Genomic DNA, 72089 nt, shown 5'->3' with positions numbered 1-72089 from the left:
CCATCTCATTCCTGGGATACAGGATCAGTCCTCAGGGGGTGTTCATGGAAAGAGCGAAGACTGACGCCATCAGGTCATGGCCAGTCCCCACCACCATCAAGGGCCTACAGAGCTTCCTGGGATTCTCCAATTTCTACCGGCGTTTCAACAGGTCCATCAGCTCCATAGCCGCCCCGCTCACCTCTCTCCTTAAGGGTGGGCCTCAGAAGCTGGCCTGGAACCCTGAGGCTGATGCTGCCTTCAAGAGGCTGAAGGAGAGGTTCACCACAGCGCCCATCCTAAAAGACCCAGATCCATCTTGTCCTTTCATCCTGGAGGTGGACGCATCGGAGGAGGGCGTGGGTGCGGTCCTCTCTCAGCAGCACGGTAAGCCAGAGAAAATGTATCCCTGTGCCTTTTTCTCTAAAAAGCTTACCCCGCAGAGAGGAACTATGGAGTTGGAGACAGGGAGCTGTTGGCGGTGGTCCTTGCTCTGGAGGAATGGAGACACTGGCTGGAGGGCGCAGTCCATCCATTCCGGATTCTTACTGACCACCGGAATTTGGAGCACATACGGGCAGCGAAACGGATGAAGTCTCGTCAAGCCAGGTGGGCCCAATTTCTTACTCGCGTTCAATTCATTCTGTCCTACCGCCCAGGATCCCAGAATGTGAAAGCCGACGCACTCTCCAGGATGCACCATACCGGAGAGAGGAAGGATCTGGGGGGTCCTATCCTGCCCCTGTCTCTCATCGTTGCACCTGTCGTTTGGGATGTGGATGAAGACATCCACCTGGCGGCTCAGGAGGACCCAGTGCCTGCCAACGCCCCTCCGGGGCGCGTGTATGTACCCACCAGTGTCCGTGACCACCTGCTGATCTGGGCGCACACCACCCTTACGGCAGGGCACTCCGGTATTATTTGCACCCTGCATTCTCTAGCACAAAAATACTGGTGGCCCACCTTGGCTTCTGATGTCTCTCGCTATGTCAACTCCTGTTCCATATGTGCCAAAACGAAGACCCCTCGGAACTCCCCGGCAGGCAAACTAGTTCCTCTCCCAGTGCCACAGCGACCTTGGTCACACCTGTCTATAGACTTTGTCACTGACCTCCCACGTTCTGACGGCTTCACCACAGTCATGGTGGTCATAGATCGGTTCTCAAAATCATGCCGTTTTTTGCCACTAACTGGTCTTCCTTCTGCTCTCCAGGTCGCTGAGGTCCTGTTCCAACAGGTCTTCCGGCACTATGGACTTCTGGAGGACATCGTCTCGGACCGTGGCCCCCAATTCACCTCCCGAGTGTGGAAAACCAGCCTCACTTCTGGGTATAGGTCTCAGTCAAATGGGCAGGTGGAGCGCATGAACCAGGAGCTGGGGAGGTTTCTTCATTGCCACTGTCAGGACCGGCATGGTGAGTGGGCGAGGTTTCTTCCCTGGGCAGAATATGCCCAGAACTCCCTCGTTCACTCCTCCACGGGGCTCACTCCCTTCCAATGCGTCCTGGGTTACCAGCCGGCCCTGGCCCCTTGGACACCCAGCGCCCGCTGTCGACGAGTGGTTCCACAGGGCCGAATAGGTCTGGGACGCCGCCCATGTCCATCTCCAGAGGACCATTCGACGGCAGAAAGACCAAGCTTACAGCCACCGCAGTGAGGCTCCCGTATTCAAGCCTGGTGATCGCGTCCACTCTGGCTTTCCACTCAAAACCTCCCTCTCCGCCTGCCCTGCAAGAAACTGAGCTCCTGGTTTGTGGGGCCATTTAAGGTCCTCAGGCGGATTAATGTGGTGTCGTACCGGCTGCTCCTTCCCCCTCACTACCGTGTCTCCCCTACTTTTCATGTGTCAATCCTCAGGCCGGGGGTTCCTGGTCCTCTGGACATTGACGGGAGTCCGGCGTATACTGTGAGGGAACTGCTGGACTCCATGTTCCGTGGGGGACGGCTCCATTACCTGGTGGACTGGGAGGGGTATGGCCCTGAGGAGAGGAGCTGGGTTCCGGCTGGGGACATTCCGGACCCCAACCTAATTCGGGACTTCCACCGTCGCCACCCTGACCGGCCCGCTCCTCGTTCTTGGGGTCGTCCTCCTGGGCAGCGACGTCCTGCGGCGGGAACCGCGCGTCAGGGGGGGGGGGGGCAAGGCTGGCGATACTGGAAATGGCCCCCATTAGAACAGTAAATAGAACTATCACATTGGCCGCCAGGTAATTTGACTTTGAGACCCCTGCGGAAAAGAGAGGAAGGAAGAGGGATTGGCAGCACCTCCAAACATGTCTGCAAAAAGAAGGCCTGACCTTTTAGTTTCTAATTGCCGGACCACTAATTACAGCTTGTGTGTGTCCTCCAATCAATTCACCGGCTGCCCTGCCCCTTAACTGCTCTAACTTCAAGGGCCATGTTAGATTACTGGCGTCTAAAATGAATATACCAAGTGCCAAAATAAAAGTGTAATTATCTTCCAGTTATCGTTAACCTGTCTACTTAAGAGACCTGGAGGTTTGAGCATCACAGTGTACTGTTCAACAGGTTTGTTATATAACCTAACCCCCACCCTGGGCCGCAAACAGGGTTTATTCACAACAGACAAAGACAGGGATGACCTTGCCATGTAAATGCAGTTGAGGAGTGGGCGTCTTTTAGTCTATCTAATATCTGAGTTAGCTGCCAATGGCTCAAAAGACAAGGACTCTCCAAACACATCGCCCACATCGAAGCCGAGGGACAGATGCGTAATAGAGAACCGAAGTGTGTTTTGTCATTGTTTTCTCATGACTCGGGCCTTGGCATGGATTATCACTGTAAGGTTGCTGCTCCATGGTGTAGGAGGATGGAGAAAACATAGTTTTGTGGTATCAAAGGAGGACTATGGTGACTAATAGGCCTATGCAGCAGCTATATTGCCAGAAGATAAACTGTGTCCGTCTATAAAGTGGACTACAAGGAGAGTGTCCTTCAGCTGATTTAATGAGTGCTACATCATCGAGCCAGCATTGTTTTTTTTCAATATTTTCTTAGGAAAGTGCATGGATCATTCATCAACATAAACAATAGCGCCTCCTGTTGTTGAAATGAGAAGCTATTCATTGAAACAAAGCTTCCTGAATCAGTGTCAGGTTAGAAGTGGAGTTTGGCACTGTTTATGTGTATTTCATGCCGTCCCTATAGCATTTTGACAATTGTTTATTTTTTATTTTTTATTTTTATTAAAGAGCAACATCTTCATACAAATATTTGTAATTTTCTCCTGTCACCAAGTTCTTCGAATTAGAACTTGCACATGTACTGTATGCATAGGCAACTTCACACCCTGAACATTTTATTTCATTCCACAGGTTGAAGGGTGATGATCAAACCTCACTCACACATAATTGGCTTGCATAGTAGGTTGTGATAAATATAATTAAATTGTCTCATATTGTGTTGCAATCGCATAGAAAACAAGACCACATTCATTATGTTCAATACCAATATGAGGTATTGAAATCTGAGGGGTGTGAAATGTAGATTCAAATATCATATTTCATAGTGAGCCCTCATTTGAATGTTAGAGACTATGACAGTATTATCACCTTCTTGTCTGGTAGGAACACATTCAGATGGATTACATACAAACCTCAGATGATGTGACATAGCCAGAGGAACTTGAGGTAAAAGTTTTGTATTATCTTTAAAAATGTGGCTGATATTAGTTATTTTACATATGTGAGACAGAGACCGAGACCAAGCTTTCACAGAGCAGCACCATGAATAGGAACATTATATAAATTCACAGATATGTCATATTGGCTCAGACATTAGAATTAATGTTTTATGAGACCATTCATTCATGAGATCTTGAGTCTGGGAGGGTTCTGCACAACACAACACTTTATAGTCAGTATTTATTGAGACTAGATGGAGTTTTTATAGTTGTGTATAAATATGCCGGAGCTGGATTTGCCTTAATCCTGTAGGAGTATTGTCTTTCCTCTCCAGTGCAAATAAAAAGCCTGTTTAGGTTTGTCTAGAGAAATGATGAGCCTGTTTGATTAAGTATCTGGCAGGTTTCTCCAAAGCCATACTGACGCTTACTACTGGACAGGATCTCCATTAATCCTGGAGTTCCAGGGATTAATACCACCAAATAATATTGTATAGACTAAAGTTGTTTGGTTTGGAGTTCAGAAATTACCCACAGCAAATTGCATCATGTTGTTCACAATTCGGCCCAAAACACCTCTGACATTCAACAAAACAATGCAACAAATTGAGCGATGATTGGGGAATACTGCACCTTTTTTTCAGTGACAGCTTGCAGGGTTCAAAATCAATCTTATTTTTACAACCATGCTTTACCCATGTTCTATGTCTTGCACTCAACACACATTTTTTATATTGGATTCCCCATGGGACAATGGCTCTCTATATGATCCCATACCCCTGATTCTATCACAAACTTCAGCATCTAAATGTCAACACTGTGTATACCTGTATCAGACCTGGGTTCAAACACTATTTCAAATAATGTTAAATACTCTAGCTGGGATTAGTTGAGTTTGCCTGGCGCAATGAACCAATAGAATAGTTGCAAAACTGCAAACCCCGCCCACCTGGCACTCCAGGCAGGCTAAAGCAAATGCTAAAAGTATTTGAAATATTTTAAATAGTACTTGAACTCAGGTCTGGCCTGTATTCCTCTGTTTGGGAAAGATATGGCTAGGGGGACTATTTTTTAGTGCTGGACACAAAGAAGTAGAAGAGGCTAGCAGAGACTAATAACACACTCTTTACAGATCAATGCCGCAACAACAGCAGTCTGGCTGGCTCATAAACCAGAGAGCCCTTTTCAACTATTTGTTTTTGTGTAGATTGTGTCAGTGGCCTGTATTGCTCCGAATGATATTAATTGCACACACACCCACCCTGACAACATTTTGTGACAGTTGCTTTTTCTGTGCATCAACTGTGGTGACAGTCTGCTTCACATGGATGACAACTATTGGTCCCTGCGGTTCCCTGTCCCTGGCGTGTCCTTCAAGCACCCGTCGGCTTTTCAGTTATGACCACAGACCGAGAATACAACAAGAGCCTTTGTTCCTAATGAGTTCCTCGTCCCAAAGATAAGGGTGTCTTCGCTAATTAACGCATGCAAATGTCCTATGGACGTTTGCAACTTACGAAGCGTGCAACGTATGAAGGCCCTTGGAATAGCTATGGGGATGTTTATAGTTATCAATGTCATTGAGGGCTGCAACCCCATGGGCTAATGGTTACTATACATGAGAGGGTTTTGTGGATTGCTAGATGAGAAAAGGAGACCAAGTGTTGCAACGCTGAAAGGATGTTTGAAAGACGTTGAGCCAGTCGTTGACATCATCAATGACTGTTCATGAGTCACAACATGTCACAAGGCAACAATTCTGACCATTCATAAGTTGGTTTTATTTGACTGAAATGGCATTATAAACATATAAAAACTCAAGCACAGTTATGGCCATGGCACACACTTGACTGAGGCTGAAGTTAACGATGTGTTCCTCTATCAATGGAGCATAAACTTTTATAGGCCTAACTCAACATTAGTGCCCATGACATTTGCCATCCCAGCAGGCAATCAACAAAACATCCGGTTTAATATCCAAGATAAACTAACCCTATCATTTATTCAGCGAGACCTGTGGAGACTATGCATTAGATGTACCAAAACATTGATGGTCACAGGCTCGCTAGACTATGCTGTGCTCATTCAAGCATGCAATCACTGGGATTTTATGACCCTACTGAATAGAATGGGGTGACCCTGACACATCATTTCATGATAGGAAATCCTCTGCATTTTGGCCTCTTTATTGAAATTAATCTTTTTACCAATTACTTCATATTTTATTCATGGTAGCTCCGAAGATCTAGTATTGAAGTCGAATGACAAATCGGTATAATTACATACATAAATTCAAGTGTGTACCCACTGGGCACAGACGTCAATTCAACGTCTATTCCACGTTGGTTCAACGTACTCTCATTGAAATGATGTGGAAACAATGTTGATTCAACCAGTGTGTGCCTAGTGGGTAGAGAGCGGTAAACCTTTGAAAAATGCGCTTTCAGACACTCAACAGAAAAAGCCAATGGAGAACGTAGAGTACTTCTTTCAAGCTGCACTCTATAAAGAAAAGGTTCCTGGAGGGACCTTTCGGGGTTCCTCAGATGGCAACACTGGCGGAACCCTTAAAGGTACTTCCAGGAACCTTTTCCCTGAGGAACCTTGTCCCATGTCCCATGTATTCTACTATTGTCACGATCGTTCATGAACGGGACGGACCAAGGCGCAGCGTGATATGCATACATGTTTATTTAAAGGAATAAACAACCGACAAAACGAAACGTGAAGTCCAAGGCAGCACAACACAACATACCTTAACTGGAACAAGATCCCACAACCCACTAGTGCCAATAGGCTGCCTAAGTATGGTCCCCAATCAGAGACAACGAGCTACAGCTGCCTCTGATTGGGAACCACACAGGCCAACATAGAAATACACATAATAGAACACCAACATAGAAATACCCAACATAGAACATTCACACCCTGACTCAACATTTAAGAGTCCCCTGAGTCAGGGCGTGACAATTATGAATAATAATAATAATTAACAATAATAATACAGTGGGGGAAAAAAGTATTTAGTCAGCCACCAATTGTGCAAGTTCTCCCACTTAAAAAGATGAGAGAGGCCTGTAATTTCCATCATAGGTACACGTCAACTATGACAGACAAATTGAGATTTTTTTTCTCCAGAAAATCACATTGTAGGATTTTTTATGAATTTATTTGCAAATTATGGTGGAAAATAAGTATTTGGTCAATAACAAAAGTTTCTCAATACTTTGTTATATACCCTTTGTTGGCAATGACACAGGTCAAACGTTTTCTGTAAGCCTTCACAAGGTTTTCACACACTGTTGCTGGTATTTTGGCCCATTCCGCCATGCAGATCTCCTCTAGAGCAGTGATGTTTTGGGGCTGTCGCTGGGCAACACAGACTTTCAACTCCCTCCAAAGATTTTCTATGGGGTTGAGATCTGGAGACTGGCTTGGCCACTCCAGGACCTTGAAATGGTTCTTACGAAGCCACTCCTTCATTGCCCGGGCGGTGTGTTTGGGATCATTGTCATGCTGAAAGACCCAGCCACGTTTCATCTTCAATGCCCTTGTTGATGGAAGGAGGTTTTCACTCAAAATCTCACGATACATGGCCCCATTCATTCTTTCCTTTACACGGATCAGTCGTCCTGGTCCCTTTGCAGAAAAAACAGCCCCAAAGCATGATGTTTCCACCCCCATGCTTCACAGTAGGTATGGTGTTCTTTGGATGCAACTCAGCATTCTTTGTCCTCCAAACACGACGAGTTGAGTTTTTACCAAAAAGTTCTATTTTGGTTTCATCTGACCATATGACATTCTCCCAATCCTCTTCTGGATCATCCAAATGCACTCTAGCAAACTTTAGACGGGCCTGGACATGCACTGGCTTAAGCAGGGGGACACGTTTTTCACTGCAGGATTTGAGTCCCTGGCGGCGTAGTGTGTTACTGATGGTAGGCTTTGTTACTTTGGTCCCAGCTCTCTGCAGGTCATTCACTAGGTCCCCCTGTGTGGTTCTGGGATTTTTGCTCACCGTTCTTGTGATCATTTTGACCCCACGGGGTGAGATCACATTTCTGAATGAACAACATAGTGCTTTTCACTGATGCTGCATACTCAATATTAAAAAGGAAATGGACCCCCATTGCCATTTCCAATCCCATGGAGATGTCCTCTGGCTCTTCAGTGAGTAGCTCCTCTCCATCCAGGAAGAGTTGGATGTGCATCTCATCCGCAAAGGGATTCCCCTCTATTCTTATGGTAGGTGATGGGAACTTTACACACTGTAAGAAGTAAAAACATGTAAAATTAAGGTTACTCAAGTCATATTTCAAACAGTAAGTTAACAACTGAGCACAGTACACCTTACACAGTACTTCTAACTTTGCATTTATTTATTTGTCCGCTGGGAAATACATACCGTGTCTGTGACGTACAGGTAGGGGAGGAGCAAAATGGCTGCAGTGATCTTCAGACCTTAAATTGGAGGGTGTGTAATAAAAAGGCTGGATTAGAATCAATAGAATTAGAACGGCTCCATTCTGTTAAAGGTACATTTTATATGCAGTAACATTGATACAAAAATGAACCTTTGTGATCTTCCTCCATGTGTGAGAGAGGTGCTGTCTTGTAGAGCTTCAGCAACTCCACAGCCACACCCCTCCTCTCTGTTTCTGCAACGATTTTGCCGGCTATTGTGCCAAATTCTGACAGAATGTTTCTGTCCACATCCATACCAAATTTGCTTCTCATCTCTGAAAAAATCTGAAAGTCAATTTGTTTATAATGCATCATCAATATATCTTGGATTCAGATGACAGTACTTGGCTATGTTACATTAGTTGTGCTTTTTACCATTTCTTTCTATCAGACTTTTTGTCTACTTACAATGGCTGACAAACGGAGTGCTGGGTACTGTTTTAAGATGTCCTTGGTGCCTTGTTGTTTCATAAAAAGTTCTCTCTCTTTTTCAGTCCTTTTCATTTTGTCTTACAGGGAACTTTTGTTCGGTCTCTTTTTTTGGCACTCCACCTACATCTTTTCAACATGTAACTTCTGACTGAAGGAATCCTCACCAGTCTCAATCTGAAAATCAAATATAAATATGATCAAATATTGATACATACAGCATCAAACACGATCAAAGTCTATAGAAAAAGTAAAAATGTCCCATATTCACAAAGCATTTCAGAGTGCTGATCTAGGATCAGGTCCTGACCTGTACATACAATCGTAGTTATGATCTTAAAAACTGATCCGGGATCAGCGGTTCGACTTTGAAACACTGAATATGGTCCATTATTTGAATGCAGTTACCTTGGCTATTTTAGTTGGGTCTTCATTTTTGGTGTCTTCTGGGCTTATTTTTTTCCCCTTGCCTCCCAAACCTCTTCTGCATTTCCTGTACTTGTACAACGTGAGCAAGCGGCTGACGTTCTTTTTTGTTTTTATTCTTTATCATGCGTGCCATGACTCCTTAAAGAATAAAATGTGGAGAGGAGAAATGTCATGACGGATTATTGGGACTGAGGTCAGAGGAGCAGACTAGAGATGGTCTTGTTATGCTGCTAGGAATGTGATGGTTTAACAATGTGAGAAGAAAATATTCAAGCCAGCACATTATGGTCTGGGTAGGCACAATGGTGTAAAATATGAGTAGGAAAACTGAAGAATTCTTACATATCCCTTCCCTGTCTGGTCTCTCAACAAGGGGTTCGTAATACAAATTACATTGATTGATGGCGTTGATTATCATCATGTAAAAGTTGAGTATGTGCTATGCTATCAGTTGCAGTGATTATGACAACAGTATGGAGGACAGAAACAAGAGTACACACACACACACACACACACAAGCATTATGATTCATAATTGAGGAACTTATATCATTAAGATTAAGCTAAGATCAGTATACTACATAACTATACTCACCAAGTGTAGGTACACATGAAGTCGAACAACACCTGCACAATCTGAGACCTCCACTTCGAGCGCACAGTAGGGCGATGGAGATCATCAAAAAAAATGTCAAGTGTTTATTTTAATACGGCTGGAAATTCTGGAAGTCTAAACACAGATGGCCAGACTCATTGGCTGACTGATGTGTTCTGTTGCTGGCCAGTTGATATGTCATGCTGAAGGCCAATTGGTGTGTCATTTTCCTGGGCTGTTTTCTGCAGCTGTGAACTAACAATAATACTGTTTTGTGTGCTTTCAGGCTCAGAAAAAAAAGAGCAGAGAATTAGAATAGGATCAATGTGATAAAATCAATGACACAGATAAGTCATACATTGACTTACCTATTTACAGCTTTTAGATTCTCCATTAATTTTGTGAATTTGACCCGAAACTTGTTGCTCCACCATTCTTTGGTCCAATGACATCAATGTCTCTCCATCACTCTGTGGGGAAAAATATCCAAAACTAAAAGAACATGTCAGTGTTCTGGTCAGTGCATATCAGAATAGTGTGTTGTGCTTTAATAAGTTAAGAAATCAATGAATTTTCACTAACTGCAATCCAGTGGCAGAGTGGAATGGACACTCTTCCCTCTGGGTCCCTGTATCCATCTAACCCATGGAAATCGATCTCCTCACCAGGCCTTATAGCAATCCATTGTTGACTGTGTTGAACCATGTACAGTGAGGGACAAAAGTATTTGATCCCCTGCTGATTTTGTACGTTTGCCCACTGACAAAGAAATGATCAGTCTATAATTTTAATGGTAGGTTTATTTGAACAGTGAGAGACAGAATAACAACAAAAAAATCCAGAAAAACGCATGTAAAAAATGTTATAAATTGATTTGCATTTTAATGAGGGAAATAAGTATTTGAGCCCCTCTCAATCAGAAAGATTTCTGGCTCCCAGGTGTCTTTTATACAGGTAACGAGCTGAGATCTCAACTTGTTACCTGTATAAAAGACACCTGTCCACAGAAGCAATCAATCAATCAGATTCCAAACTCTCCACCATGGCCAAGATCAAAGAGCTCTCCAAGGATGTCAGGGACAAGATTGTAGACCTACACAAGGCTGGAATGGGCTACAAGACCATCGCCAAGCAGCTTGGTGAGAAGGTGACAACAGTTGGTGCGATTATTCGCAAATGGAAGAAACACAAATGACCTGTCAATCTCCCTTGGCCTGGGGCTCCATGCAAGATCTCACCTCGTGGAGTTGCAATGATCATGAGAACGGTGAGGAATCAGCCCAGAACTACATGGGAGGATCTTGTCAATGATCTCAAGGCAGCTGGGACCATAGTCACCAAGAAAACAATTGGTAACACACTACGCCGTGAAGGACTGAAATCCTGCAGCGCCCGCAAGGTCCCCCTGCTCAAGAAAGCACATATACAGGCCCGTCTGAAGTTTGCCAATGAACATCTGAATGATGTAAGTCTGAAAATGTTGTGGTCAGATGAGACCAAAATCGAGCTCTTTGGCATCAACTCAACACGCCGTGTTTGGAGGAGGAGGAATGCTGCCTATGACCCCAAGAACACTATCCCCACCGTCAAACATGGAGGTGGAAACATTATGCTTTGGGGGTGTTTTTCTGCTAAGGGGACAGCACAACTTCACCGCATCAATGGGACGATGGACGGGGCCATGTACCGTCAAATCTTGGGTGAGAACCTCCTTCCCTCAGCCAGGGAAATGAAAATGGGTCGTGGATGGGTATTCCAGTATGACAATGACCCAAAACACACGGCCAAGGCAACAAAGGAGTGGCTCAAGAAGAAGCACATTAAGGTCCTGGAGTGGCCTAGCCAGTCTCCAGACCTTAATCCCATAGAATATCTGTGGAGGGAGCTGATGGTTCGAGTTGCCAAATGTCAGCCTCGAAACCTTAATGACTTGGAGAAGATCTGCAAAGAGGAGTGGGACAAAATCCCTCCTGAAATGTGTGCAAACCTGGTTGCCAACTACAAGAAACGTCAGACCTCTGTGATTGCCAACAAGGGTTTTGCCACCAAGTACTAAGTCATGTTTTGCAGAGGGGTCAAATACTTATTTCCCTCATTAAAATGCAAATCAATTTATAACATTTTGACATGCGTTTTTCTAGTTTTTTTGTTGTTATTCTGTCTCTCACTGTTCAAATAAACCTACCATTAAAATGATATGACTGATCATGTCTTTGTCAGTGGGCAAACGTACAAAATCAGCAGGGGATCAAATACTTTTTTCCCTCACTGTATGCGTGGTGATGGCTGTTGAAACTGGCTGGTAGTAGGACTTTACCACACAAGCACCAAGGAAACGGTATATTCCACACACAGGGATCTCTTTTGAATGAGCAGTGTCAATGACCAGATAGTCTCCTACATTGTATTGCGCATTGTTCACTGCAATGGACTTTGTCTTGATGACACATTTTGCTCTGATGGCTTCTCCGAAACTGGCACTTAATACTGCACGGGCAGAGTTTGGAAGTGCATGCAGAGGGATGTCTCGTGTCCGCACAGTGTGTTGTTGTGTTGCCAAGGCAGTTGTTGTTGGTTTGCTCCCAGCATTGTCTGAGCTGATGTCTTTTTGCCAAGGTCTTAATTATATTTTGTAAGTTTCCCACAACTGCTGAGAGCCTCTTTAAATATTGGTGTTTCGCTTCAAATCACATTGTGGACTGGTGGATCAAAGGTCCATAGACAATTAGCAGGCTAGGGCAGTGGATGAGGTACTGCATCTTGGGATTGTCTTCCCTGGAAACAGCTCCTGGAAGAGAGCTTGAAATTCAGAGATTTGTTCTGCCAGATACGGGATCCAGGATCTTCTTAAAATTGGGGCCAAGATGATGTCGGATATCTCTCAAAGCAGGAGGTAGAGATCCCAAGCACTGCCATTTTGTATTTGACTACCAATCATTTGGGGGAGTAAACGTAAAAGTGTAAATGATTCTGATGCACTTCCGGATAGATGGTCATTCTTCCTCAGGACTCTCTCGGATAGTGGCACAGGTTTAGAAGACACATCTCGTTTGCCATGAAACAAGTTCTCAATCACATAGTTAATCTGGGCAAGAGTAATTTGCCTCTCTTGAACAAGTTGTTGCAGCACTAGTCTGAGCACTGTGGGTATGATGCCCTCATAAAGGTCATGCATGACGTCTGGTGGAAACAGCTAGGCAATTGGAGATGGCACATGATTCAGCTGAAAGAAGTCGTCCTGCTGCATCACCCAACTTCTGTTGAGCTTCAATTGGCAGACAGATAGCCTTACATTCTCCTGGGAATTCATTTTTCCGTCGATGATAGCAAGCTGTCCAGGCCTGAGGCAGCAAAGCAGCCCCAAACCATGATGCTCCCTCCACCATACTTTACAGTTGGGATGAGTTTTTGATGTTGGTGTGCTGTGCTTTTTTTTTTCTACACACATAGTGTTGTGTGTTCCTTCCAAACAACTCAACTTTTGTTTAATTTGTCCACAGAATATTTTGCCAGTAGCGCTGTGGAACATCCAGCTGCTCTTTTGCGAACTTCAGACGTGCAGCAATGTTTCTTTTGTACAGCGGTGGCTTCTTCCGTGGTGTCCTCCCATGAACACCATTCTTGTTTAGTGTTTTACGTATCGTAGACTCGTCAACAGAGATGTCCGCATGTTCCAGAGATTTCTGTAAGTCTTTAGCTGACACTCTAGGATTCTTCTTAACCTCATTGAGCATTCTGCGCTGTGCTCTTGCAGTCATCTTTGCAGGACGGCCACTCCTAGGGAGAGTAGCAACAGTGCTGAACTTTCTCCATTTATAGACAATTTGTCTTACTGTAGACTGATGAACATCAAGGCTTTTAGAGATACTTTTGTAACACTTTCCAGCTTTATGCAAGTCAACAATTCTTAATCTTAGGTCTTCTGAGATCTCTTTTGTTCGAGGCATGGTTCACATCAGGCAATGCTTCTTGTGAATAGCAAACTCAAATTATGTGAGTGTTTTTTATAGGGTAGGGCAGCTCTAACCAACATCTCCAATCTCGTCTCATTGATTGGACTCCAGGTTAGCTGACTTCTGACTCCAATTAGCTTTTGGAGAATTCATTAGCCTAGGGGTTCACATACTTTTTCCAACCTACACTGTGAATGTTTAAATGATGTATTCAATATAGACAACAAAAATACAATGATTTGTATGTTATTAGTTTAAGCACACTGTGTTTGCTTATTGTTGTGACTTCGATGAAGATCAGATCAAATGTTATGACCAATTTATGCAGAAATCCAGGTAATTCCAAAGGGTTCACATACTTTTTCTTGCCACTGTATTTTGGAGTTGGGAAGAATCCTTGTGGTCAAGATTTCCTCATCTAAAGTACACTGTGGTCAATTGGTGCTTGCCTTTTTTTAGAACCCAGTGGATTGACAACTTCAAATTAATCTACATAGACCTGCAGATGGAGGCTCTGCTTTGTAAGGTTGGGATTTGATTTGAACAATTCACAGTCAGTAAAGTCTTCCAGAATTTCATAATTATGTGGCTTTTGTTCTTGATTCAGGTGGCTCAAACCTCTTCATTACTTGCTATTTGTTGCAGTATGCTGACCAATGAGATGTATTGAAATGACCTTTTTTTATAACCTTCTTTGTTGCTCAGGGGTACTTCAATTGGCCTGACCATGCCCAATTCTTTCACACAGTAATGCTCCAGCATCCACTCAAAGCTTATGCATCTAATGCATTCCTCAAATACTGCAGAGTTGTTAAGCAAGTCCCTGAGATCGTTATCTTCATCCACATTTAATTGGTTATTTGTAAGGTGAAACCTGAGGGCATCATTGTAGCGTGTCATAAATGCTTTAAAAAATGGTTCTGAGGTCCTCAACAATGCTATTCTGTACCGTAGCTGGGATGCAGTGTTCTTCCCTTTCTAAATAAAAATACAGATATTATTTTTGAGACCTTCAATTAGCTGCTCAGAGTTGATCTCTGTGGCTTGAACATGTTCAGCCTCTGGTAGACTCTTTACATCACTCACGTCATCTTCAATGGGATCAGTCCCAGTCTCAAATTCATCATGAGGGCAATTCTCATCTAAATTGTAGCTTAAAAGCTCTCTGTGGTTTCGGTAGATGTGTGACCGATAGGCGCTGAAACATCTATTTGTTTTCCCACACCCATTAAGTCCACAGGTAATTAGAAAACGTGGTTCATGCTGGTGATAGAGGCCAATATGTGTGAGTAGTCTGGACGCAGAGAAAGTATATTTGTTGCAAAGTGGACAACTGAATAGAGTTGGCATTCTTCAGACAGATTGTGAACTTTGGAATGATGGGATGGAATCATGGAGCTCATTGGTACTCAGCCACTTGCAGACATCATCAAGGGACCAGTCTTCCACAGCCACACTCAAATTCAAGTTGACACTAAAGGCAAAAGTGACATTTATTAGTGTTGAGGCTAAAACAAAACCTATACCACTCTTTCCAGACAACCACCTGTCCTCCTAATTTGTATTTATGGTTGTTCCATAACGAAGCAGAGCTTGTCAGGAAAGGTGAAGATGTCTCTCTCTTATTTATCTGACGCCATATTTCTTAGCATGGGACATTATGGGATTCTGTAGTCCCACATTTAAGTGTTGACTCAGATAAGATGATGCTCCAAATGGGGCATGAAGTTCTTCTTCCATGTCAACACAAATTGGCCTATTAGAGTTTTCAATAAAGATAGCCTATTTGGGCAGTTATAAAGGCTTCTTGATATAATTACATGTTAGGGAGCTTTAATCCTCTTTTCTCAGTCCTTGCCTGTAACCTAGCTAGGTAAATCCTTGCCCTTTTAATAGTCCAAATAAACTGAGTAATCATTTTGTCTATGGTGTTGAAGGTGTAGGCAGGTATGGACAGTGGAAACATTCTGATGACGTAATTCAGTTTAGGAGCTTTAACCATCTTTATAACATGTGGCCTACGCCACAATGAGATTTGAAGCTTATCCCAGTTCTTAAACTGGAGTTGAATTTTTTTCAAATATACAGAATAAAAATAAACATTTCCGTTCCTCTTCCCCTAAGAAACAACTTATCTTCTCACATACAAAAATAAGACAAAATGACACCAGACATTCACCATTCAGTTAGCATTGGAAAAGACAAAGGAATTACACAGAACACACAATAATAACACTGTATTGATTGATTGATTGACTGTAAATACATTCATTCACTATTCAGTTGGTATTTGAAAAGACAAAGACAACGGACCACCAGAACAAACAATAATCACACTATAAATACATTCATTCACCATTCAGTTAGTATTGGAAAAGACAAAGAAATAACACAGAACACAATATAACCACACTGCAAATACATCCAAAAACTTTATAGAGGCTAACCTGTTTGTCGATCCAGAATTAGCTTAAACATCGTCTTGCTTTGGTCTGAAATACAAAGCCAGGACAGAACAGGCCGCCCCAACACACCAACCTGAAAGACATAAATTAGACACAAACACAACATAAACAACATGAGTATTCGATATCAAATGCATCTAACTAATATGATCAATTTTATGTATTCTTCTTTTTGTCAAGTTTAACATAACCTACATTGGGTCGTGAGTGTGTTTTACCTGTTGGTGGAGGTTGATACATTTCTCTATCAGAGCTCACAGCTCCCAAACTCTCCACCACTTAACTGGACAGGGAGGGGCAGGATAAGCCAGGTACTAAAGGGAGGGACTAAAGGGAGGAGGATGAAAGGAGATAGTTAGAGAGTGTATCATGGGTTTAAATGAGGACAAATAATTCTCAATATTGAATCTAGCTAGCTAAAGTTAGCTAACGTTACAGTAACTTTAACTAGCTACTGTAGTTAGCTAATGTTAGCTAAAACGTACCAACACTTATACAACAATTACCAGCTAACATTACAGGCTATGTAGCTTGGCTAGCTGATGAAAAACAAAGAGTACATTACATGATGTATTGTTTATTAGTTATTTGATAGTAGTTTGATTAATTATTATCTTAGCTAGGGAATAGCTATGGTTCACTCACCTTTCACGTCGATTCGTCGCAAGTCATCTCTTATCTGTCCTGTCTCTCCAACCATTCGCGCACTTCCCGCTTCCAGTTGTCTTTTGACCAAAGTTCTCAATTTGAATTATATGCACAAGGGCCCTTTACTCACAGGCCCACTGCTGGTTCCAAAACGAAACCCTCTTTTGAAAAGGGTTCTTCAAATCACCCCTTAAGTCTACAAATGTTCAAAAACGAACTGATGGCAGAGTATAGGTTATTAAATGAACATTGATGTTATTTTTTAAACCTTATATTACCCTGAAGGATCCTCCAGGAACCTTTTATTTATAGAGTGTGCTTTATAGCAATTCCTGCAGCACTCTTTTAATTTCATGGAGCACAGTCCAGAAGTCAGTAAGATACTTCAGTTTACTATCCCTCCCTCCTCAGTCAGATACAGTGGGGAAAAAAAGTATTTAGTCAGCCACCAATTGTGCAACTTCTCCCACTTAAAAAGATGAGAGTGGCCTGTAATTTTCATCATAGGTACATGTCAACTATGACAGACAAAATGAGAAAAGAAATTCCAGAAAATCACATTGTAGGATTTTTTATGAATTTATTTGCAAATTATGGTGGAAAATAAGTATTTTGTCAATAACAAAAGTTTCTCAACACTTTGTTATATACATTTTACATTTACATTTTAGTCATTTAGCAGACGCTCTTATCCAGAGCGACTTACAGTTAGTGAATACATCTTTTTTTATACTGGCCCCCCCGTGGGAATTTTGAGGTCAATACACACAAAGTGAGAACGTTGTAGCACGCATTCATAATGCATTGCAGTTGGAACAGCAACCTAAAACGTCTTCTCTTTCAATAGGACAAATACATAATAGAAGCAGAACATTCTCAACCCACGCAGCAAATTTAACATAAATACTTAAATAATGCAATCTTTCTAGATTAGTACCAGCTGTCGTTATGGTTTTGCCCAACACTAAAGTCAATGACTAGCTGTAAGAAAAATAACTTTAAACACGTGTTGTTATTGATTGTACAGGCTGTGTAAAATAGCTTGGTTAACAGTTATTGCACTGTAGTGGTTCTGGTTTAAAATGGTGAGAGACTAAGAACTAGTGTTTTTGAGAGGAGCACAGCTTTTGCTTACAGGTATAGTTAGCTATAGTGTTGCAGTTTGGACAATCTCTTCCGGGCATTACTGGGGTGTATTCCTTGGTGCACACCGTAGCAAAATGTTTCGCAACGAAAACACGTTTCTATTGTTGGCAATGACACAGGTCAAACGTTTTCTGTAAGTCTTCACAAGGTTTTCACACACTGTTGCTGGTATTTTGGCCCATTCCTCCATGCAGTTCTCCTCTAGAGCAGTGATGTTTTGGGGCTGTCGCTGGGCAACACGGACTTTCAACTCCCTCCAAAGATTTTCTATGGGGTTGAGATCTGGAGACTGGCTAGGCCACTCCAGGACCTTGAAATGCTTCTTACGAAGCCACTCCTTCGTTGCCCGGGAGGTGTGTTTGGGATCATTGTCATGCTAAAAGACCCAGCCACATTTCATCTTCAATGCCCTTGCTGATGGAAGGAGGTTTTCACTCAAAATATCACGATACATGGCCCCATTCATTCTTTCCTTTACACGGATCAGTCGTCCTGGTCCCTTTGCAGAAAAACGGCCCCAAAGCATGATGTTTCCACCCCCATGCTTCACAGTAGGTATGGTGTTCTTTGGATGCAACTCAGCATTCTTTGTCCTCCAAACACGATGAGTTGAGTTTTTACCAAAAAGTTATCTTTTGGTTTCATCTGACCATATGACATTCTCCCAATCCTCTTCTGGATCATCCAAATGCACTCTAGCAAACTTCAGACGGGCCTGGACATGTACTGGCTTAAGCAGGGGGACACGTCTGGCAATGCAGGATTTGAGTCCCTGGCGGAGTAGTGTGTTACTGATGGTAGGCTTTGTTACTTTGGTCCCAGCTCTCTGCAGGTCATTCACTAGGTCCCCCGTGTGGTTCTGGGATTTTTGCTCACCGTTCTTGTGATCATTTTGACCCCACGGGGTGAGATCTTGCGTGGAGCCCCAGATCGAGGGAGATTATCAGTGGTCTTGTATGTCTTCCATTTCCTAATAATTGCTCCCACAGTTGATTTCTTCAAACCAAGCTGCTTACCTATTGCAGATTCAGTCTTCCCAGCCTGGTGCAGGTCTACAATTTTGTTTCTGGTGTCCTTTGACAGCTCTTTGGTCTTGGCCATAGTGGAGTTTGGAGTGTGACTGTTTGAGGTTGTGGACAGGTGTCTTTTATACTGATAACAAGTTCAAACAGGTGCCATTAATACAGGTAACGAGTGGAGGACAGAGGAGCCTCTTAAAGAAGAAGTTACAGGTCTGTGAGAGCCAGAAATCTTGCTTGTTTGTAGGTGACCAAATACTTATTTTCCACCATAATTTGCAAATAAATTCATTAAAAATCCTACAATGTGATTTTCTGGATTTTTTTTTCTCAATTTGTCTGTCATAGTTGACGTGTACCTATGATGAAAATGACAGGCCTCTCTCATCTTTTTAAGTGGGAGAACTTGCACAATTGGTGGCTGACTAAATACTTTTTTTCCCCACTGTATGAAGAGTGTCCGGGTCATTTTCTACCCAACAAGTGCCTTTACATGAATTCTGTTGATGAAATAGCACTCAAATGTTGACACCAGACAGAATTATGACCAAGGCATGATTTACAGATTCAATCTCATAATTAGCATTTTGTTTACCTTGCTCAGCTTTTGACCCCACTGACCCTTTGCTGACGAGATTAACTCTGACCCCACCATCAGCCTTCCCCAGCCAAGCTAATACCATTAACCAATACAATACACAAATTTGGCATCTAATTCAGCTGCCGTAGAAATTATGGTATTGTGATCAATAGAGTTCTGTCGTGAGAAAATAAAATGTTCATTCAAATGGGCAGAGAATCTTCAATTTCACCTCAGCAAATAAAAACGAGGGGAGAGCGACTTGATTATTTCAATTTATGATAAGGCTGTGTGCGAGGATAGCTCAATCGTAATGAAGTCGATGTGGCCCTACATCTGATGTCATTTCTACCTTTTTGAATGCTCTATATTTCAAATCAAATCAAATCAAATTGTATTTCTCACAACGCCGAATACAATAGGTGTAGATCTTACCGTGAAATGCTTACTTACAAACCCGTAACCAACAATGCAGTTCAAGAAATAGAGTTAAGAAAATATTTACTAAATAAAGTAAGGTAAAAAATAATATAAAAACTAACACAATAAAATAACAATAACAAGGCTATATACAGGGGGTACCGGTACCGAGTCAATGTGCGGGGGTACAGGTTAGTCGAGGTAATTTGTACATGTAGGTAGGGGTAAAGTGACTATGCATAGATAATATGCATAGGGGGGTGGGTGTGGGGGGGGTAGATTAATTGTTCAGCAGTCTTATAGCTTGGGGGTAGAAGCTGTTGAGGAGCCTTTTGGACCTAAACATGGCGCTCCGGAATCACTTACCATGCGGTAGCAGAGAGAACAGTCTATGACTTGGGTGACTGGAGTCTTTGACAATTTTTTGGGCCTTCCTCTGACACCGCCTAGTATATAGGTCCTGGATGGCAGGAACCTTGGCCCCAGTGATGTACTGGGCCGTACGCACTACCCTCTGTAGCGCCTTATGGTCGGATGCCGAGCAGTTGCCATACCAGGCGGTGATGCAACCGGTCAGGATGCTCTCAATGATGCGGCTGTAGAACTTTTTGAGGATCTGGGGACCCATGCCAAATCTTTTCAGTCGCCCTCTTCACTACTGTCTTGGTGTGTTTGGATCATGATAGTTTGTTGGTGATGTGGACGCCAAGGAACTTGAAACTCTCTACCCACTCCACTACAGCCCCGTCGATGTGAATGGGGGTGTGTTCGGTCCTCCTTTTCCTGTAGTCCACGATCAGCTCCTTTGTCTTGCTTACGTTGAGGGAGAAGTTGTTGTCCTGGCACCACACTGCCAGGTCTCTGACCTCCTCCCTATAGGCTGTCTCATCGTTGTCGGTGATCAGGCCTATAACTGTTGTGTCGTCAGCAAACTTAATGATGGTGTTGGAGTCGTGCTTGGCCACGCAGTCGTGGGTGAACAGGGAGTACAGGAGGGGACTAAGCACGCACCCCTGAGCGGCCCCCGTGTTGAGGATCAGCGTGGCAGATGTGTTGTTGCCTACCCTTACCATCTGGGGGCAGCCCATCAGGAAGTTCAGGATCCAGTTGGAGGTGTTTAGTTCCAGGGTCCTTAGCTTAGTGATGAGCTTTGTGGGCACTATGGTGTTGAACGCTGAGCTGTAGTCAATGAACAGCATTCTCACATAGGTGTTCCTTTTGTCCAGGTGGGAAAGGGCAGTGTGGAGTGCGATTGAGATTGTGTCATCTGTGGATCTGTTAGGGCAGTGTGTGAATTGGAGTGGGTCTAGGGTTTCCGGGATGATGGTGTTAATGAGAGCCATGACCAGCCTTTCAAAGCACTTCATGGCTACCGACGTGAGTGCTACGGGGCGGTAGTCATTAAGGCTGGTTACCTTCGCTTTCTTGGGCACAGGGACTATGGTGGCCTGCTTGAAACATGTAGGTATTACAGACTCGGTCAGGGAGAGGTTGAAAATGTCAGTGAAGACACTTGCCAGTTGGTCCGCGCATGCTCTGAGTACATGTCCTGGTAATCCGTTTGGCCCTGCAGCCTTGTGAATGTTGACCTGTTTAAAGGTCTAGCTCACATCGGCTATGGAGAGCGTGATCACACAGTCGTCCAGAACAGCTGGTGCTCTCATGCATGCTCCAGTATTGCTTGCCTCGAAGTGAGTATAAAAGGCATTTAGCTCATCTGGTAGGCTCGAGGATATTTTTGTGTATTTCAATCACTGAAATATACCTTTAAAATGTGTTTTATAATGTGCTAGTGGTAGGCCAGGGTTGGGCAATCCTTATTTTTGTTACAGTTGTTTACATCATATTTAAAGGGACATTACACTTTCAAATCAAAATTTGTCATAAGTTTTCAGACCTCAAAAGTAGGCTAATGTCAAGATGAATTCACGTCCCATGACATTAGTTGTGTAGATCCAGCGCATATGCCTCAATGCCAAATTAACTGAAAAGATAAGCACAGAATAAAACCAGGAAATCAAACAATAATTTCCATTCATTTGGGTTGGAGGAATAGCTGGATCTACACAACAGAGATGGCCTGGGATGTGGACATATCTCAACATTAGCCTACTTTTGAAATCTGAAAAGATCTGACAAACTTTTATTTTGGAATGAAATGTTAGTTTAACTCCTAAAATGGAGATAACATATTGATGTAGAACTGCAGTAGTAGTAGTAGTAGTGGTGGTGGTGGCTGCCTGGTATCAACAGCTGTGCATCAACAGACAGTTTAAATGATGGATGTGTCAATCAGTGAACAGCAGCGGCTTGCCTCTGTCCAGTCAAATGGAACTAGCCGGTGGTTTGTGACGAGATGAGAGCAAGGCATGGTGATTGTAAATCAATGCTCTGCTCACCCCCGATGCGGCCTGCAGACAAACACCCACCAGCCGCAGTCTGGTTGTTAAAACACAAACCTCCTCGCTCTCGTAAGGGATACATTTGTGCGTGTGTGTGTGTATGAGCAACTGGGCTACAAATAATTGCAGTCCAGAGGTTTTACTTTCATCCTATAATTTCCTAACTGATGTGTGTATGTAAGCAAGCTCAGTTTAAGTGTAATTCTCGTTGTCATGGCAATCAGATTGTTTATTATCACTTGTACATTAACAAATGTGGAATTCAGGTTTAAAAGCCAGTACAATCATTGTTTTCTGCTAAGAGGTCAGTGGGGGCACAATTCAGCATTAATTGCTGAAGAAGTGCTAAAGTGTAAGTGTATTGCATGAATGCTGTGTTGATTGTGTAATACTTGAATATTGGTTTGAACAGATTGGTTGATTGCTCAATTGGCTTGTTGACATTTACACTTATGTTTAGAGTAGCTATATTCCCTATATCTCCCATAACCTTTCATGCGGAACATGGAGAATTTGTCATGGTCTGGGATTTAACTAATAATTTGGTGTTATGTGTATGCCACTTAGTACTAGGGTAAAGCCATACAAACTTGATTAACTGTTTAACAGATTTATTTGCAAAGTGACGTGAGGGAGCAAGTAAAATAGAGAAATACAAGTGGACCACCTTGTAAAAATACTATATCGACCTAAGCGACCTTAATACTATAGCTACCTCGTCAACAGATTGAGCCATTTCATGTAATGGTTAAAGTTTTGGACTGACAGTCACAGGGACCCCGGTTTGAGTCCCTGTGTCTGAGGCACAGTTAATTTTTCATAATCTGAGAGGACGTTCTGTATTTCTTTACTGGAAGCTTGATTACATTATTTGCTATAATCTTGCAACTTTTCAGATTTGTATTTTCTTTTTGAGAAATGTGAGGAAATGTGGCCTACAACAGTAGCCTATCAGATTTTTTAAAAGAAACACTGGACTTAATAACCAAGATAGGAGGAAAACACTTACAAATATATACTATTTAATTGGCGATTTAAAAACCTTGACATCCCTCCTTCCACAAATGCATAAAATAGTCCTACAGTTTTTTCAGGTGCAGGACTTTCTTCAACGGTTTCAATTACGCTTCAAATATATAGATCTCTTTTTCCATAAATCAAATCGCACCAAATGGTAGCTGGCTGAGGAACGCTCAACTGCATTCTCTTATATCTAGGCTGAGTTGAGTTTTGATAACTAACTGGTTGTGGTATTTGCTAGCAACAACATTGAGCTTTTCGATCTTAATTTAAGGTTAGGGTAAGGCATTAGGGTTAGCAGTGTGAATAGGTTTAACATCAGATTTTATGACTTTGTGGCGGTGCCAGCTCCTGACCACTCTGCAGAGCTGCCTCCAGTCCATGAGTAATCTCAATAAATGCCAACCTGCGTTTGCAGTGTCAATTTTATTTGACAAACACTGCCATCTGCAGGATAGAAAAGAGCATGCAGCTCATTCCCTCTCCACATGGGATGAAAAGTAGTCCCGCCTCCTGTGTTTTGGTGCTCCGAGGAATCACGTGTTTTGCTCATCCCATGCCCTACACCGTCTCCGAAATTCTCAATATCGCCGAAAACATGGTGACAACGGAGGACTTGTCCGGCGAGACAGGTGCTCGAAGGGAGCCCCAATTTTACCGGGATTCGTCTACGACGGCCTTGGACATGGACACATCAAACTTGCTTCTCGGAGCCGGGGTGACAGTGATCACACACCCGCTGCTGTACGTCAAACTGCTAATTCAGGTACTGTTAGCTAGTTAAGCTTGCGAGCTCAATTTAGCTAGCTAAATTCACATAATTTGTTTGAGTTATTAATTATTTAGCTAGCAAGCACGAAAACTAACACTTTGAAGTGCCACCTCATTGGGGTGTTTGAGTTTGCTTGACGGCTAGCTGGGAGTTTGTTAGGGTAAAGCTAGCTAACGTCAGATGGCATGATCTCTCCTTTGCCAACCTCCGATCAAACCGCAATGTCATCTCACATAAGTAGGTGTGTCTGGGGAAGACAGAAAGCGACATTTTCAAATATTATTTACATGAAATGTTAATGTAAATCATCATCCCTTTAAGTTCCTGTCACAATTTCATTTATTTGTTATTGTTTGTTTAGTTGTATAAACAATTCAGCTTTTAGCTGCCATGGATACACAAAATAAAACTAAACGAAAAAGCAATACTAAAATACACTGCCTGCCGGCCTGCCCTCTTTTCATCACTGTACTTGTCAAGATGGCCCACCTCTGCTAACTGCAAGTGCATGCCAAGATCCTACCACTACAACTAGCTATATGAACAAACATATAAACGCAACAATTTCAAAGATTTTACTGAGTTACAGTTCATACACTGCTCAAAAAAATAAAGGGAACACTAAAATAACACATCCTAGATCTGAATGAATGAAATAATCTTATTAAATACTTTTTTCTTTACATAGTTGAATGTGCTGACAACAAAACCACACAAAAATGATCAATGGAAATCATATGTATCAACCCATGGAGGTCTGGATTTGGAGTCACCCTCAAAATTAAAGTGGAAAACCACACTACAGGCTGATCCAACTTTGATGTAATGTCCTTAAAACAAGTCAAAATGAGGCTCAGTAGTGTGTGTGGCCTCCACATGCCTGTATGACCTCCCTACAACGCCTGGGCATGCTCCTGATGAGGTGGCGGATGGTCTCCTGAGGGATCTCCTCCCAGACCTGTACTAAAGCATCCGCCAACTCCTGGACAGTCTGTGGTGCAACGTGGCGTTGGTGGATGGAGCGAGACATGATGTCCCAGATGTGCTCAATTGGATTCAGGTCTGGGGAACGGGCGGGCCAGTCCATGGCATCAATGCCTTCCTCTTGCAGGAACTGCTGACACACTCCAGCCACATGAGATCTAGCATTGTCTTACATTAGGAGGAACCCAGGGCCAACTGCACCAGCATATGGTCTCACAAGGGGTCTGAGGATCTCATCTCGGTACCTAATGGCAGTCAGGCTACCTCTGGCGAGCACATGGAGGGCTGTGCGGCCCCCCAAAGAAATGCCACCCCACACCATGACTGACCCACCGCCAAACCGGTCATGCTGGAGGATGTTGCAGGCAGCAGAACGTTCTCCACGGCGTCTCCAGACTCGGTCACGTCTGTCACATGTGCTCAGTGTGAACCTGCTTTCATCTGTGAAGAAAGAGCACAGGGCGCCAGTGGCGAATTTGCCAATCTTGGTGTTCTCTGGCAAATGCCAAACGTCCTGCACGGTGTTGGGCTGTAAGCACAACCCCCACCTGTGGACGTCGGGCCCTCATACCACCCTCATGGAGTCTGTTTCTGACCGTTTGAGCAGACACATGCACATTTGTGGCCTGCTGGAGGTCATTTTGCAGGGCTCTGGCAGTGCTCCTCCTGCTCCTCCTTGCACAAAGGCGGAGGTAGCAGTCCTGCTGCTGGGTTGTTGCCCTCCTACGGCCTCCTCCACGTCTCCTGATGTACTGGCCTGTCTCCTGGTAGCGCTTCCATGCTCTGGACACTACGCTGACAGACACAGCAAACCTTCTTGCCACAGCTCGCATTGATGTACCATCCTGGATGAGCTGCACTACCTGAGCCACTTGTGTGGGTTGTAGACTCCGTCTCATGCTACCACTAGAGTGAAAGCACCGCCAGCATTCAAAAGTGACCAAAACATCAGCCAGGAAGCATAGGAACTGAGAAGTGGTCTGTGGTCACCACCTGCAAAACCAGTCCTTTATTGGGGGTGTCTTGCTAATTGCCTATAATTTCCACCTGTTGTCTATTCCATTTGCACAACAGCATGTGAAATGTATTGTCAATCAGTGTTGCTTCCTAAGTGGACAGTTTGATTTCACAGAAGTGTGATTGACTTGGAGTTACATTGTGTTGTTTAAGTGTTCCCTTTATTTTTTTGAGCAGTGTATAATAAATTCATTAGGCCCTAATCTATGGATTTCACATGACTGGGAATACATATACGCATCTGTTGGTCACAGATACCTTTAAAAAAAAGTTGGGGCGTGGATCAGAAATCCAGTCATTATCTGGTGTGACCACTATTTACCTCATGCAGCGCGACCTTCGCATAGAGTTGATCAGGCTGTTGGTTGTGGCCTGTGGAATGTTGTCCCACTCCTCTTCAATGGCTGTGCGAAGTTGCTAGATAGTGGCGGGAACTGGAAAACGCTGTCGTAAACGTAGATCCAGAGCATCCCAAACATGCTCAATGGGTGACATGTCTAATGAGTATGCAGGACATGGAAGAACTGGGACACTTTCAGCTTCCAGGAATTGTGTACAGATCCTTGCGACATGGGGCTGTGCATTATCATGCTGAAACATGAGGTGATGCGGCAGATAAATGGCACGACAATGGGCCTCAGGATCTCGTCACGATATCTCTGTGCATTCAAATTACCATAGATAATGCAATTGTGTTCGTTGTCTGTAGCTTAGGCCTGTTCATACCATAACCCCACTGCCACCATGGGGCATTCTGTTCACAACGTTGACATCATCAAACCGCTCGCCCACACAACGCCATACGTATGGTCTGCGATTGTGAGGCCGGTTGGACATACTGCCAAATTCTCTAAAACGACGTTGGAGGCGGCTTATGGTAGAGAAATTAACATTCAATTCTCTGGCAACAGCTCTGGTAGACATTCATCCATTCAGCATGCCAATTGCACGCTCCCTCAACTTGAAACATCTGTGGCATTGTGTGCACCTGGGTAATGATCATGCTGTTTAATCAGTTTCTTGATATGGCACACCTGTCAGGTGGATGGATTATCTTGGCAAAGGAGAAATGCTCACTAACAGGAATGTAAACAAATTTGTCCACCAAATTTGAGAGAGATCAGCTTTTTTTGTGTATGGACAATTTCTGGGATCTTTTATTTCAGCTCATGAAACATGGGAGCAACACTTTACATGTTGCGTTGATATTTTTGTTCAGTGTAGTTAAAGTAATAGCTAGCTAGAAAATATCAATGTACTTCCCCTCTAGTATGCCAGCTTGATTCCAGTAAGTTGTGTGTGCCTTTCGTGAACTAACACTTTACCTTTTTTTTTTTTCTACTAGCACTGGCTTTGCTGATGTACTTACTATGACTGAGATACTGAATGTGGTTGTCCCACCTACCTATCTTAAGATGAATGCACTAACTTTAAGTCGCTCTGGATAAGAGCGTCTGCTAAAAATGACTAACATTTAAATGTAGATTGGACATGAGCCCCTCACCCCAACTGTTGGAACCACCATGTTTGGGAGGAAAGTGTTGTACCTCCCTGGATTCTTCTCCTATGGTGAGTGGGTCTTCATGGCTTATCATCCTAATTTATCACCCTGAATGGGGAAGAAGAGGTGACAGCGATGTGATGTCTATCTGTCCACAGCACAGCACGTTGTAAGGGTGGATGGAAAGAGGGGACTCTTCCGAGGTCTGTCCCCTTGTATTATGTCCAGTGCCATCTCTACCATGGTCCGGAGTAAAGTCAAACAGGTGAGGGAATCCTAGACCCAGAGGAGAGGTAGTTCATACTCACTAATAACATATTGCAACTGCTCTCAATAGGTCTTTGAAATGCGCATCTCTGGCCACAAAGCGTATAATCCAACCAATCATTGGAGCTTGCAAGTGTACAGTCAGAATATCCTTATCAAATGAGAGAGACATGTAATTAAATAATATATTTGTGACAGTATGCGGGAAGAACTTAATTTATATAGTAATTGAAGGCCTGACATCTTTTCCCTCTCCAGACCATTCCAGCAGATGATGTATCGAACAGAGATGACTTGAAGACCTCCCTCAGGAAAGTGGTCAAAGTGGTGAGAGGTCAAAGTGCGATAGGGCACATAATATGAAAGTATCAAATGTCATGTGGGTCCATGTAAAGCCAGTTGAGTTTAGTAAATTGGGAGGGATAGTTTTTATTTTGTTATCACTCTCCCTTTTCTAGACATTCTGTAAGTCTCTAAGTATTATGATTAGGATACAGTTGAAATCGGAAGTTTACATACACTTAGGTTGGAGTCATTCAAATTCATTTTTCAACCACTCCAAAAATTTCTTATTAACAAACTATAGTTTTGGCAAGTCGGTTAGGACAGAGATTTTTTCACTTATAATTCACTGTATCACAAGTCCAGTGGGTCAGAAGTTTACATACATTAAGTTGGCTGTGCCTTTAAACAGCTTGGAAAATTCCAGAAAATGATGTCATGGCTTTAGAAGCTTCTGATAGGCTAATTAACATAATTTGAGTCAATTGGAGGTGTACCTGTGGATGTATTTCAAGGCCTACCTTCAAACTCAGTGCCTCTTTGCTTGACATCATGGGAAAATCAAAAGAAATCAGCCAAGACCTCAGAAGAAAAATAATTGTAGACCTCCACATGTCTGGTTCGTCCTTGGGAGCAATTTCTAAACGCCTGAAGGTACCACGTTCATCTGTACAAACAATAGTACGCAAGTATAAACACAGTAAAACGAGTCCTATATCGACATAACCTGGAAGGCCGCTCAGCAAGGAAGAAGCCACTGCTCCAAAACCGGCATAAAAAAGCCAGACTACGGTTTGCAACTGCACTTAAGGACAAAGATCATACTTTTTGGAGAAATGTCCTCTGATCTGATGAAACAAAAATAGAACTGTTTGGCCATAATGACCATCGTTATGTTTGGAGGAAAAAGGGGGTGGTTTGCAAGCCGAAGAACACCATCCCAACCGTGAAGCACGGGGTGGCAGCATCATGCTGTGGGGGTGCGTTGCTGCAGGAGGGACTGGTGCACTTCATAAAATAGATGGCATCATGAGGAAGGAAAATTATGTGGGATATATTGAAGCAACATCTCAAGACATCAGTCAGGAAGTTAAAGCTTGGTCGCAAATGGGTCTTCCAAATGGACAATGACCCCAAGCATACTTCCAAAGTTGTGGCAAAATGGCTTAAGAACAACAAAGTCAAGGTATTGGAGTGGCCATCACAAATCCCTGACCTCAATCCTCTAGAAAATGTGTGGGCAGAACTGAAAAAGCGTGTGCGAACAAGGAGGCCTACAAATCTGACTCAGTTACACCAGCTCTGTCAGGAGGAATGGGCCAAAATTCACCCAACTTATTGTGGGAAGCTTGTGGAAGGCTACCCGAAACGTTTGACCTAAGTTAAATAATTTAAAGGCAATGCTACCAAATACTAATTGAGTGTATGTAAACTTCTGACCCACTGGGAATGTGATGAAAGAAATAAAAGCTGAAATAAATTATTCTCTCTACTATTATTCTGACATTTCACATTCTTAAAATAAAGTGGTGATCCTAACTGACCTAAGACAGGGTATTTCTATTTTGATTAAATGTCAGGAATTGTGAAAAACTGAGTTTAAATGTATTTGGCTAAGGTGTATGTAAACTTCCGACTTCAACTGTGTGTGTGTCTGTGTTTGTATTCCTATTTAAATAAACACATAAATAAAATAACTTTTGAATGGCCAGCATACCTGTAACAGGTAATTAACAAATCCACTCTTATGTTATAGTTGATAAAGTATAACATTATGTTGAGAAATTCTTCATTTGCTGGTCTTATCTTTCTTTGCGTTTGCACTAGCTTCCAGTATAGCCTAGTTGGTGATTTCTGAACGGATTAGATGTAGCAGTTTTGCATAGCTATGCCCGCTGATACTTGGCACTGTTTGATTTCTTCTTTCTCTCAAGACCTCACATGAGATGGTCATCCAGTGCCTGTCCAGGATAGCCACTCATCCGTTCCATGGTAAGTCCTAAGGCTATTGCTGTGTTGATTGTCTGTCTGTTTATTTTCTCTGTTGGCAAGGAGTTCATAGCTTTGTATTTTAATGGCCTTATGTATTTGTTAGCTCTAAGGTTTAGTTTCCTTGTGATATTCTGCAGATCCAGTCACTAGTGAAAGTCTACACACCCCTTGCAAAGTCTTCACATTTTGCTGCCTTAAAATGTTATCTAAAAAGGAATACATTTGTTTTTTTTTCCTCCTACCGATCTACACAACCTACTCCACATTTTCAAAGTGAAAGAAAAATTATAGAACACTTTCGAAATTGATTAAAAATTAATAAAACAAATGAAGATATCTTGATTGTGTACACAACCGGTCAAAAGTTTTAGAACACCTACTCATTCAAGGGTTTTTCTTTATTTTTACTACTTTCTACATTGTAGAAGAATAGTGAAGACATCAAAACTATGAAATAACACATATGGAATCATGTAGTAACCAAAAAAGAGTTAAACAAATCAAAATATATTTTATATTTGAGATTCTTCAAATAGCCACCCTTTGCCTTGATGACAACTTTGCACACTCTTGGCATTCTCTCAATCAGCTTCATGGAATGCATTTCAATTAACAGGTGTGCCTTCTTAAAAGTTAATTTGTGGAATTTCTTTCCTTCTTAATGTGTTTTGAGTCAATCAGTTGTATTGTGACAAGGTGGGGGGGGGGTATACAGAAGATAGCCCTGGATCTCATGAGGACCGCCACAGGAAAGGAAGACCCAGAGTTACCTCTACTGCAGAGGATAAGTTAATTAGTTACCAGCCTCAGAAATTGCACCCCAAATAAATGCTTCACAGAGTTTAAATAACAGACCCATCTCAACATCAATTGTTCAGAGGAGACTGTGTGAATCAGGCCTTAATGGTCGAATTGCTGCAAAGAAACCCCATACTAAAGGACACCAATAATAAGAAGAGACTTGCTTGGGCCAAGAAACACAAACCATTAGACCGGTGGAAATGTGTCCTTTGGTCTGGAGTCCAAATTTGAGATTTTTTGGTTCTAACCGCCGTGTCTTTGTGAGATGCGGTGTGGGTGAATGGATGATCTCCGCATGTGTTAATACTTGGTGGAAGCACCTTTGGCAGCCATTAGAGCTATGAATAATTTTGAATACGATTCTACCCACTTTGCACAACTCTTGCACAGCTGAAGCTCAGTAATTTTGGTTGGGAATCGTTGATGACAGCAATATTCAAATATTGTCTCTGATTTTCAAGCAAATTTAAGTTATGACTGAGACTGGACCACTCAATACCTCTTGGAGAGCCATTCTGGTGTGTCTTTGGCATAACATTTGTAACTGTCCAGCTGAAAAATACAACTCTATTGTAGGTTAGGTTTTCATAAGACTGAGGTGGGTTTTCCTCTAATCTTTTACCTGGGCTTTGCGCCTTTCATATTTATTTTGACCTGACGAACTCCCCAGTCCCTGCAGGTGACTATTCCTTGAAACATTGAACCGCTGTAGTTTACAACAATTCTAATTTCTAAAGTGGAAGTTGGGAGAGTTTTATTCGGGTGGTTCAGTGAAACAATTATAGTTTCTGAGGTGGAAGTTGGGAGAGTTATATTTGGTAGTTTTGGTGAGGGAGGCCCTACTCTCTCCTTTCCCAGATGTTTAGTTCATTTCATTCCGATCTCCTCTGCATTATTGTAGCCTTTTGCTACAGCCTGTCAACTATGCCTCTGCCTATCCCTGTTCTCTCCTCTCCGCACAGGCTACACAAACGCCTCACACCGCGTGGCTGCTGCCTCTCTAACCTGGTGGTCCCTGCACGCACCACACACCTGGAGTTCCAGGTCTCAGGCAGCCTCTGGAACTGCCGTTCTGCTGCCAACAAGGCTGACTTCATCCCAGCCTATGCTACCCTCCAGTCCCTCGACTTCCTGGCGCTGACGGAAACATGAATTACCACTGAAAACACTGCTACTCCTACTGCTCTCTCCTCGTCTGACCATGTGTTCTCGCATACCCCGAGAGCATCTGGTCAGAGGGGTGGTGGCACAGGAATCCTCATCTCTCCCAAGTGGACATTCTCAATTTTTCCCCTAACCCATCTGTCTATCTCCTCATTTGAATTCCATGCTGTCACAGTCACTAGCCCATTTAAGCTTAATATCCTTGTCATCTATCGCCCTCCAGGTTCCCTTGGAGAGTTCATCAATGAGCTTGACGCCTTGATAAGTTCCTTTCCTGAGGATGGCTCACCCCTCACAGTTTTGGGGGATTTCAACCTCCCTACGTCTACATTTGACTCATTTCTCTCTGCCTCCTTCTTTCCACTCCTCTCCTCTTTTGACCTCACCCTCTCACCGTCCCCCCTACTCACAAGGCAGGCAATACGCTTGACCTCATCTTTACTAGATGCTGCTCTTCTACTAATCTCACTGCAACTCCCCTCCATGTCTCCGACCACTACTTTGTATCCTTTTCTCTCTCGCTCTCCTCCAACACTACTCACTCTGCCCCTACACAGATGGTAATGCGCCGCCGCAACCTTCGCTCTCTCTCTCCCACTACTCTCTCCTCTTCCATCCTATCATCTCTTCCCTCTGCTCAATCCTTCTCCCTCCAATCTCCTGATTCTGCCTCCTCAACCCTCCTCTCCTCCCTTTCTGCATCCTTTGACTCTCTGTGTCCCCTATCCTCCCGGCCGGCTCGGTCCTCCCCTCCAGCTCCGTGGCTTGATGACTCATTGCGAGCTCACAGAACAGAGCTCCGGCAGCGGAGCGGAAATGGAAGAAAACTAAACTCCCTGCCGACCTGGCATCTTTTCACTCCCTCCTCTCTACATTTTCTTCATCTGTTTCTGCTGCTAAGGCCACTTTCTACCACTCTAAATTCCAAGCATCTGCCTCTAACCCTAGGAAGCTCTTTGCCACATTCTCCTCCCTGCTGAATCCTCCCCCTCCTCTCTCTCTGTGGATGACTTCGTCAACCACTTTGAAAAAGAAGGTTGACGACATCCGATCCTCGTTTGTTAAGTCTAATGACACTGCTGGTCCTGCTCACACTGCCCCTACCCTATGCTTTGACTTCTTTCTCCCCTCTCTCTCCAGATAAAATCTTGCGACTTGTGACTGCAGGCCGCCCAACAACCTGCCCGCTTGACCCCATCCCCTCCTCTCTTCTCCAGACCATCTCCGGCGACCTTCTCCCCTACCTCACCTCGCTGATCAAGTCATCCTTGACCGCTGGCTATGTCCCTTCCGTCTTCAAGAGAGCGAGAGTTGCACCCCTTCTCAAAAAACCAACACTCGATCCCACTGATGTCAACAACTACAGACCAGTATCCCTTCTTTCTTTTCTTTCCAAAACTATTGAGCGTGCCGTCTTTAGCCAACTCTCTTGCTATCTCTCTCAGAATGACCTTCTTGATCCAAACCAGTCAGGTTTCAGGACTGGTCATTCAACTGAGACTGCTCTTCTCTGTGTCACGGAGGCTCTCCGCACTGCTAAAGCTAACTCTCTCTCCTCTGCTCTTGTCCTTCTAGACCTGTCTGCTGCCTTTGATACTGTGAACCATCAGATCCTCCTCTCCACCCTCTCCGAGCTGGGCATCTCCGGCGCGGCTCACTCCTGGATTGCGTCCCTACCTGACCGGTCGCTCCTGCCAAGTGGCGTAGCGAGAAGCTGTCTCCGCACCACGTGCTCTCACCACTGGTGTCCCCCAGGGCTCAGTTCTAGGCCCTCTCCTCATTCTCCCTATACACCAAGTCACTTGGCTCTGTCATATCCTCACATGGCCTCTCCTATCATTGCTACGCTGACGATACACAACTAATCTTCTCCCTTTCCCCCTTCTGATAACCAGGTGGCGAATCGCATCTCTGCATGTCTGGCAGACATATCAGTATGGATGACGGATCACCACCTCAAGCTGAACCTTGGCAAGACGGAGCTGCTCTTCCTCCCGGGAAGGACTGCCCGTTCCATGATCTCGCCATCACGGTTGACAACTCCGTTGTGTCCTCCTCCCAGAGTGCGAAGAGCCTTGGCGTGACCCTGGACAACACCCTGTCGTTCTCCGCTAACATCAAGGCGGTGACCCGATCCTGCAGGTTCATGCTCTACAACATTCGGAGAGTACGACCCTGCCTTACACAGGAAGCGGCACAGGTCCTAATCCAGGCACTTGTCATCTCCCGTCTGGATTACTGCAACTCGCTGTTGGCTGGGCTCCCTGCCTGTGCCATTAAACCCTTACAATTCATCCAGAATGCCGCAGCCCGTCTGGTGTTCAACCTTCCCAAGTTCTCTCACGTCACCCCGCTCCTCCGCACACTCCACTGGCTTCCAGTTGAAGCTCGCATCTGTTACAAGACCATGGTGCTTGCCTATGGAGCTGTGAGGGGAACGGCACCTCTGTACCTTCGGGCTCTGATCAGTCCCTACACCCAAACAAGGGCATTGCGTTCATCCACCTCTGGCCTGCTGGCTCCCCTTCCTCTGCGGAAGCATAGTTCCCGCTCAGCCCAGTCAAAACTGTTCGCTGCTCTGGCACCCCAATGGTGGAACAAGCTCCCTCACGACGCCAGGACAGCGGAGTCACTCACCACCTTCCGGAGACATTTGAAACCCCACCTCTTTAAGGAATACCTGGGATAGGATAAAGTGGTCCTTCTACCCCCCCCTTAAAAAAATAAAAAAATAAATTGTAAAGTGGTTATCCCACTGGCTATAGGGTGAATGCACCAATTTGTAAGTCGCTCTGGATAAGAGCGTCTGCTAAATGTCGTAAATGTAAATGTGACAAGCGTACCCATAACTTGATGCTGCCACCACAATATTTTAAAACACAGAGGATCAACAACATTGCATTCACGCCACATTACCAGCCTGTATGACAAAGTGAAAAGATGAAGGCCTGTGTTAAAGAAATCCACTCCAAATCATCCATTCTGTTTGCAACAAGACTATTAAAGCCAGACTCAGTATGTCTCATTTATGTCATTTGTGATTATGAAATATCAAACTGTAGGGGCAACAAAACAAACCCAGCCAAGACATAATGTAAACAAACCCAGGCAAGACATCCTAATGTGCTCTGTCTGAGAGTTCTCAAGCGGCCGCTGGGCCAGCCACCCTTTGATCAGTCAGTATCAGACAGCTGGTGTTCTCGTTTGCTTGTAGCCTACAAAAGTTGTATTTTTCAGCGTGACAATTACATAAATGTTAATGCCATAGACACACCGGAATTACTTTTCAATAGGTGTTGAGTGTTCCTGAATGGTCCAGTCTCAGTCCTGACCTAAATCTGTATGAAAATCAGAGACAAAGGTTTGAATTTTGCTGTCCATCAATGACTCTCCCCCAACGGCTTCCTACTATTTAGTTGCACCCCTTTCCAGCCTCAATTCACCTGGATTCACCTGGTCAGTCTGTCATGGAAAGAGCAGTGTTTTGTACACTCAGTGTTGCTCTAAGAGTTGTACAAAGTTGGTAGAATCTTATTCAAAATTATTCACAGATGTAATGGCTGCCAAAGGTGCTTCCACCAATTATTAACTGTGGGGTGTGAATACATACAAGACATCTTTTATTTTTATTTTTATAAGGAATTTGGAAAATGTTCTATAATTTTTCTTTCACATTGGAAATGTGGAGAACGTTGTGTACATCGAGGAAAAATATATAAGTCATCTTTTTTTTTTTTTTTTGGTGTAATTTTAAGGCAGTAAATTGTGAAGACTGTAAGTGGTGTGTAGACTTTCACTAGGCACTGTAACACTGTTTGCTTCCCTAATGTTCAGTTGTCCTGTTCTTCAGTGATCTCAGTGCGCTGCATGGCCCAGTTTGTGGGGAGAGAGGTCACGTACAGGTAAGGTCTGACACATGCGGCATACCTCAGATACTGTATGCAAATGTACAAAGGGAGTGGTTGACTTACCTGACTTACCATTTTCTCAATGTGTCATGAGTGTTGGGTAATTCATCTAACATTTGGGAAGAACGTCATTACTGCAACTTCATGATTCCACTGACAGTGACATGGTGCAATACAGAATGTTGATTTATTATGCAAAAATGCTTCATTAGAGGTCTACATTGTTTGAAGTTGTCGAATTGATAGCTTAGTTGCATTAGAGCCACTCTGAGGTTTTAAACATGTTGTAAATTATTAGCACTTGGCTGAAAGTTTTCATCTTTATTTCCTCTGGGATTGACTCTGGAAGCGGGTTGTTTAGCTGCGTCACCAAAATCTTCAAGGAGGAGGGCGTTGGGGGATTCTTTGTGTAAGTCATGCTTTTTCATACCACTTTGTAAAGTAATTTCATTTCTTAGCAGTTAGACAAGTGGGAGAAGTGAGACACATTTACTCTTTGGAATTAACCATAATTCTTACTGACTAGATCACCACAATGTTTGTGTGGGTGGCCTAGTTTGTGTAGCACTATAGGTTAAAGGACATCATTATCATTTATCTATGTATACTACCTCAGCAAACCAAATTCAAATCATGGTATGACTCAATATTACTGGTTCAAAACCTTTGAAAGTGTTTTGGCCTGTACTATATACTATATATACTATATTTATATATATATGTACTATATATATTTATTTATTGTCTATTTTTGGATGCTGTGTGTTTGCAGGGGGATTGTGCCCCATGTCCTAGGTAAGGTCATCTTTCTGTGGTGTTGTAACCTCCTGGACCATTTCATCAACACCTACGCAGTGGACGACAATGTAAGCACAGTACAGACACCTCTAACACTGGTCTAAGATCAGCTGTCACTAAAATAACCTCAGTTGTAAACCCCTGTGAGACCAACACATCTCTGTTGAAATTGTAGATTCTTTACGAGGCCATAAGGGCAGGAAGAATACAGTAATCTATTTGTCTTGTTAACCACTCTTGAATAACAGGAAGAGAATGCTTAAAACAGATTCTACTTCATCCTTTGTCCAATACCGGACATGAGTTTCATAGTCAAAATCAGATGCAATCGGGGGTTGGAACCAAAATGATTTTCTAATCTTTTAATTCTGAACAGAACCACTATTTTTTTTGTTCCGTTCCACGGTTCCGACCAGCAAAATAAAGTTCAGACCCAGTTTGAACCCCAAAAAAGTACTGGTTTATATCATTCCTTTCTGTTGCTTTTTTTCTTTGATTACTTCAGCAATCAGTACGGATAGAGCAGGCAAGCTAGTTGTTTACATGCGTGATGGACAGACAAGTGTAGCCTATGGCGCAATATGCGACTGAAATTTTGCGGGTGGGGAGAGAGTGAGAGAGGGTTGAGGAGGAGGCTTGACCTGCTGGACATCTTTTTATGACATGCATTATCTGAATTAGGTCCACATAATTATACCTATACCCAGGAGGAGCGGCTTGAGATAGCTAGCTAACAAGATTGAGCTAGCTAGCTAACAAGATTGAGCTAGCAAGCTAGCTAAGAAGCTTGTGTGTGTGCACAACGGCACCAGAATTAAAAACACGTCCTACCTTGCTGTAGTTAATAAATCCAAAGTGAAATGTGATAAGTTAATCCATTAATCTCAAGCTAATAAAAAATGTCTGTCCCTATCTTCTAAATCACTCTCGTAACGTCAGTACAATAGCCTATGCTTCGGATGGGGGAGGGGCAGGTAGCCTAAACACGCGCACACACAGGCAAAGATTTTCAGCTGGCAGGCAGACACTGGAATACGTTTCTGAGTGACAGAGTGAGGGCTTTGCATAGGCGCTTTGTTGCATTTTTTTGTGGGACTGTAAAAAAATGTCTGGAGTGTAAAATAACATTATTAACCGGTTCCCATGCTTTTAAAATAAAGTTTCTGTTCCGGAACAGTATGGATCACTTTTGTTTCCGGTTACGTTTCTGTTCCTTGAACCGGTTCCAACCCCTGTCTGGATGCAATGTATTCTTTCTACTCTTTATTTAATGATATCAAATAGATAGGAATAGTTAAAGATCATCATCATGCTATTCTGTTTAAAATGAATGTGCACAGAGGGTGACGGTCCAGGGTTCAAGGCCTTCCTTGAATCCGTCTGAGGCAGGGTCTGGTAAACCCAACGACTATGGGGTACAGGGTAGGGGGTTGATACCTTGCAGCTGAACACTGGGCTGGAGGGTCTGATCAATCCAGCAATGACTGGGTAGGCCCGCTCAACACTGGTTCAATATCTAATAGCTCAGGGCAGATGCCCAGGGATGATAGAAGAGATCATGACATCATGTGTTGGAAAACAGTATGTTTGTGACTGAGCACAGTAGAAAACCAACATGATGAAGCTGAGGAACATTTTCTGTCCACAAAACATCCCTTGCATCATGTAAAAGGGGATGACAAGAGTATGGAATACTGAATCTAGTGATTGCATCGCATGCAATACATTTTCACCCAGTTTAAAGCCTCTTAAATAATCACAGCTTGCTCATGGACACCGTAAAATAAACAACAAGCTAAATTCTCACTAGAAATGTGAATAATACAGTATTTCTTTTGCATATTTCCAAGCTGTTTTGTGCACAGAAAATGCCTAATACCATTATTTTATAAATGCTTATAAATGCACTCACACCTTTTTGCAGTTCAGCCAAGCCCCAGTAATCAGAAGCTACACTAAGTTAGTGATGGGGGTAAGTTCAGCTGCACAACCTCTGCATGTCATTGTACTATATTTTTATGAATTAACTGTCGTGGTGGGGCTATTTTGAGTATTTGTTTCCCTAGTTTATCTCAGTTCTAAAAGCCTCCTTGTTTTACAATGCTAATCAGGTGGTGTTGCACCTATGGCAGTTGTGTTCACCTTGTTGTCCCTTGTTTGAGCTCCTACCTCTGTCTCCAGATTGCTGTGAGTGTGTTGACATACCCATTTATGCTGGTGGCAGACCTGATGGCAGTCAACAACTGTGGGTAAGTGATTATTGTTTAAAAGGCTGTTTAAAAAAAGTTGAAATGTTTTTAACTCAAGACGACCGGAGCACTCGCAATACAGTGCAAAAACGTGCATGCTTCTCATTGAAAAAATAGAGCTTTTATTGTCTGCTTAAAATATTCTGTTGGTAGGTATGATGAAGATCAAATTGCTGCTGCTCTTGTTGAAAAGATCGGGCTGAAATGTTGATTTGGGGTGTTTCATGGTCATCAAGATGAGTTGTGAAGAAGCATAACTGAGATCAAAATGATGTTCCTGTTGGGAAGTGCTTGGGATCTCATCAAAGAGAGAAGTTTGTCCCGCTCAGTAAAGCCTCAAACATAAATTGTCTGCAACACTGAAATGGGCTACTTCTTCTATGTGAATTAATGAGGAGGCGGAACACACCTAAATTCAAACTGTTGTTAGAAAATAAAACTTGTAAGAAAATAATTTGAAATTGACAAGTTGAAACATAGCCTATAGATAATTAGCAGGCAACGTGCCTTGGTTTGAGGGTAGTGTGGGTTATCTGCCCTGTTGCGCAATCACATTTTGGAACAGTGAGTGCATTCTGACCTCAAGTGCATAAAACAACTCACGCTGTGCGACTGTTAGAGATATTTTTTTTTGCCAAGAATTTCATTTTAAGGTTCTCCAGAGCTTTTTACTATCATTCTTTATATCATTTATCTTTGTTCCATAGTATAGTTTCTTCTTCTTTTTGTTTAGTTTACTTACATGATTTCTCAATTTACTGTAAGTTTGTCAGTCTGCTGTGCTGTCAGACTTATTTGCTATTCCATTTGCCTTATCCCACTCAGCAATTCATAATCTATCCATGGGGATTTGGCAGTTCTAACAGTCAGTTTCTTGATGGGCGCATTTCTATCAATAACCGGAAGAAGCAGTTTCATACATGATTCAAGTGTGGTGTCCTGTTGTTCCTCATTACACACATCAGACCACATTTTTTTCTCACATCTTCAACATAGGAGTAATTGCAAAACCTCTTGTATGATCGCATATACACAATTTTAGGTCCGGTCTTTGGAACTTTGTTTTTTCTAGATATAGCTATTATATTATGATCACTTCATCCAATGGGTGTGGATACTGTTTTAGAGCAGATTTCTGCCACATTAGTAAAGATGTGATCAATACACGTGGATCATTTAGTTCCTGTTCTGTTTGTAAATATCCTGGTATGTTGGCTGAAAACCTGAACCAAATTGCAGGCATCGGTTACATTTTGAAGCTTCTTTTTGAGTGGGCAGCTTGATGACAACCAGTCAATATTTAGGTCACCCAGAAAATATACCTCTCTGTTGATATCACATACATTATCCAACATTTCACACATATAGTCCAAATACTAACTTTTATTACTCTGTGGTCTATAGAAATTTCATACGAGAATAAGCTTTAGGTGAGGCAGATGAACCTGTAGCCATATTACTTCTACATCATCTGACATGAGATCCTTTCTCAGCCTAACAGGAATATGACTCTGGACATTTATAGCAACACCTCCTATATTTGCATTTCTATCTTTCCTGTAAATGCTACAACCATGTATAGCTACTACTGCATTGTCAAAGGAATTATCTAAGTGTGTTTCAGGGATGGATATGAATGTTTTCAGATGTTAGTAAGTTGTTAATTTCATGAACCTTTGTTTCTCAGGCTACATATGTTAAATTGGGCCATTTCTTGTCCTTTTCTGGGTTGCTTATTTGTTTTTTCTGCTATTCTGAGAGGCTGATCCGAGGTAGACATGTCTGTGACATTTACATTTGAGCCAATGGTACTGAGTGGGCTGCCCACAGTGGGCTTCTTCCTAAGGCAGACAGTTTCATTGCAAACAGTGTAATTCAATTCTATGGGCATATGATTATTGTTGACAATACCTTCGGAGCTAACATTTAAAGGAACATAGATTAGGTTACTTACATTGACAGCACTTATATTTCTCAGGGATATAATACGATTTCCATGACCTCTGTTGCTTATTATGACAGGGAGGACTGGAACGCTACCAAACCCAGACTGTCAGTCTCTTAAGAAGTTCGCTATGTTGACGGAGATAATCCTGGAACCCCTGCGGTTAAGGTGAATCCTGTCTCTTTTAAAGAGTGTTGGTTGCTCCCACAGCAAGTCAAAATTGTCACAAAAGGAGACATTCCTGTCTTTGCAAAGTTTCTTCTGGAACTCGTTTAGGGCAGTGAGGAAGCTGTAACATTCCAAATGCCTTCTATAGCACAACAGGGGGCCAGATATGTTTATACTCTTCCCTGTGCCAACAATTAATTGCAGTGATTCTAAATGAACAATGATTCTAAATGAATTGCATTGAAGCCAAATAGACGTTATGCCGATGTCACACGAAGCAATCTGGACGCAATTTCTGTTGCTTGCAACAAAGTTGCATTTCGGATGCTTCGTGTGTCACCCCCCAAAAATGGCAAAAAATTGCTTGCAACAACGATGCATTGCATCGCACGACATAGAATATAATTCTATTTCATGCAACTGATTGTATGCAATGTCCAATCGGTGAGCAGAAAAAGTAGCTAACATGACACATCATATATGACCGTTGAAACATTATCTAGCTAGCTAACGTCGGCTAACAATCATCCCTACGTTTAGCTAGCTAGCTCTAAATACTTATCAGTATTTATTTATCAGCTAGTATAATAATGTCGAAGAAATCAGCTGCCTTTACATGGACACACACCAAAGAGGTCCAAGTTATAGAATACTTCCAAGGTATTGACATTTCTCAGTAGGCTACATTCAATGAATGATACAATTGAAGTTAGCTAGCATTGCACTTTCCCAAAAGTTTCAGATATCAAGGACAAGTTCAGGAACTTGCTAACTACATTTGGAGGGAGAACAAGAAAGAAGAGCAGTCCAAGAGTTCAGGGACAGAAGAGGTGTATGTGCTGAAGTGGGCGCATTTCATACGCTTGCACTTCCTGCGGGATGTCTTGGAAGCAAGACCGAGCCAGGACAACCTGACCACACACGATGATGAGATCTTCGAGCTGACTCTGACTCCCTTTCCTCCAAGAAGTCTGGTAGGCTACATAGCAATACAACTATTGGACATGTTATTCTAGACTAGCCTATGTTATAACCCAGTATACAGAACTATTGCAACACCTGGTGGCATCAATGTGTAACTGCGTTCTCAAATAGCACATTACCACAGTTTTAGTGGTGCCAGTAAAGTAAGAATGTCTTTATTCTTCATGAAGGTCAATTGGCACAGACATATCACAGAGGCAGAAGAGACATCGCCTACCACCAGCATCTCAAGGAGAGTACCCAAGAGGGCAGCAGTAAATCTGGCAAAAGGGGATGTGTATTACCAGGTGTTAAACATATTGAAGGGAACCGAAACTGACACAAGCACCATATTTGGACAGTATAAATGATCTCCCTCCATCGCTCTATAGTATTCTGAAAATATTCTGCATTTGGTGGTTGAGTCGCGGAAAGGAGCTCCAGCGTTTTCTTGATTTGCTGCCTGAAATTATATATTTTCTGGAATCAAGGAATGAGGAGTATGAGCAGCTGTCAGAGGATGCATGGTTGCTGGACTTTGAGTTCCTTAAAGATTTAACAGCAAAACTGAACAAGCTCAACTGTGAGCTGCAAGGGAAATACCTAAACATGGCCCACATGATTAGCGCAGTGAATGCATTCAAGGTGAAGCTGGGTTTGTGGACCTCCCAGCTAAGGAATTGGAGGCTGACACACTTCCCAAACCTTGAAAATGTGTCACAAAACATTGAAGACAAAAACGCCTTTCATCCTGAACAATTCTGTGCCGATCTGAACAAACTGGCATCAGAATTCAACTGGCGATTTCAAGAGGTAAACCAGATGGAGAAAGTTGTTGCTTTTATCTCAAACCCTTTCCTACATTGACATTGAAGAGCTTTACCAACGGGAGCTGACATGGAGATAATTGATTTGCAAAGCTAGATCAAGAGACAAGGACTTTTGGGGACTTGTGAGTAGAGAGAAGTATCCACTCCTTTCATTCTGCGGTCTTAATGTGGAGGCCTTCTTTGGATCCACTTACCTCTGTGAGATGGCCTTTTCAGAGATCATCAAGTCCAAATACCGCACTCGCCTTACTGATGCACATCTAACAGACTGCATTAGACTGGCCGTGTCAATGAGCCGGATTACAAAACGCTTGCAGAAAGTGTGCAGTCACAGCCATCACATTGACTGAGTGAGTATTGTACTATTGTACATCGTTTTCCAGTGTATATATTGAGCTCATAACAGATGGAAAGATTGTTACTGTGGTGCCTTACTTTCACACAGAATGGAGTTAATGTTCTTGTAACAGAGAGCCATATTGTTACAATTCAGAACTGTGGTGCATTACTTTCCTGTGTACAGTATATATTGAACCTGTCATTGAACAGGGTTAAAGAGTTGCAGCATAGACAGAGAGACATATTGTTACTATTCAAAAAGCATTGTATGTGCTGTCTTTAGTATTGGTGCTTTTATATTGGGCCTGTCATTGAAAAGAGTTAGGAACGTCTATTGTTGCACTTGCTTTCCATTCTTTATTATAAGAATCATCTGTCAGCTGTCTGAATTGCTCTAGGGACTTCAAAGCATCCAATCGAAACATATTTTGGAGATTATATTCCAAACATAGGGTGCAAGGAAATTAAAAGCCGATTTACCTAACTCTGTAGACACCAAATTAGTCTCCAAAGTTAACCAACCCTGTGAATGGGTTTGATAACTTGTAATTTAAAATCTTAACAGTGATGTTAGGTCGGAAGCTTATGGAGCAGGGCATTGTAAACAAAAAGAGTGTAATGATGTGATCTACATGACTTTAAATAGGTACAGCCAACCTTTTGGTAAATAATGCAGTGATGAGTATAAATTTGTCTCCTGTGATAAAACAAAGGGTGCTATAATAAACAACATCCAGGGGTCTAAAAGTAGTGGCAGCTGCACTTTTGATAAATAGTAAGGTTGACTGCACAATATGCTTCCTGCTGACTATAAAAAAAAGCCCACTTTAAATCTTAGCTTCTTAACAAACGCATTTGTATGCTTTTTAAACGTTAAATCATTGTTCATCCAAATACCAAGGTATTTGTATGCAGGGACTTGTTTGATTGTAGAACCATCCGATGAGTGAAGATGTAATCCATCTGAGACAATCTTACAAGAACTTGAAAACAGCATGTATTAAGCACAAGTTTTAAATCAGTAAGGGCTTCCTGTACAGCTGCGAAATTGGACTGTGTAGCCTTGTCACAGCCAGGTCAGTAGTCGGGGCAATTGTGTACACATAATAGTATCATCCACATATAGATGAAATGTAAAATGTTTAACAGATTGACCAATAGTATTTAAATATAAATAGTGAAAAGAACAGGTCCTAGTATCGACCCCTGCGGACACTAAGTTAATCGTGAAACCATGAGCAGGCGTCAGAGCCCAGGCCAATCGAGGACATCTTGTTCAATAAAATAGCATGATCAACAGTATCAAATGCATTTGACAGGTCCCCAAACAAGGCAGCACAATTCATTTTAGCGTCCAAAGCGGTGACAATATCATTAACAACTAATGTGGTTGCTGTGATAGTGCTGTGCCCTGGCCTAAACCCAGATGTATTTATATTCAAAATACCATGCTCAGATTAAAAAAGTTTGTAGTTGCTTATTTACCAAAGATTTGAGAATCTTTGCTATACATGGAAGCCTGGAGATGGGACGATAATATATCAAGATCACCGGGGCTCCCGAGTGGCGCAGCGGTCTAAGGCACTGCATCTCAGTGCTTGAGGCGTCACTACAGACCCCCTGGTTCGATTCCAGGCTGTATCACAACCGGCCGTGTAGGCCGTCGTTGTAAATAAGAATTTGTTCTTAACTGTGCTGGAGTGGCAGCACATAAACTGTTTCCCATACTTTAGGAATATTTCCTGATAACAATGTTAGATTTAAGATATGGGTTACTGAGCCAGCAATGAGGGGGGCAGCACACTTGGGCATACCCAGCTCTAATTGGTCAGCCCCTGTGGAGTTCCTGGTATCGATAGCAAGTAAGCCATCAATGACTTATTTTTCTGTGAATTGCCAAACTTTACAATTTTCCGAGTCAATCTGCAAAATTCCAGAATCAGCATTTAGCCCACTCTTAGACATAGTAGGGCTAGACACTCTTTCAAAAAGATAGCCTGCTGACATACAGTGGGGGAAAAAGTATTTAGTCAGCCACCAATTGTGCAAGTTCTCCCACTTAAAAAGATGAGAGAGGCCTGTAATTTTCATCATAGGTACACGTCAACTATGACAGACAAAATGAGGAAAAAAAAATCCAGAAAATGAATTTATTTGCAAATTATGGTGGAAAATAAGTATTTGGTCAATAACAAAAGTTTCTCAATACTTTGTTATATAGCCTTTGTTGGCAATGACACAGGTCAAACGTTTTCTGTAAGTCTTCACAAGGTTTTCACACACTGTTGCTGATATTTTGGCCCATTCCTCCATGCAGATCTCCTCTAGAGCAGTGATGTTTTGGGGCTGTCGCTGGGCAACAGACTTTCAACTCCCTCCAAAGACTTTCTATGGGGTTGAGATCTGGAGACTGGCTAGGCCACTCCAGGACCTTGAAATGCTTCTTACGAAGCCACTCCTTCGTTGCCCGGGCGGTGTGTTTGGGATCATTGTCATGCTGAAAGACCCAGCCACGTTTCATCTTCAATGCCCTTGCTGATGGAAGGAGGTTTTCACTCAAAATCTCACGATACATGGCCCCATTCATTCTTTCCTTTACACGGATCAGTCGTCCTGGTCCCTTTGCAGAAAAACAGCCCCAAAGCATGATGTTTCCACCCCCCATGCTTCACAGTAGGTATGGTGTTCTTTGGATGCAACTCAGCATTCTTTGTCCTCCAAACACGACGAGTTGAGTTTTTACCAAAAAGTTATATTTTGGTTTCATCTGACCATATGACATTCTCCCAATCCTCTTCTGGATCATCCAAATGCACTCTAGCAAACTTCAGACGGGCCTGGACATGTACTGGCTTAAGCAGGGGGACACGTCTGGCACTGCAGGATTTGAGTCCCTGGCGGCGTAGTGTGTTACTGATGGTAGGCTTTGTTACTTTGGTCCCCGCTCTCTGCAGGTCATTCACTAGGTCCCCCCGTGTGGTTCTGGGATTTTTGCTTACCGTTCTTGTGATCATTTTGACCCCACGGGGTGAGATCTTGCGTGGAGCCCCAGATCGAGGGAGATTATCAGTGGTCTTGTATGTCTTCCATTTTCTAATAATTGCTCCCACAGTTGATTTCTTCAAACCAAGCTGCTTACCTATTGCAGATTCAGTCTTCCCAGCCTGGTGCAGGTCTACAATTTTGTTTCTGGTGTCCTTTGACAGCTCTTTGGTCTTGGCCATAGTGGAGTTTGGAGTGTGACTGTTTGAGGTTGTGGACAGGTGTCTTTTATACTGATAACAAGTTCAAACAGGTGCCATTAATACAGGTAACGAGTGGAGGACAGAGGAGCCTCTTAAAGAAGAAGTTACAGGTCTGTGAGAGCCAGAAATCTTGCTTGTTTGTAGGTGACCAAATACTTATTTTCCACCATAATTTGCAAATAAATTCATTAAAAATCCTACAATGTGATTTTCTGGATTTTCTTTTCTCAATTTCTGTCATAGTTGACGTGTACCTATGATGAAAATTACAGGCCTCTCTCATCTTTTTAAGTGGGAGAACTTGCACAATTGGTGGCTGACTAAATACTTTTTTTCCCCACTGTAAAATGACAATTAAAATGCCAATGATGGCATTTTTGTCAGTAATGGGGCCAGAGTCTGAATTAATTTGTTGGGGCAGAGAGGAGGAAGTACAACCCTTTAGAGATATGACAGTTTTCCAGAATTTAGCCAGATTCCCCTTACATAATAATCAGATTTATCCTTTCTGATTAGTCTTGTACATTGATTCCTCTGTTTTTTATTTGTTTTATTTAACCTTGTATTTCATCAGGGAGTCATACTGAGACCAAGGTCTATTTTACAGATGAGCTCTGAATTACATAAATTACAAAAAATACACACATCAAAATATAAATACAAAAATGCAAGCAGAAAGAAAGAAAAACACGGTCATAAAAAAAACAAACACATTAATCAGTAATAACATCCTCAATGTCACGCCCTGGCTCTGGGACTCTGATATGTTGAGCCAGGGTGTGTTGTTTCTTTGTGTTTTGTGTGCTAGGGTGATAGTCTAGTTTTGTATTTCTATGTTGGCCAGGGTGGCTCCCAATCAGAGACGGCTGTTGCTCGTTATCTCTGATTGGGAGCCATACTTAGGTAGCCGTTAGGCATTCATTTGGTGTGGTTTCTTGTTCCGTGTTGGTTTGTGGATGTAACCAGGGACGTCACGTTATCATTTTGTTCGTGTGATCATTATTTAAATAAAATATGTTCGCATTCCACGCTGCGCCTTGGTCCTCTCTTCCCGACGATCGTGACAGAAGAAACCACCATAACTGGACCAAGCAGCGTGTCCAGGAGCCAACGCCAGAGAGGACTCTAATGGATATTAACCTCGACTGGGTCAAGCCGCGGGAGGAGGAGAGAGGTTGGACTTGGAAGCAGAAGAGCGAGAGTTGGGCGAGAACTATGGAGGCCTGGTCCACGGGGAGGAGAGACACCCTGAAAATCTTTAGGGGGGGGCTCACGCCGTGGACGACGGGGCAGCAGGAGGCCGCGATAGAGCGGTTAGTAGAGGAGGCCGCCAGGTTACGGGGGCCACTGGTCACAAAAGGGGAGGAAAGTGTAGAGGCACGGCGAGAGGTACTGGGGTGTGTTACCAGTCCGGTCCGTTCCTGATCCCCGCGTAGGGCCAGTGGTGTGTGTCCCCAGTACGGTCCGGCCTGTTCCTGTCCCTCGCACCGAGCCTGTGGTGCGCGTCGCCAGCCCGGTTCGGCCCGTCCCTGCTCCCCGCACCAAGCCAATGGTGCGCGTCGTCAGCCCGGTCCGGCCTGTTCCTGCTCCCGCACCAAGCCAGTGGTGCGCTTCGTCAGCCCGGTTCGGCCCGTCCCTGCTCCCCGCACCAAGCCAATGGTGCGCGTCGTCAGCCCGGTCCGGCCTGTTCCTGCTCCCCGCACCAAGCCAGTGGTGCGCGTCGTCAGCCCGGTTCGGCCCGTCCCTGCTCCCCGCACCAAGCCAGTGGTGCGCTTCGTCAGCCCGGTTCGGCCCGTCCCTGCTCCCCGTACCAAGCCAATGGTGCGCGTCGTCAGCCCGGTCCGGCCCGTCCCTGCTCCCCGCACCAAGCCTGTGGTGCGCGTCGTCAGTCCGGCACAGCCCGTGCCTGTTCCACCGGTGCCTGGTCCGGCACCGGTCAGCTGCTCCACTCCGGAGCTAGAGCAATCCGCTCCACCAGTGTTCAGTCCAGCTCCGGCCAGCAGGGCCAGACCGGACCAGGGGCGCTTTGGGGGGTTGGTTGGAGGGTGGGGGTCAAGCCCGGAGCCGGAACCGCCTCCGAGGAGGAATGCCCACCCGGCCCTCCCTGTTCGGTTTATGTTTGGCGCGTGCGCAGTCCGCGCCTTTGGGAGTACTGTCACGCCCTGGCTCTGGGACTCTGTTATGTTGAGCCAGGGTGTGTTGTTTCTTTGTGTTTTGTGTGCTAGGGTGATAGTCTAGTTTTGTATTTCTATGTTGGCCAGGGTGGCTCCCAATCAGAGACGGCTGTTGCTCGTTATCTCTGATTGGGAGCCATACTTAGGTAGCCGTTAGGCATTCATTTGGTGTGGTTTCTTGTTCCGTGTTGGTTTGTGTATGTAACCAGGGACGTCACGTTATCGTTTTGTTAGTGTGATCATTATTTAAATAAAATATGTTCGCATTCCACGCTGCACCTTGGTCCTCTCTTCCCGACGATCGTGACACTCAATCAGTTTTCTGAATTGCCCTAGAGGCACCAGAACATCAAATTTAAGATTATTTTGTAGATTGTTCCACAAACAAGATGCAAAAAAACTAAAAGCTTATTTACCTAACTCAGTAGAGACCAAAGGCATTTCCAGAGCCTAACCTGAGACCAAGTGTGGTAACTTGTACAGTACCAGTCAAAAGTTTGGACACACCTACTACTCATTCCAGGGGTTTTCTTAATTTTTACTATTTTGTACATTGTAGAATAATAGTGAAGACATCAAAACTATGCAATAACACATATGGAATCATGTAGTAACCAAAAAAGTGTTAAACAAATCAAAATATATTTTATATTTGAGATTCTTCAAAGTAGCCACCCTTTGCGTTGATGACAGCTCTGCACACTCTTGGCATTCTCTCAACCAGCTTCATGAGGTAGTCACCTGGAATGCATTTCAATTAACAGGTGTGCCTTAATTTGTGGAATTTCTTTCCTTCTTAATGCATTTGAGCCAATCAGTTGTGTTGTGACAAGGTAGGGTTGGAATACAGAAGATAACCCTATTTGGTAAAAGACCAAGTCCATATTATGGCAAGAACAGCTCAAATAAGCAAAGACAAACGACAGGCCATCATTACTTTAAGACATGAAGGTCAGTCAATCCGGAAAATTTCTAGAACTTTGAAGGTTTCTTCAAGTGCAGTCACAAAAACCATCAAGTGCTATGATGAAACTGGCTTTCATGAGGACCGCCACAGGAAAGGAAGTCCCAGAGTTACCTCTGCTGCAGAGGATAAGTTCATTAGAGTTACCAGCCTCAGAAATTGCTGCCCAAATAAGTGGTGTGTGGGTGCTTTGCTGGTGACACTGTCAGTGATTGATTTAGAATCAGCATGGCATCTGGTTTGCGCATAGTGGGACTATCATTTGTTTTTCAACAGGACAATGACCCAACACACCTCCAGGCTGTGTAAGGGCTATTTGACCAAGAAGGAGAGTGATTGAGTGCTGCATCAGATGACCTGGCCTCCATAGTCACCTGACCTCAACCCAATTGAGATGGTTTGGGATGAGTTGGACCGCAGAGTGAAGGAAAAGCAGCCAACAAGTGCTCAGCATATGTGGGAACTCCTTCAAGACTGTTGGAAAATCATTCCAGGTGAAGCTGGTTGAGAGAATGCCAAGAGCGTGCAAAGCTGTCATCAAGGCAAAGGGTGGTTACTTTGAAGAATCTAAAATATGATTTGATTTGTTTAACACTTTTTTGGTTACTACATGATTACATGTGTAACTACATGTGTTACTACATGTGTTATTTCATAGTTTTGATGTCTTCACTATTATTCTACAATGTAGAAAATAGTAAAAATAAAGAAAAACCCTTGAATGAGTAGGTGTGTCCAAACTTTTGACTGGTACTGTATATATATTTTTTTCAGCTAAACATTACGGGTCGCCACTGGTCCTACCTGATGCCGGGTGATCGGCCCAATCAATGCATTGTTCTATACCTACCTTAGTAGAGCAGGTCAATATGAGAATGATCTTTACTTCATTCACCAGGCAAATGTCAACCTCTGGTCTTTCCACTATGTGGAAGAAACAAGTACTGCATTATTATACCATTCTGAAGCTGATAGTGAAAAATCAAACGACCTCAAAATAATTATGAAATATCTAATTCTGTCTGTAAAGTTACTGTTTCTAACTTGTTGAATCATATGTGCCATCATTTGAAGTGATGTCACAATTCAAGTAAAAATCAAAATCAATGAGTTTAACCATTGCAACTTTTGGCAAATGAGAACAGCTATTCATTCTAGTGTTGAGGATGCATTTTAGCACTTTGTGAGTCTATGGCATGGCAAATTGGAGAACATTCTAGAGCTTTGTTACTTTGTCACATCACACATTATAGCACTTTGTGGGTCTATTCCATCATAAATAAGGGAGCATTTTAGAGCATTGTTAATCCATGACGTCACAAGGAAGTAATCTCGGCAAGCCAGAACTAAAGTCTTGCGACAGTTACTCGATTAAATTCTGGGGGGAGATGTCTGACTAGAACCAGTGGCGAAAGCAGGTCGATAGCTCCACACCCTCTTTCTACAATTCGAAATATGCGCACACCTACGAAATTGTGATTTGTCCAGATAATTAGTGACGGGAAAACCACCTCACCGGGACAATGTTCCTCATTAGTCGTCACATCCATTTATGTTACGTGCGTCTGTCCACAAGAGATTACAAGAAACTTTACATTCTAGAACTTTGTTTGTCTTTGACATCACACATTCTAGCACTTTGTGGGTCTATGCCATCACAAATATGGGGGCATTCTAGAGCGTTGTTTGTCTATGACTGCTTTTCACTGTCGTTCCTTGAGGGCCAAAACACTTCTGGTTTTCATCCTCTCCTTCTAATAAGGGACTAATTCAGACCTGGGACACCAGGTGTGTGCAGTTAACTAACAGGTAGAAACAAAAACCAGAAGTGTTTTGGCCGTCCAGGACCAGAATTGAACTGCCCTGGTCTATGACATCACATATTCCAGCACTTTGTAGGTCTATGACATCAGCAATAAGGGCACATTCTAGTACTGTGTTTGTCTATGACAGGATTCCCCAACTGGCAGCCTGCGGGCTGAATTTGGCCCCTACGTTTTCGGAGCAAAAAAAAAAAGTTATTCTAATTTAAGTTTTTCGGACATAAAAGACTAAAAACACCAGCAAATCAGCTCCAAGTAATTTTTATTTTGGAAATCTGTTCCAAAGTATTCCCATGCATAATAGAGAGATATATGTGATCGTATAAAAAAGGTTTGAAATTACTATGTTTTAGTCAAATATTATATGTTTGGGCTTACTGTAGTACATTTTCAGTCTGCAAATTATTTGTAATTATGTTCCGGCCCCCTGACCATCCACTCAATAAATAATTGGGCGGTTGCGGAATCTAGTTGATGATACCTGGTCTATGACATCTCAATGAAGGGTGCATTATTATTTAGCCAATTACATCTTCAGGTATATGACATTGTCAAGAGCCCTCAATAAAGATTTATCAAAGTAAACATTTAACCAGTATTATTTTAGTCACTCTTGATGTAGTCTTTTCACAATTTCTTTCAACACTAATATACCCCCATCATTTCCTTGGGAAACTATTATTATATAATATTGCTATACCGTAAACCACAAAGTTTACGTTTTTTTTTTAATGGTTGCTTCATTGTCGGTCCTCAAACATGGCATTGAATCAAATTAATCATCTACAATGCCACCATGAAAGAGGTATTATAGTTTGAAGTAAAATCAATAGCCTGAGATCCAGACCCCATGGTACAACGCAAGTTTACGTAACCAATGTGATAAAGCTATGCCAGAGACAGAAGAGGAAGCAAGACATCCCACTCCTTAATTTTTTCTGCTTCATATACAGTCAATGAACTAAGCAGACCAGACCCAGCTGCTATCACATTGGTGCTTATGGAAGAGCCACCCTGTTAAGCAGACCGGAACTGACAATGTTTTTCAATGATAAACGGCCTGAGTGGGACGTCTTCATTTATCCACCATCTTTGGCTATGCATCTGGTCAGGGCCAGGTAAAAATCAATAGGGTTTGCATCTGTAAATGTAAGCTACGGCATTCATTCTTTCTTTTTCAAGGAAAAATAAGTGTGTATGAAATAGGCTACGACCGGGTCAAAATTACCCTGTCATAAATCACTGATCATATTTACCTTGTAGCCAAATGTTACTTCTTCTAACCCGTGAATTTATGAAAGTGTGACTTCAGGTGGCGCTCTTTCTTCTGGTTTAAGCCTGTCTCCACAACCTAGGGAAATTCCAGTGGTATAGAAATCACAAGGCCATTGTTAGTGTTACGTAATTATAAAAGTTAACAGGATGTCTTTGTTTTGAGTCCCGGTGTTGGCCGTTGTTGAGCGCCTATGCAGCTCTGTTGTTTAGTAGCTACTGAAGGTTTCTCAGATTTGCAACATTCTAAGGTTTGATTCTGTCAATAAACGTCATAATGGCTCAGTCCATTATGCGCACTTTTGCCACGTAATAATGGTGCCACGCGCCTTAAATTTAAGTTAGTTTAGTTTATTAGGATCCCCATTAGCCTCTGCACATGCAGCAGCTACTCTTCCTGGGGTCCACATAAAACTTACAAATAAATGACAAAGTACAGCACAGTTATAGAGGACAAAAAAAAATACAAACATAAAAAAATAAAAATAAGAGTTACATACTAACCAATAATATAAACGCAACAATTTTGTGCTGTAGTCAATAAAAGGCCACTCTAAAATGTGCAGTTTTGTCACACAACACAATGCCCAGTCATGTGAAATCCATATATTAGGGCCAAATGTATTTATTTCAATTGACTGTATGCATCTATCACAGTGTGTAAACAAAACTCCATTACAATTTGGCAAGATAATAAGCTGGGGTATGGGGGAGACAAAATACTGATACCTACTGTTACTCAGTAAAATCTGTGAAATAATTGCATGTTGCGTTTATATTTTTGTTCAGTATACTGTATATGCACGAACTCTATCGAACTGTTTTGGCTGTTAAGCATGGGGATGCCTTAAGAATCTCAGTGAGCTCACTGGCAGTAGGTGCTGATGTGTAAGAGTGTGCAATCATCAGCATACATAGTCATTTTAGCTTCTTGTAAGACAAGTGGCAAATCTTTTGTAAAAATAGAGATGAGTAACGGTCCAAGGCAACTGCCCTGAGGGATACTGCACTGTACATACAGTTTCTGATGTTGGAGAAGCTTCCATTGAAGAATACTGTCTGAGTTCTATTGGATAAGTAACTCCAACCATGTGATGGCAGGTGTAAAGCCATAAGTGAGTTTTTTTCAATAAGAAATTATGATCAATAACATCAAAGGCTGCACTGAAAACTAACAATACAGCTCTAACTATAATCTTTATTATCCATTTATTTTAGCCAGTCATCTGTCAGTGCAGTACAAGTTGAGTGCCCTTCTCTATATGCATGCTGAAAGTCAGTAGCTTGTTCTTTTGAAAAATTGCATTGTATTTGTTTGAAGACAATTTTCTCCATCAGTTTACCAAGAACAGGCAGCAAACTGATTGGCCGGCTGTTAGAGCCAGCAAAGGCTGCTTTACTATTTTTAGGTAGTGGAATTACTTTAGCTTTCTTCCACGCCTGTGGACACACTCCTTTAGGCTTTGGTTAAAGACATGGCAAATAGGGGTGGCAAAACAGACTTCTACCATTCTCAATAATTTTCCACCTAGGTTGTCTATACCTGGTGGCTTATCATTATTGATGGATAACAATCGTTTTTTCCCCCTCTTCCACACAAACTTGACCAAATTCAAACAGAAATCCTTCTCTTTCAATATTAGATATTCAATTCACAAATATGATGGTTCACTGTTTAATGTTGTCATTTCACTTCTCAGTTTGTCCACTTTACCAGTGAAATATTCATTAACATGATTGGCTATATCAAACTTTAATGAACATTGGCTTTTTCTTTGCAATTCTGCCTAGAAGGTCAGCATCCCGGAGTCGCCTCTTCTCTGTTGACGTTGAGACTGATGTTTTGCGGGTACTATTTAATGAAGCTGCCAGTTGAGGACCTGTGAGGCATCTGTTTCTCAAACTAGACACTCTAATGTATTTGTCCTCATGCTCAGTTGTTTACCGGGGCCTCCCACTCCTCTTTCTATTCTGGTTAGAGCCAGTTTGCGCTGTTCTGTGAAGGGAGTAGTACACAGCGTTGTATGAGATCTTCAGTTTCTTGGCAATTTCTCGCATGGAATTGCCTTCATTTCTCAGAACAAGAATAGACTGACGAGTTTCAGAAGAAAGTTTTTGTTTCTGGCCATTTTGAGCCTGTAATCGAACCCACAATTGCTGATGCTCCAGATACTCAACTAGTCTCAAGAAGGCCAGTTGTATTGCTTCTTTAATCAGCACAACAGTTTTCAGCTGTGCTAGCATAATTGCAAAAGGGTTTTCTAATTATCAATTAGCCTTTTAAAATGATAAACTTGGATTAGCAAACACAACGTGCCATTGGAACACAGGACTGATGGTTGCTGATAATGGGCCTCTGTACGCCTATGTAGCTATTCCATTAAAAATCAGCCGTTTCCAGCTACAATAGCCATTTACAACATTAACAATGTCTACACTGTATTTCTGATCAATTTGATGTTATTTTAATGGACAAAAAAAATGCTTTCCTTTCAAAAACAAGGACATTTCTAAGTGACCCCAAACTTTTGAACGGTAGTGTATATATTTTAAGTTTAGTTACAACATTTCTCAATTTACAATATGTCAACCAATCAGCTGAGCAGCCTGACTTGTTTGCCACCATTTTTGCATCATTTCTTTTAACCATACAGTTTTTTCAATTCATCATCGATCCAGGGGGCTCTAACAGTTCCCACAGTTAGTTTCTTAACAGGTGCATGCTTGTCAACAATTGGCAAGAATAATTGTACAAATACTCCAAGTGCTGCATCTGGATTCTCCTCCTTATACACTTCAGACCAACATAAATGTTTTACATCTTCAACAAAAGAGTCTTGAGAACATTTTGTATGATCTCTTACACTGCATTTGGAAAGTATTCAGACCCCTTGACTTTTTCCAGATTTTTTTTTTTTAACAATCTACACACAATGCCTCATAATGACAAAGCGAAAACAGTTTTGTACTTTTTTTTGTGCAAATGTATTAAAAATAAAAACCAGAAATACCTTATTTACTTAAGTATTCAGACCCTTTGCTATGAGACTCGAAATTGAGCTCAGGTGCATCCTGTTTCCATTGATCATCCTTGAGCTGTTTCTACAACTTGATTGGAGTCCACCTGTGGTAAATTCAATTGATTGGACATGATTTTATTATTATTATTATTATTATATTATTATTATTATTATTATTATTATTATTATTATTATTATTATTTGGAAAGGCACACACCTGTCTATATAAGGTCCCAGAGTTGACAGTACATGTCAGGGAGGTGACCAAGAACCTGATGGTCACTCTGACAGAGCTCCAGAGTTCCTCTGTGGAGATGGGAGAACCTTCCAGAAGGACAACCATATCTGCAGCACTCCACCAATCAGGCCTTTATGGTAGAGTGGCCAGACGGAAGCCACTCCTCAGTAAAAGGCACACGACGGCCCACTTGGAGTTTGCCAAAAAGCACCTAAAGGACTCAAACCATGAGAAACAAGATTTTCTGGTCTGATGAAACCAAGATTGAACTCTTTGGCCTGAATGCCAAGTGTCACATCTGTAGGAAACCTGGCACCATCCCTACGCTGAGGCATGATGGTGGCAGCATCATGCTGTTGGGATGTTTTTTCAATGGCAGGGACTGGGAGACTAGTCAGGATCGAGGGAAAGATGAAAGGAGCAAAGTACAGAGAGTTCCTTGATGAAAACCTGCTCCACAGTGCTCAGGACCTCAGGCTGGGATGAAAGTTTACCTTCCAACAGGACAACGACCCTAAGCACATAGCCAAGACAACGCAGGAGTGGCTTCGGGACAAGTCTCTGAATGTCCTTGAGTGGCCCAGCCAGAGCCCGGACTTGAACCCGATTGAACATCTCTGGAGAGACCTGAAAATAGCTGTGCAGCGACGCTCCCCATCCAACCTGACAGAGCTTGAGAGGATTTTCAGAGAAGAACTCCCCAAATACAGGTGTGCCAAGCTTGCAGTTTCATACCCAAGAAGACTCGAGGTTGTAATCGCTGCCAAAGGTGCTTTAACAAAGTACTGAGTAAATGGTCTGAATACTTATGTTAATGTGATATTTCTGGGTATTTTTTTGTAATACATTTGCACACATTTCTAAAAACCTGTTTTTGCTTTGTCATTATGGGGTATTGTGTGTAGATTGATGAGAATGTATTTATTTTTTAATCCATTGTAGAATAAGGCTGTAACGTAACAAAATGTGGAAAAAGTCAATGGGTCTGAATACTTTCCGAATGTACTGTATAAGTAACTTTAGGCCCTGCCTTTGGTACTTTGGCTTTCCTTGTTATTACCTCAATGTTCTCGTCACTACAGCCAATGGGAACTGATATTGCTTTGGAGCAAAGCTCTGCAGCATTAGTGTAGATATGATCAATACAAGTGGATGTCACAGATCCAACACTATTGGTATACACTTTAGTTGGTTGAGTGATAACCTGGGTCACGTTACAGGCATTAGTCATAGTAAGAAGTTTCCTCTTGAGAGGTCACCAAGAAAATAAATGTCTCTGTGAGCATCAGAGACCTTATATAACATCACACACACATTCCCCAGATACTGACAGTTTGCACTTTGTGGCCTATAGCACCCTAAAAGAAGGCGCTTCAGATGAGGCAGGTGAACCTGCAACCACAGCCCTTCTACTTCATTTGCCATGAGATCCTCTTTGAGCTTTACAGGAATATGGCTCTGAATATATATATATATATATACAGTGGTGAGAACAAGTATTTGATACACTGCCGATTTTGCAGGTTTTCCTACTTACAAAGCATGTAGAGGTCTGTAATTTTTATCATATGTACACTTCAACTGTGAGAGACGGAATCTAAAACAAAAATCCAGAGAATCACATTGTATGATTTTTAAGTAATTAATTTGCATTTTATTGCATGACATAAGTATTTGATCACCTACCAACCAGTAAGAATTCCGGCTCTCACAGACCTGTTAGTTTTTTCTTTAAGAAGCCCTCCTGTTCTCCACTCATTACCTGTATTAACTGCACCTGTTTGAACTCGTTACCTGTATAAAAGACACCTGTCCACACACTCAATCAAACAGACTCCAACCTCTCCACAATGGCCAAGACCAGAGAGCTGTGTAAGGACATCAGGGATAAAATTGTAGACCTGCACAAGGCTGGGATGGGCTACAGGACAATAGGCAAGCAGCTTGGTGAGAAGGCAACAACTGTTGGCGCAATTATTAGAAGTTCAAGATTACGGTCAATCACCCTCGGTCTGGGGCTCCATGCAAGATCTCCCGAGTGGCGCAGTGGTCTAAGGCACTGTGCATCGCAGTGCTAGCTGTGCCACTAGAGATCCTGGTTCGAATCCAGGCTCTGTCGTAGCCGGCCGTGAACGGGAGACCCATGGGGCGGCGCACAATTGGCCCAGCGTCGTCCAGGGTAGGGGAGGGAATGGCCGGCAGGGATGTTGGTAGAGCACGGCGTTTGCAACACCAGGGTTGTGGGTTCGATTCCCACGGGGGGCCAGTATGAAAAAAATAATGTATGCACTCACTAACTGTAAGTCGCTCTGGATAAGAGCGTCTGCTAAATGACTAAAATGTTCATGTAAATCTCACCTCGTGGGGCATCAATGATCATGAGGAAGGTGAGGGATCAGCCCAGAACTAAACGGCAGGACCTGGTCAATGACCTGAAGAGAGCTGGGACCACAGTCTCAAAGAAAACCATTAGTAACACACTACGCCGTCATAGATTAAAATCCTGCAGCGCACGCAAGGTCCCCCTGCTCAAGCCAGCGCATGTCCAGGCCCGTCTGAAGTTTGCCAATGACCATCTGGATGATCCAGAGGAGGAATGGGAGAAGGTCATGTGGTCTGATGAGACAAAAATAGAGCTTTTTGGTCTAAACTCCACTCGCCGTGTTTGGAGGAAGAAGAAGGATGAGTACAACCCCAAGAACACCATCCCAACCGTGAAGCATGGAGGTGGAAACATAATTATTTGGGGATGCTTTTCTGCAAAGGGGACAGGACGACTGCACCGTATTGAGGGGAGGATGGATGGGGCCATGTATCGCGAGATCTTGGCCAACAACCTCCTTCCCTCAGTAAGAGCATTGAAGATGGGTCGTGGCTGGGTCTTCCAGCATGACAACGACCCGAAACACACAGCCAGGGCAACTAAGGAGTGGCTCTGTAAGAGGCATCTCAAGGTCCTGGAGTGGCCTAGCCAGTCTCCAGACCTGAACCCAATAGAAAATATTTGGAGGGAGCTGAAAGTCTGTATTGCCCAGCGACAGGCCCGAAACCTGAAGGATCTGGAGAAGGTCTGTATGGAGGAGTGGGCCAAAATCCCTGCTGCAGTGTGTGCAAACCTGGTCAAGACCTACAGGAAACGTATGATCTCTGTAATTGCAAACAAAGGTTTCTGTACCAAATATTAAGTTCTGCTTTTCTGATGTATCAAATACTTATGTCATGCAATAAAATGCTAATTATTTATTTAAAAATCATAAAATGTGATTTTCTGGATTTTTGTTTTAGATTCCGTCTCTCACAGTTGAAGTGTACCTATGATAAAAATTACAGACCTCTACATGCTTTGTAAGTAGGAAAACCTGCAAAATCTGCAGTGTATCAAATACTTGTTCTCCCCACTGTGTATATATATATATATGCCACCAAGTACTAAGTAATGTTTTGCAGAGGGGTCAAATACTTATTTCCCTCATTTAAAATGCAAATCAATTTATAACATTTTTGACATGTGTTTTTCTGGATTTATTTGTTGTTATTCTGTCTCTCACTGTTCAAATAAACCTACCATTAAAATTATAGACTGATCATGTCTTTGTCAGTGGGCAAACGTACTAAAGCAGCAGGGGATCAAATACTTTTTCCCCTCACTGTAGGTAATGATTCAGTTTATAATGGTTCCAAGCATACCCAAGTCAGTGATCTCTCACTGAAGCAAGCCCATCTTCTCTAAATCAAGAGCACAACAACAGTAGAAAGCACCAGGGATTATGCCCTTGTTGCAGTCCGTTTCCTGTACTTAACTGTCCTATAGCTGGTGCCAGTTGAAAATAGTAATAATGCTGTATCTGTCTCAACTTTCATATGAAGTCAATATATAGACTTGATGGGATACGGTTTCTATTGATTTGTTTGATGTCCATTAGATCAATCCTTAAGCTTGTGGGTTCAGCTTTTAATGGATCTCTGCATTGTGTGTTCACAGCTTGGTGGCTGGTGTTCCCCCTAACTCTCCCATCTTCAAGTCCTGGGTACACTGTTGGGCTCACCTGAGCCATGAGGTACAGTCCACTTATGTGGAGCAAATGGAACCCACTCATACTGTGTGTGTGTGAGTGAGTTACTTTTTTTCTTTTCTCTGGTAGCGCATGTCTGAAACCTGTCTTTTTGTGCCTCACCCATCAGGGCCATCTCTTCCGAGGGTCCAGCTTCTTCTTCCGCCGCGTACCTGTGAAAGCCATGGCCTTGACTGAGGAGTGAAGTCATCAACTGCCGCACAACCTGTGTCACTGTTCTCCTTCCTAACTGCTACCTCAGTGAGACCAACGTACAGCCCACCAAGTCAAACCTTCCCCTCAACTTAAACCCCCTGGTGGATACAGCAGGAGCAGCAAGATATTTTTTTGCTGAATCAAAGTTACTTACAAATGAAGAGTTGTTTTGTTAATTTTGTTTTTAATCTTCAGTATTAGTTTAGCCACTCAAAAGTAAGAGGTTGGAGGAGTGAGACTTATTGTGAGTAAATCAAAATGCTACCCAATAGATTTCCTCTTAGTTGAATGCTGAGGGTATAATCTCCTTTTACTATCCCAGCCCAAAGTTGCACAATTTTTTTTATTTGTTCAAATCTATCACTTCATTTTGCCATTTATTTATTTTTATATACAGTTTAATTAAGTTCTATGTAAGCTTTGGAATTTGATAGTTGATAACGTCATCTATTGAAAATATGCCAAATGTTACTTTTTCAAAGGATCTTCTTCCCAGTAGCATGATAAGTGTGGTTGCATTCGAAAGTGATCCTTTGCCTCCTATCAGAAGTGCTTTAACCAAGAATTATACCTATTCAGAAACATCATAAGCCCACAATAACTAGAGTACTCTCCTTTCAACCATAAGACTAATTTGATCACATATTCTTACAAATTGCAGCTCCAGTGTTCTCTTGCCATGAGAGGAGTAAGAAACGGGAGGAATTCAGAGGGCAACCAGTGGTTTTCAGGGATGTCTAAAAACGTAGCCTGCCATCCCAAAAAGTTTTTCTCTATGGCCATATTGACAAATTACCTTGATATATCACTTATACGTCTAACTGGTGCAAAATTATGGGTATGTTTGTGTTACCAATGACAAAGAAATGCTACATTATATGGTGACAATGGCTGAGCATATTATGCATATTATGCCACATTTTGCATTCAGGTTAAGGGTGTGTGCCTGATCAGTCAACTGACCACTTCTGTTTATTGAGTTATTTTTGACTGCAGTTGAAGATCCCAGTTAGCCTGATAGTTTACAGTTAACCACTTGTAGTAGCATATAAATCAAAGGAATCCCCTTACCTCCTCATTTACATGATCATATTGTGTCTCCCCCATGATCAGTGTTAACCACAAAATGATCCTGACCGGGTTTGGTATGGGCTGTGTTTGTGTCCTTATTCCAGATTTGTTCTTGTCAAGTTCCAGTTTTTTCTAATCATTTCTCTAATCATGTCTACTTTAAATAATGTGTGGGAAAAGCATGCAGAAGAGAAATGCTTTGCCAAGTGTGTGAGTGGGTTTATTATAATGTGTGCATCTTTATACCATGTAATTGAGAATATGGTGTCCAGTGATGTAATCTTTCTGTATGTGTCTTTTTTTCTCAAAATGCCATGAGTATTCACTATCGTGTTCTGAGTTTCCAGTCAAACATTCCCTGTAAACTGTGATCTCCGAAAGAGGGAGAAGCAATGGCGAGGCAGTTGCTTTGCAACCTTGCATTTCCAATGTCTATTATTTTCCTGAAATAATATTAAACCTGGCATGCTTGCCTATTCTACAGTATCTGTGTTTATTTTAACCTATCCTTTGATCTGGTTTTATATATAAAAAATGAAATGACATGGATGATGTGATGGTCTACAAGTAGTAATTTCTGTGGGACCAACTGGACAGGCAGACACACACACACGGCTACACATTCATACTTTTTGTGCCAGGCAGTGGCTTGAATGAGAGGGTCGAAGAGTGGTAATTTCCTGTAAATATATTAGTTGGGACACACACATACTTTTTGTTCCCTGTATAGTTAATCATTCATCAGCTTTTCATTATACCCATTTGTAATATAAAATCTCTATCTGACCAGTTAAAATCAATTGTACATGCCAGGAGTTGTTCTACATGTCCAGTCTGCACAAAGCAGTCTTTCTTTTACCCAGTGGGTCACAGAGGGGACATGTCTTGCCATGAATGATGTTCAAAACCCCAAAAGAACAGGTTGTCCCTGTTGATGAAATAACATAACTTGAACAAGGCACTCACCTTGCAACAAATCTAAAAGGTTGCATGTTTATGGTCCTAGCACAAATCAAATGGACAATTGACATTGCGCTGGACCTTACCACAATTTTGTATTCAATTTCTTCATGTTGCAATAAATAATGTATTGTGATCCATTGGAGAACATAAATTGTTTAGCCAGACCAACAGAGCTCTTGCAAGGATTTAATAGAAGATGGATTGAAAAGAAGAGTTGTAGACAGTTCAAGACCCCCTGGGCAACATGTTAGCAACTGGCAGACTGTTGGCCTAATGATGCCACTGGGGCAAAATCTCTGGGCAGCTCCATCTCTAGGTCATTAAAAAAAATAATGTTATATCTTACATGAGTAACAACTTAGAATATAGCTATATATATCATTTAACAATGTGTATATCTGAGCAGTTATCCAAAATTCTTATATGTCCAAATTTGAAAGGGTAGAGGCACTATACTTTGTTACACTGAGGTTATTAATCATTGTTCATAACGTGTTTTTATTCCTGGATTAGGAGAAGAAAAAAATCAACTGAACTGTACATTGATATGAACCTATGGCATTATAGATACAAATGTATTGACAAACACGTTCAATGCCGCATTCAGGTGCTTGCGCAGCTGAGGCTAGAAGACTTCCCCTTATGACAGGCGCAGTGTTCAGGCCATCATTGGTTCAGTTTTTACAGTACAAGGAAAGAGCCTAATGGGAGCATATTTGAGTCATGGCGAAGGTATTTCAAGTTACTTGAAACCTCATGAGGTGGCACCGTGGCGCATTTGAAATACTGAACCGAAGACCGGAGCACCGAGGGCATGAAACTGACGTAAGTTTTGATATTTTAGATACAGTAGCCTATGCAACATGTAGCAACTTGTCGCGTTAGTCCAAGTGACTATGCAATATTTCTATATTCTCAGGGTAGGCAACGAAGCTAATGTATCGATGATTTGACACAAATGAATGGCTGGACGAAGAGTAGACGAAAGCAGAAAGATAGCTGACAGACCGTTTTTAAACTACAGTGTTGTCTGAATTAGGGCTTTCCTTCAGGACATTCACGAGCCTATCGACTCGTAGCCTAATGTGGACCGATATATGAACGATGACCACGGACAATGCGACTGTATTACAAGACTTCAATGTAAAAGTCACATGGTGTTCCCACAATAAAGGTTCCACATTACATTCTAGAACGCTGCCGATACTGTAGATTGTAACACACATAGAGATCCCATTAAATTACTAGAGCGGCTTTGTCATAAACCTTCAACGTTCCAGAATGGTTAAAAAATGGCAGCCATTGTGGTGAGGGAGAAATCCAAACCAGTCTAGTTGGAATGAATGACAGTAGAGTAATGGGTGATTCATTTCCTTATTTTACTTATGTAGGAAAATAAAAATAAGGCAGATATATCAGAAATTGTGTAATATAATTATTGTCAACCTAAAATATTGTCATGTAATTATAAATAAAATATATTTAAAAAAGAAATCTGTATAAATAGCCTCTAAAATACATTTAAACAGACCATAAATGTCTCAATTTTTGTTTTCTTGGAAAGCTGTGAGTGTTATTTATATGATACAATATCACTACTTGTTTCATTTACAACTTGTCAACAAACAAAAAAAGCCCTATCATCAGCTAATTCCAGCCAGTGTATGGCTGTGGATTGACTGCATTGTTTGAATAGAATGTTGGAATATTGGCAGTTATTTTGAAAATTTATGGAATCATTCCTCTAAAACTGGCTGGCTAGCTAGCTAACAAACATGCAGTGCAGATAATCTTCAAATTCATTGTTTTTACACAATATCTTATCACAGCACTGGCTGACCATGGTTGACCAACTCCCTTACCAAAATGGCTGACCTTTTATACCACCTTAAGAAGGTTTATGTTCATTCTAGTATTCTAATTCCTAATTCTATGGTAACACATTTGATATTACATATGAATTTATGGTAATTATTAAACAAATTATTATTTTATGAGAGTCTAGGCTATTTAACTTTGAATTATATTTTAGACAGCTAGACTCCTTTGATGATTCAGAGGACAGTAATTTGGACTTGTCTAGCAGAACAGGAATGTACAAGTTGTTGTTTCTGGTTGGTAAAGGGGCTGGGACAAACTCAATATTTACGCTGTTCACAAAATATGTTTCATTATTTTAATGGGCATGTTTAGTTTTTACAGTGCCTTCAGAAAGTATTTTTTCTTTTACTTTTTCCACATTTTGTTGTGTTACGGACAGAACTTCAAATGGATTAAAATGAGATTTTTTTTGTAACTGGCCTACACACAATACCCCATAATGTCAAAGTGGAATAATGTTTTTTCGAAATGTTTACAAAATAATAAAAAATGAAAAGCTTGAATGTCTTGAGTCATTAAGTATTCAACCCTTTTGTTATGGCAAGTCTAAATATGTTGCTTAACAAGTCACATAATAAGTTGCATGGATTCACTCTGTGTGCAATAATAGTGTTTAACATGATTTTTTTATGACTACCTAATCTCTGTACCCTACACATACAATTATCTGTAAGGTCCCTCAGTCGAGCAGTGAATTTCAAAAACAGATTCAACCACAATGACTAGGGAGGTTTTCCAATGCCTTGCAAAGAAGGGCACCTATTGGTAGATGGGGGAAAAAAAGAAGCAGACATTGAATATCCCTTTGAGCATGGTGAAGTTATTAATTACACTTTGGATGGTGTATCAATACACCTAGTAACTACAAAAATACAGGCGTCCTTCCTAACTCAGTTATCGGAGAGGAAGGAAACCGCTACGGAATTTCACCATGAGGTCAATGGTGACTTTAAAACAGTTACAGAGTTTAATGGCTTTGATAGGAGAAAACTGAGGATTGATCAACATCATTGTAGTTACTCCACAATAATAACCTAATTGACGGAGTGAAAAGAAGGAAACCTGTACAGAATACAAATATTCCAAAACATGCATCATGTTTGCGACAAGGCACTATAGTAATACTGCAACAAATGTGGCAAAGCAATGAACTTTTTGTCCTGAATACAAAGTGTTATGATTGGGGCAAATCCAAAACAACACATTACTGAGTACCACTCTCCATATTTTCAAGCATAGTGGTGGCTGCATCATGTTATGGGTATGCTTGCAATCGTTAAAGACTGGGGAGTTTTTCAGAATAAAAAATAAATGGAATGGAGCTAAGCACAGGCAAAATCTTAGAGCAAAACCTGGTTCAGTCTGCTTCCACCAGACACTGGGAGATTAATTCACCTTTCAGCAGGAAAATAACCTAAAACACAAGGCCAAATCTACGCTGGAGTTGCTTATCAAGAAGACAGTGAATGTTCCTGAGTGGCTGAGTTACAGTTTTGACTTAAATCTACTTGAAAATCTATGGCAAGACCTGAAAATGGTTGTCTAGCAATGATCAACAACCAATTTGACAGAGCTTGAAGAATATTGAAAATAATAATGGGCAAATGTTGCACAATCTAGGTGTGGAAAGCTCTTACAGACTTACTCAGAAAGACTCACAGCTGTAATCGCTGGCAAAGGTGCTTCTAAAAAGTATTGACTCAGGGATGTTAATACTTATATACTTCTGTATATCATTTTCAATAAATGTGCAAAAATGTCTAAAAACATGTGTTCACGTCATCATTATGGGGTATTGTGTGTAGATGGGTGAGGAAAAAAAATCTATATAATCAATTTTTATTCAGGCTGTAGCACAACAAAATATGGATTAAGTCAAGGGGTATGAATACTTTCTGAAGGCACTGTATGCTGCTCATTGTAACAGTAGTGCTATGTGAAAGGCTAATGTAATGTACTGATGATTAACTCATTCTTGAAATCACATTCATGAATAGAAAGAAGGCCTACATCGTTTTTTACAGTCAATAGGCCTAAAGTCAATTTAAATGTAGAATCGCTAGCTTCTCGTACAACATAACTTAATCTAATGTTGGTTTAAACTAGGGATTTAGTGAACTGTTTATTACATTTGATAAGGTTTTTTGGGTGATGACTACCATTGTAAGTCATTCTTTTTTAGGGGAATCTTGACAGTCAGGTATATCTGGACAGTATGGGGTCTATAGCATTGTCATGCTAATATCTTTGCAGCCCATTCAATCTTCTCTCTTGTAATCATCAGAATCCTGTTGATTTTGGAACAGATCTCAGAGCAGCTCCCGTTGCAAGGGTGTCCTCCACAGGAATAATCCTAATCTTATTTAATTTTTTTACAGATCTTAAAACAGCCAATCCTACAGTGATCTCCAAGTGGCCAGGTCCACCCACAGTAGAGGGGAGAGTCTGTTAGAGGAAAAGAGACGCAGAGAGATGAGCGTATTGAAAGAGGGAAGAATGGACCTGGGTACCGTTCACCGTGAGAGGGTCACACTGGTTGTGGACGGTAGCCATTTTGTGGTGGACCCCGCCACCTTCACTGCACACCCCAACACCATGCTAGGGAGGTACAGTGGGAAATTAACTTAAATAATTATATTTTATTTCACTTACTGATGAATGTAGAGTATATACGGATATGAAAATGTTACTTAGAGAAAACATAGTTGGTTAAGGTTTGGGTTACATTTGTTCAAGTTGTCATTGCAGAATGTTTGGCCCAGCGCGACAGCACAATTTCACCAGGCCCAATGGGAAGGGCGAGTATGAACTGACAGAGGGCATCAGTGCCAGCATCTTTCAGGTCATACTGGTGAGTTGGCACACCAGTAACCAGCACTGCTTATAACCAGACACTCACACAGTGCAGAAAATATACACTGAGTATACCAAACATTAGGAACACCGTCCTAATATTGAGTTGCACCCCACCTTTTGCAGGAAACTGTTGAGTGTGAAAAACCCAGCAGCGTTGCAGTACTTGACACAGACCTGTGCGCCTGGCACCTATTACATACCCCGTTCAAAGGCACTTAAATATTTTGTCTTGCCCATTCACCCACTGAATGGCACACATACACAATCCATGTCTCAATTTTCTCAAGGCTTAAAAATCCTTATTTTTAACCTGTCTCCTCCCCTTCATCTACACTGATTGAAGTGACATCAATAAGGGATCATAGCTTTCACCTGGATTCAACCTGGTCAGTCTATGTCATGGAAAGAACAAGTGTTCTTATTGTTTATATATATACTCAGTGTATACTTTATAGCCTCGACCCAACAACTTCTGAAAATCTTATAATGTTGCAAATAAAAGCTCTCCTCCAGTACTTGTGATGGGGCTGGCATTTTTAAAGCCAGTCTATCATCTCAGTGAAATGACTGGTATTGCCACAGCTGTAGAGGTACCAAAAACGATCTGTTCATTCATTCCAATGTGTATTTCTCTGCCAGAACTTTTATCAGACGGGTGTTATGAGGTGTCCCGATGGCGTATCAGTGTCAGAGCTGAGAGAGGCTTGTGATTACCTCTGTATCAACTTCAATGCCAGCACGGTCAAGTGTCGCGACCTCAGTGAGTATTACCACCCATTATTACCACCCTTAACTCTAACCTGTCACTCCATGTGTAAACTGACCAGTTTAGGGGATTGACCAAGGTAGGGGTAGGGGCGGGCAAAATATATGGAATATGCAGAACAGCAGCCATTACAAATATATCTTTACCGGTATTAGCAACTCTTATGACAACACAACACATCACAAGGATACCCTCATCTATGAATCTTAACAATAACAAGTTGAGGTACTAAATGTTTTTGGAGTGAATATTTTGTTTGAGAATGATTGCAAAATGGGAGCATATTTTTTTAATGACCTCATAGCATTCAAACCTCCTTGCAGTCTCAACATAGACATATCCTTCACTTGATTATCATGATAGTCACTTGACCAACTTATAATAATAATAATAATAATAATATGCCATTTAGCAGACGCTTTTATCCAAAGCGACTTACAGTCATGCGTGCATACATTTTTACGTATGGGTGGTCCCGGGGATCGAACCCACTACCCTGGCGTTACAAGCGCCATGCTCTACCAATTGAGCTACAGAGGACCACCTTCACTGTCTCATTATGTTCCCAGGTGCCCTGCTTCACGAGCTGTCCAACGATGGGGCAAGGAGGAAGTTTGAGGGCTTCCTGGAGGAGCTGGTGGTGCCCGCCATGGTGTCATGTGCCCAGGGAGGGGAGAGGGAGTGCCACATCGTGGTTCTGGCCGACGATGACATTGTGGACTGGGATGAGGAACACCCTCCACCCATGGGAGAGGAGTATTCCCAAAGTAAGGCCACCAGTCAAAACACACACACATCACCAATCCTAAAGTACTCTGAAAAATTACCAACTTCCAATACCAATGTCAATTCAAAATTGGTCACATGTAAAGGTTACGCAACTGGAGACACCTCATCATTTTTGGAAGCATGTTTTTGACGCAGCAGCATTACGGTTTCTATCAAGAGTATATGTAGGAGTGGTTGCTTATTAACTGTTAATAACTTTAGCTAGCTAGCTAACCATCTTGGCTAACTGTGCGCCGGAACAATTTCAATGTTGAGTGAATGAATATGTTTCTCTCGCCTCTGTCCAGTTTTGTACAGCTCCAAACTCTACCGCTTCTTCAAGTACATCGAGAACAGAGATGTTGCCAAAACCCTGCTGAAGGAGAGAGGTTTGAAGAACATCCGGATAGGCATTGAGGGTGAGTTGGTCTTGTCTCCACTCAACTTCCCCAGGCCAGGGGATTAATTTATGCTTTATTCAAGGTGGAGGATTCTCTGTGCTGTCCTGAAAAGATTTTCTTGAATAGCATCCATGACCACGCTCCACAGTAATTGTAGTTTTATGTTAATATGTGTTGGTCATACAAACTTGAAAGTCTGTTCTACCCAAGTTACCCCCTGTAAAATGTGTATTGATATACATTACAAATGGATTTCCACTGATCTGTTTCTGTGTCCCAGGGTACCCAACCTATAAGGAGAAAGTGAAGCGGCGCCCGGGAGGAAGGTCAGAGGTCATCTACAATTACGTGCAGCGGCCCTTCATTCAGCTGTCCTGGGAGAAGGAGGAAGGGAAGAGCCGCCACGTGGACTTCCAGTGCGTCCGCAGCAAGAGCGTGCCCAACCTGGCGGTGCCAGGGGAGGGGGGCGGAGGTGGGGCGGCCTGGGGAGGCACCATGCCCACCCCGCAGGTGGATGAGCTGGACAGGCTCAATGGGCCAGACCCCTCTCAACTCCCCCAACTCTCCCAGACTGCAGCCAATGAAAGCTGAGACTCTCAGACCACACCCCCACCGCATTTCTGCTGCTACCCATCTCATCCCGAGGCTCTTGATGGACTATTTCCTTCAAACCAGAGGAAGTCGTTATTTCCTTGCCATAATGGCAAGAGCACAGTGCTTGTCTTCAACAGGGTGCACATTAAAAGTTAAGGTATTGTTGGGCATGTTGGATATATTGCACCTCAGATAACTGCAAGACTGTCCTCCCGTAAAGAGGGCTATGTTACTGTTCTAACTGGGCACTTTTATTGTTTGGAATGCGAAATCGTCATTTTGGTGGATAGCTTTGAATGTCATATGACTATTTCAGAGAGAGAGCTTTTATACACATACATGTGCAATATATGCACATTTTATGACGTTATGTTGTGTCGTCTGTGATGGTATGCATTTAAAATACCTACTGTTTTTGTCACTGTTGTAGGCATGCAAATGAGATGTAGGCCTATGAATGAAGCCAATTTGTTTGACATTCCATTCCAAATGACATGTTCCCATGGCAACATGATGACGTTATGAATGAGTGCCACGTTCAACATGTTGATGCGTCTGCCATGTTACACTTGTTACACTGTCTGTCACAGAGACATCTCCCTGAGCCTGTAGATCCTATAGTCAGTCATAGGCTAGATGAATGTGTGCCTTGAGTAATTAAAGAGCATTATACATATTTTTCATGACAAATGTGATGTGACATGGGAAGTAGCTATGCTGCGGTTCTTTCTTTAGCCCCTTTTATACCTGGTGCTAACATGTGTCCTGATCTTGTCCACATTTTTAAACAGGTGTAGAACTGAATGTGATCAGATCTTCTTGACCACCTCCGGAGGTAGTCGGGGATGAATTGATTGGTTATATGAAAGCTCAGTGGGCAGAGCTTAGTGACAGGTTAGTGGGAGGAGTTTCCAGGTGAGAGTCAAATAAAGAAAAGGCTCCCAGGGAGGTAGGTTGGAGGTTGATGTAGGGTGTTAAGAAGAGGGTTGTGAGGTTGCCAGTTCGAATCCCAATGCAGCTTTTATTTTCCAACCTTACCCAACATTATAATCTTCTGACATTCTAAATGACGGACTGACTGAACAGCTTTATATACACTATACATACAAAGGTATGTGCACACCTCTTCAAATTAGTGGATTTGGATATTTCAGCCACACCCGTTGCTGACAGGTGTATAAAATCGAGCACACAGCCATGCAATCGCCATAGACACATTGGCAATAGAATGGCCTTACTGAAGAGCTCAGTTACTTTCAACGTGGCACCGTCATAGGATGCCACCTTTCCAACAAGTCAGTTCGTCAAATTTCTACACTGCTAGAGCCGGTCAACTGTAAGAGCTGTTAATATGAAATGGAAACGTCTAGGAGCAACAACAGCTCAGCCGCGAAGTGGTAGGCCACAAAACTCACAGAACAGGACCGCCGAGTGCTGAAGCGCGTAAAAATCTTCTGTCCTCAGGTGCAACACTCACTACCGAGTTCCAAACTGCCTCTGGAAGCAACGTCAGCACAAGAACTGTTAGTCGGGAGTTTCATGAAATGGATTTCCATGGCCGAGAAGCTGCACACAAGCTTAAGATCACCATGCGTAATGCCAACCGTTGGCTGGAGTGGTGTTAAGCTCCCCGCCATTGGACTCTGGAGCAGTGGAAATGCGTTCTCTGGAGTGATTAATCACTCTTCACCATCTGGCAGTCCGACGGATGAATCTGGGTTTGGCGGATGCCAGGAGAATGCTACCTGCCAAAATGCATAGTGCCAACTGTAAAGTTTGATGGAGGAGGAATAATGGTCTGGGGCTGTTTTTTATTGTTCGGGCTAGGCCCCTTAGTTCCAGTGAAGTGAAATCTTAACCCTACAGTATACAATTACATTCTAGACGATTCTGTGCTTCCAACTTTGTTGCAACAGTTTGTGGAAGGCCCTTTCCTGTTTCAGCATGACAATGTCCCCGTGCACAAAGCGAGGTCCATACAGAAATGGTTTGTCGAGATCGGTGTGGAATAACTTGACTGGCCTGCACAGAGTCCTGACCTCAACCCCATCAAACACCTTTGGGATGAATTGGAACACAGACTGCGAGCCAGTCCTAATCGCCCAACATCAGTGCCCAACCTCACTAATGCTCGTGACTGAATGGAAGCAAGGCCCCCAAAGCAATGTTCCAACATCTAGTGGAAAGCCTTCCCAGAAGAGTGGAGGCTGTTATAGCAGCAAAGGGGGGGCCAACTCCATATTAAAGGCCATGATTTTGGAATGAGATGTCCACATACTTTTGGTCATGTAGTGCATGTGAAATTACAAGGGTGTTGCCCTCCCCCCGAACTGACGCAGTGGACTAAAAAGGGAATAGGGACTAAAAGGTTACAGGTTCTAATCTTGCCGATGCCCTTTTTTAAAAAGGGTCTATTTATAGCCATATGGCTGGAGTCAATCCATATTGCTGAAGTTCAGCGATATAGTGCACTTGAAATGTAAAGGTAATTTCCGATTGAGCGGACATATGCAGTGCTTACTGTGAATGCAGTCTCCGCTAATGCAGGAACATTACCTTTAAAATGTCAATCGGTCTACAACACGGAACTTCGCCAATAAGGCTTGAATCCAAC

The 72089-nt window shown here is 42.5% G+C and overlaps 2 protein-coding genes across 3 annotated transcripts; both read left to right on the top strand.

The window, feature by feature from the left end:
* Positions 1-23694: 23694 nt before the first annotated feature.
* On the top strand, positions 23695-61729 carry LOC121538259 (mitochondrial carrier homolog 1). The gene is made up of 12 exons (XM_041846111.2): positions 23695-23957; positions 27449-27533; positions 27624-27730; positions 27991-28059; positions 29949-30006; positions 35822-35873; positions 36229-36288; positions 36652-36745; positions 38602-38649; positions 38859-38926; positions 59890-59965; positions 60090-61729. The coding sequence occupies exons 1-12, from the start codon at positions 23748-23750 to the stop codon at positions 60162-60164; spliced, it is 1002 nt and encodes a 333-aa protein (XP_041702045.1). The 5' UTR covers positions 23695-23747; the 3' UTR covers positions 60165-61729.
* A 1115-nt stretch (positions 61730-62844) lies between these two features.
* LOC121537472 (BTB/POZ domain-containing protein KCTD20) lies at positions 62845-70151 on the top strand. 2 transcript variants are annotated; one of them, XM_041845095.2, is made up of 7 exons: positions 62845-63034; positions 66469-66696; positions 66827-66941; positions 67586-67706; positions 68282-68479; positions 68789-68899; positions 69162-70151. In XM_041845095.2, the coding sequence occupies exons 2-7, from the start codon at positions 66563-66565 to the stop codon at positions 69470-69472; spliced, it is 990 nt and encodes a 329-aa protein (XP_041701029.1). In that variant the 5' UTR covers positions 62845-63034; positions 66469-66562; the 3' UTR covers positions 69473-70151. The 2 variants fall into 2 exon arrangements, with proteins under 2 accessions (XP_041701029.1, XP_041701030.1); XM_041845096.2 differs by having other exon boundaries at positions 62846-63034; positions 66839-66941.
* The last annotated feature ends 1938 nt before the right edge of the window (positions 70152-72089 follow it).

The sequence above is a fragment of the Coregonus clupeaformis genome, chromosome 24, assembly GCF_020615455.1.
Source record: "Coregonus clupeaformis isolate EN_2021a chromosome 24, ASM2061545v1, whole genome shotgun sequence".
In the NCBI taxonomy this organism is placed as follows: Eukaryota; Metazoa; Chordata; class Actinopteri; order Salmoniformes; family Salmonidae; genus Coregonus; species Coregonus clupeaformis.
Note: the sequence above shows the minus strand (reverse complement) of the source record. Positions and strands in the feature narration are given on the sequence as shown.

Bases quoted from the DNA above. Each gene is read 5' to 3' on its own strand.
- LOC121538259 (XM_041846111.2), top strand. From the start codon at position 23,748: ATGCCCTACACCGTCTCCGAAATTCTCAATATCGCCGAAAACATGGTG. The intron at 27,534-27,623 runs GTGAGTGGGTCT...ATCTGTCCACAG, and splicing joins CCCTGGATTCTTCTCCTATG to CACAGCACGTTGTAAGGGTG. The intron at 59,966-60,089 runs GTACAGTCCACT...CTCACCCATCAG, and splicing joins GGGCTCACCTGAGCCATGAG to GGCCATCTCTTCCGAGGGTC.
- LOC121537472 (XM_041845095.2), top strand. From the start codon at position 66,563: ATGAGCGTATTGAAAGAGGGAAGAATGGACCTGGGTACCGTTCACCGT. The intron at 66,697-66,826 runs GTACAGTGGGAA...CATTTGTTCAAG, and splicing joins CCCAACACCATGCTAGGGAG to TTGTCATTGCAGAATGTTTG. The intron at 68,900-69,161 runs GTGAGTTGGTCT...TCTGTGTCCCAG, and splicing joins CATCCGGATAGGCATTGAGG to GGTACCCAACCTATAAGGAG.